Source organism: Trachypithecus francoisi, unplaced genomic scaffold (genome assembly GCF_009764315.1).
Source record: "Trachypithecus francoisi isolate TF-2019V2 unplaced genomic scaffold, Tfra_2.0 Lachesis_group2, whole genome shotgun sequence".
NCBI lineage: Eukaryota > Metazoa > Chordata > Mammalia > Primates > Cercopithecidae > Trachypithecus > Trachypithecus francoisi.
The window spans coordinates 119,909,098-119,968,035 of record NW_022681465.1 but is presented as its reverse complement, the minus strand read 5'-3'; the positions used below and the strand labels follow the sequence as shown (position 1 = coordinate 119,968,035).

Here is a 58,938-nt window from a genome sequence, read left to right as displayed (position 1 = left end):
AAGAGTTGGTAGAACCTGGAAGGGCAGAAAAGGTGTGGTCCAGCCACTTAGGCTCTGGTTCTGAACTCAGGCCTGGGGGCCTAATAAGGGTGCCTTTTATTTTTCTGTAAACCTCTACCTCCAGGTACAAATGACTAATCAAAAGTGTAACCATAGGCTAGGCACAGTAGCTCACACCTGTAATCCCAGTGCCTTGGGAGGTCAAGGGGGGCAGATCACCTGAGATCAGGAGTTCAAGACCACCCTGGCCAACATGGTGAAAACCCGTCTCTACCAAAAATACAAAAAGTTAGCCGGGCGTGGCCGCAGGCGACTATAATCCCACCTGCTTGGGAGGCTGAGGTAGAACTGCTTGAACCTGGGAGGTGGAGGCTGCAGTGAGCCGAGATCACGCCATTGCACTCCAGCCTGGGCAACAAGAGCAAAACTCTGTCTCAAACAAAACAAAACACAAAAAACCCAAAGTGTAATCCTACATAGAAAAAAAAAATCACTTGGCTCTTCCTCTGGGTCCTATCTTTTTTTTTTTGAGACGGAGTCTTGCTCTGTCACCAAGGCTGGAGTGCAGTGGCCGGATCTCAGCTCACTGCAACCTTCGCCTCCCGCCAGGTTCAAGCAATTCTCCTGCCTCAGCCTCCCGAGTGGCTGGGACTACAGGTGTCCGCCACCATGCCCGGCTACTTTTTTTTTTTTTTTTTTTTGAGACGGAGTCTCGCTCTATCGCCCAGGCTGGAGTGCAGTGGCCGGATCTCAGCTCACTGCAAGCTCCGCCTCCCGGGTTTACGCCATTCTCCTGCCTCAGCCTCCCGAGTAGCTGGGACTACAGGCGCCCGCCACCTCGCCCGGCTAGTTTTTTGTATTTTTTTAGTAGATACCGTGTTAGCCAGAATGATCTCGATCTCCTGACCTCGTGATCCACCTGCCTCAGCCTCCCAAAGTGCTGGGATTACAGGTGTGAGTCACCGCGCCCAGCCCCTCTCTGGGTCCTATCTTAAAAGTACTGTCAACGCACCCTGGGGATTTGGTCATTTGGAAAATACTCTTGATGTATTATTATAATTCACAAATCATCTTCCCCGCCAAAATCTCATTTGGTAACAACCTCATATAGTAGAAAAGGCATGCATTATCCCTGTTTTACAGATGAAAACACTGAGAGTCAGAAATTAAATGATCTGCCCCGTTACATAGCTAGCAAGTGATGGAGTAAGATGGCAAACCTAGGACTTCTGCTAATCTAGTGATTGTCCCAGGAGACCACACCGCGTTCGCCTGGAAGGGCTCTGGAGCACAGGAACATTTTCGGTATCCTCTGAAAGGGCTAAATGGAGGTCCTTCCAGTCTGGGCCCTGACAAACACTGGATGGAGTAAGGGAACGGTTAGGAAAATATGATTCACCAACATCCATCTCAGATGCCTGATCATGTTGTAAGAAAATAGTTCCATTATTAAGGGTGAGGTGAGGAGAGAACATATGTCTGGGTTTATGTATTAATGGCATTGAATCTTCTCAATTTAATAAATGAGATAACTAGGGCTCAAGGGTAAAGTGACTTCCTGGGCAAAGGAGACTTACTGAATTTCCCCTCACAAAACCTGAGGTAATTTCGTCATTCCCTCATTTCAACAATAGTATGATGGCAGGGTGCAGTGGCTCACTCCTATAATCCCAGCACTTTGGGAGGCCAAGGTAAGTGTATAACCTGAGGTCAGGAGTTCGACACCAGCCTGGCCAACACAGTAAAACGCCATCTCCACTAAAAATACATAAAATCAGCCAGGCGTGGTGGCGGGTGCCTGTAGTCCCAGCGACTCGGGAGGCTGAGGCAGGAGAACAGCGTGAACCCGGGAAACAGAGATTCCAGTGAGCCGAGATTACGCCACTGCATTCCAGCCTGGGCGAGAGAGCGAGACTCCATCTCAAAAAAAAAAAAAAAAAGACAAATGGGGCTTCTGAAAAAAAATGGACCGCTACCAACTGACAGAACGAACAAGGCAGAACTCCTAACCCTGAATCAGTCAGGGTCATGGCTTCTGCCTTCAACTGTGCCATGTAATTAAAAACGTGCCAAACTGTGATAAGCAATGTGGAGAACCCCCCAAAGCTACCCTCCATCACTGCCGGAAGGCGCCCCACAGCTAAGATCTGCTGTGCCGAACCTAGGCAGGCTCCCTGTCAGCAGATGCATAAACTCAACTCAAGATAGAGAAAAGCCACACTCAAGGGAAGTGCTGCCACATGAAGGCACCATGAGGCTCAACTTGGAAAACATTGTTTCAAAAACCTTGCAATCTGCTGGAAAGCAGTGTAGGGTGGGAGTGGGGAAGGTTTCAGACTGACCCCCAGTGATGATGGGCTGCAGGGCTTGACTTGTAGAATCTGGAAACACAGCTGCATTGGAGTCACACTTCCTCACACCGTCAGAGCTCAAAGACTGTGGCATCCTTTTATGTAGCCGCAGTAACCACCAGCATTGCTTTCTTAGATGACAAATACTGACTAAGGGTCATGTAAGTTGTTCTGGTGAGAGACAGCTTGGTAATCTGTAATGGCAAATTCTTCCCTCCCACCCCGAGACCCAGAGTTGGCTCCTGGCCAAGGCAACTCTGAGGGAGGCAGGGTAGCCTGTGAAAAGTGCTCTAGTATGAAAATTAGAAAACATGGATCCTGGCTGGGCGCGGTGGCTCACACCTGTAATCCCAGCACTTTGGGGGCTGAGGTGAATAGATCACAAGGTCAGGAGTTCAAGACCAGCCTGGCCAACATGGTGAAACCCCGTCTCTACTAAAAATACAGAAAGTAGCCGGGGGTGGTGGCACATGCCTGTAATCCCAGCTACTTGGGAGGCTGAGGCAGGAGAATTGCTTGAACCCGGGAGGCAGAGGTTGCAGGGAGCTGAGATCGCACCACTGCACTCCAGCCTGGGCGACAGAGCGAGACTCTGTCTCAAGAAAAAAAAGAAAGAAAGAAAACATGGATCCTACTCCCCTGTCTGCCTCTGACCAACTGCATTAAGCTGGGCGAGAAATTCTCCCTGTCTGGGCTCAGCTTCCTGATCTATAAAATGATGGAGTTAGCCTGTATCACCATGGCCCCTTCAACTCTAAATCATCAATGTTTTAAATTAGCTAATGTGGCCCTCCTGCTGGAAGTGTAAAGTATGGAGTTGCCTAACAGACTGCACAAAAGTAAAGAATGAAAAGAAATGAGAGCAGGAGAGTCACTTCAACTTGAAACTCACTTTGGTCATAAGAATAGCAAAGTAATGAGTTCAGACAGTTTGGGAGGAATAGAAGAGTACAAACTGCAAAACAGGAAATCCATTCTTGGCTGGCTATCAAAAAGCCATGAGCTGGTAAAAATTTAGGTTCATTTTAATTTTTAATTTCTTGAAAGTCATAAAGCCCTCAAATTAGTATATCGAGATGCCTGCTACTGAAACACAAAATTATTGTCTCCTGTCCCTGGCTTTTTAATCACTCTTGACTTCTTTAGTCCTGTGTCTGACGCTGTGATGGTTCCATTTCAGGAGCATTTGCTGCCTTGTTCTGTGGCTGGCAGATATCCTTGGCCTGCTCATCATGCTACCATCTTTAAGGACAATGCTCCAACACAGCCTTATATTACAGTTCTGTGTATACTAACCTTATCTCTCCAAATAGCTTCTGAACTTGCAGGGACTCCAATTTACACATCTTTGATCCCTCCAGTGCCTTGGCTGCAGCAGGCACTCAAATGGTTACTGAATGATTAAGAAAAGCACTTACCAGTCTTTTCAGGCATCTCAAGCTACATGGAAGGGTTTATATACCCAACCTAAGTTTAGACTACAAAATCATTTTTTTAAAAGGCATCATGTAGCAATAGAAAAGCTTATAAAAGTGAATTTTACAAACACTGAACCCAGATTTCCATAGAAAGGAGAAAAATATTTATTCCAAAAGATGGCAGAAATAAGAAATTCATCCTGAAAGTATGTTTGGTGTGATTCTGTTGAGATGGCTCTTCCCTCTGAACGTGCTCTCCTACTGACCACCCCACTGGAGTCTTGTTTGTCTTGCAGCAGTTTCTCAACACTTCACTGATTCCCAGGTGAGAAGGCAGAAGCCATCTTCAAATCCACAGATTCCAAGGAGAGAGTAATGTATCTCTCAGAAGAACAGCATCTTCTATCTTAGAAGAGTACATAATCGTCTTGTGGAGTCGGCACAGTTCAGGTTACGTAGGCACGTAATTCACCAAAGTATAAAAAAGGCGAAGGAAAACACGCTGCATTGTAGAATAAGGCATTCAAATGTGCTGTTAACGTTTAAGGCAGCTGATGGCCAAAACAGGCAAGTCAAGAAAGGTAGCAGGTTTGGAGGTGATTTTGCATCTAGAAGGCATTCTCTTCTTGCGACCTGCAAAACGAAACCATTCTGGTAACTAGTCCTCATACATTCCTCAGGAAGGCAAAAAGTTAACATCAAGAAAGTTAACCAGGCCAATACTTTAAAATGCATAGATGTTCAACAAAATATGAAACACAGGATAATCAACTTGGTGCACGTTTGGCCAGGTTTTGCAGGGCTGTGGCAAAAGGTCCAGTAACCAAGGACACTGCTGAAATGAGGAGCACAAGTAACACTCTATGTTACAGAACGCAGGAAGAATGAAGCTGACTGAGACTGATGGTGCTGGAATCTAATGATTTCACTGCAGTTTCAAGAGTCTGTAGTTTTCCCTTCCCTCTTACAGCATGGAGGGGAGGTTCCCACAGGCACGGCGAACTCTGCTCTGGGGCCAGGCTCCTGGGGAGCGGGCTCCTTGCATTGGTCTCGTACTGGAGGCTGCCCGCTAGCTTGCTCCCCGTTCTGGCTATCTCAAGTGTAGGTGACAAATGACACTTTTCTTTTTCTAGCAGTTTAAATTCAACACCATATATATGTATTTTTTTGACACAGGGTCTTGCTCTGCCATCCAGGCTGGAGTGCAGTGGCGGGATCTTGGCTCACTGCAGCCTCAATCTCCTGAGCCCAAATGATCCTCCTATCTCAGCCTCCCAAGTAGCTGGAACTACAGGTGCACACGAACACACTCAGCTAATTTTTATATTTTTTTTTTTGTAGAGACAGGGTTTAATCATGTTGCCCAGGTTGGGCTCCAACTCCTGGGCTCAAGCATTCTGCCCACCCCAGCCTCCCAAAGTGCTGGGATTACAGGCATGAGCCATCATGCCCAGCTGATTTTTAAATTTTTCATAGAAATGGAGTCTTGCGGCCGGGCGCGGTGGCTCAAGCCTGTAATCCCAGCACTTTGGGAGGCCGAGACGGGCGGATCACAAGGTCAGGAGATCGAGACCATCCTGGCTAACACGGTGAAACCCCGTCTCTACTAAAAAATACAAAAAACTAGCCGGGCGACGTGGCGGGCGCCTGTAGTCCCAGCTACTCGGGAGGCTGAGGCAGGAGAATGGCGTAAACCCGGGAGGCGGAGCTTGCAGTGGGCTGAGATCACACCACTGCACTTCAGCCTGGGTGTCAGAGCAAGACTCTGTCTCAAAATAAATAAATAAATAAACAAACAAATAAACAAATAAATAAAATGTAAGTGTGCATTATGTTAAACGGCAAAGTCATGCAGTTTGATTTTGGAATAAATTTTTATTTTTATTTATTTATTCTTGAGACAGGGTCTTCCTCTGTCACCCAGGCTGGAGTAAATGCAGTGGCACCATCATGGCTCACTGCAACTGCCACCTCCCAGGCTCAAGTTCCTCCCATCTCAGCCTCCCAAGTAGCTGGGACTACAGGCGTGTGCCACCACATCTGGCTAATTTTTGTATTTTTTTGTTGTTGTTGAGATGGGGTTTCGCCATGTTACCCAGGCTGGTCTCAAAATTCTGGGCTCGAGCAATCTGCCTATCTCAGCCTCCCAAAGCACTGGGATTACAAGTGGGAGCCACTGCGCCCAGCTGATTTTGGAGTACATTAAGGAAGCATGTGGTTTTTTTTTTTTGGAGATGGAGTCTTGCTCTGTTGTCCAGCCTGGAGCGCAGTCACGTGATCTCAACTCACTGCAAGCTCTGCCTCCCGGGTTCACGCCATTCTCCTGCCTCAGACTCCTGAGTAGCTGGGACTACAGGTGCCCGCCACCACACCCGGCTAATTTTTTGTATTTTTTAGTAGACACCGAGTTTCATTGTGTTAGCCAGGATGGTCTCGATCTCCTGACCTCATGATTCGCCCACCTTGGCCTCCCAAAGTGCTGGGATTACAGGTGTGAGCCACTGTGCCCAGCAAGGAAGCATGTATTCTTATCATCTTTGTTACAAAATAGCTGACTGGGGGTGGGGCTGGAGAACTTAATCAAAGGGTCCATATTCTCATTTTGCAAAATAAAGGAGTCATAAGGTTATTATCAGATAAAACTGACAAAAGGACGGATGCGGTGGCTCATGCCTGTAATCCCAGCACTTTGGGCGGCCATGGTGGGTGGACCACTTGAGGTCAGGAGTTTGAGAACAGCCTGGCCAACATGATGTACCCCATCTCTACTAAAAAAAACAAAAAAAACAAAAAAATAAGGCCGGGCACTGTGGCTCACGCCTGGAACCGCAGCACTTTGGGAAGCCGAGGCGGGCAGATCATGAGGTCAGGACATCAAGACCATCCTGGCTAACACAGTGAAACCCCGTGTCTACTAAAAATACAAAAAATTAGCCAGGTGTGGTGGTGGGCACCTATAGTCCCAGCTACTCGGAGGCTGAGGCAGGAGAATGGCGTAAACCCGGGAGGCGGAGCTTGCAGTGGGCTGAGATCACACCACTGCACTTCAGCCTGGGTGTCAGAGCAAGACTCTGTCTCAAATAATAAATAAATAAACAAACAAATAAACAAATAAATAAAATGTAAGTGTGCATTATGTTAAACGGCAAAGTCATGCAGTTTGATTTTGGAATAAATTTTTATTTTTATTTATTTATTCTTGAGACAGGGTCTTCCTCTGTCACCCAGGCTGGAGTAAATGCAGTGGCACCATCATGGCTCACTGCAACTGCCACCTCCCAGGCTCAAGTTCCTCCCATCTCAGCCTCCCAAGTAGCTGGGACTACAGGCGTGTGCCACCACATCTGGCTAATTTTTGTATTTTTTTGTTGTTGTTGAGATGGGGTTTCGCCATGTTACCCAGGCTGGTCTCAAAATTCTGGGCTCGAGCAATCTGCCTATCTCAGCCTCCCAAAGCACTGGGATTACAAGTGGGAGCCACTGCGCCCAGCTGATTTTGGAGTACATTAAGGAAGCATGTGGTTTTTTTTTTTTGGAGATGGAGTCTTGCTCTGTTGTCCAGCTGGAGCGCAGTCACGTGATCTCAACTCACTGCAAGCTCTGCCTCCCGGGTTCACGCCATTCTCCTGCCTCAGACTCCTGAGTAGCTGGGACTACAGGTGCCCGCCACCACACCCGGCTAATTTTTTGTATTTTTTAGTAGACACCGAGTTTCATTGTGTTAGCCAGGATGGTCTCGATCTCCTGACCTCATGATTCGCCCACCTTGGCCTCCCAAAGTGCTGGGATTACAGGTGTGAGCCACTGTGCCCAGCAAGGAAGCATGTATTCTTATCATCTTTGTTACAAAATAGCTGACTGGGGGTGGGGCTGGAGAACTTAATCAAAGGGTCCATATTCTCATTTTGCAAAATAAAGGAGTCATAAGGTTATTATCAGATAAAACTGACAAAAGGACAGATGCGGTGGCTCATGCCTGTAATCCCAGCACTTTGGGAGGCCATGGTGGGTGGACCACTTGAGGTCAGGAGTTTGAGAACAGCCTGGCCAACATGATGTACCCCATCTCTACTAAAAAAAACAAAAAAAACAAAAAAATAAGGCCGGGCACTGTGGCTCACGCCTGGAACCGCAGCACTTTGGGAAGCCGAGGCGGGCGGATCATGAGGTCAGGACATCAAGACCATCCTGGCTAACACAGTGAAACCCCGTGTCTACTAAAAATACAAAAAATTAGCCAGGTGTGGTGGTGGGCACCTATAGTCCCAGCTACTCGGGAGGCTGAGGCAGGAGAATGGTGTGAACCCGGGAGGCAGATTTCAGTGAGCCGAGATCACACCACTGCACTCCAGCCTGGGCGACAGACAGATCAAGACTCTGTCTCAAATAAATAAATAAATAAATAAACACAAAAATTAGCCAGGTGTGGTGGTGCGTGCCTGTAGTCCCAGCTATACAGGAGGCTGAGGCAGGAGAATTGCTTGAACCTGGGAGGTCAATGCTGCAGTGAGCCGAGATTGTGCCATTGCACTCCAGCCTGGGCAACGGAGCGAGATTCCATCTCAAATAAACAAACAAAAACCTGCCAATGTGCCAGGTGCGGTGGCTCACATCTGCAATTCCAGCACTCTGGGAGGCGGGGCGGATCACCTGAGATCAGGAGTTCAAGACCAGCCTGTACAACATGGTGAAACCCCATCTCTACTAAAAATACAAAAATTAGCCGGGTATGGTGGCACATTCCTATAATCCCAGCTACTCGGGAGGCTGAGGCACAAGAATCGCTTGAATCCGGGAGGTGGAGTTTGCAGTGAGCCAAGACTGTGCCACTATACTCCAGCCTGGGCAACAGAGTGAGACTCTGTCTCAAAAAAAAGAGACAAAACTGGCAATGAAGATAACATAAAAATATTAAGTCTAGAACCAAGAAATAAATCTGTTTGGGGAAGAGTAAGTGAACATATTTATTAAACGATATATTAGGCTTAAATTTTATCTTTTTAAAAATTTTAGATAAATTTGCAAAATAATTCCTTCTTTACCATGATATGTAAGGTTATATATTGTAGGAGATTAAATACAAGGAGTTAAGCATGTATTTAACAATTCAAGGCAATGTACCAAACGAATGGCAAAAACTGGAGAGCTAAATATGTTTAGAAAGAAAAGAAATCACTTTGAAACAAAGTAGCCAAGGAAGGATGTGCTAGGATTTGCCAGCTGGGCACTGAAAGAGAAAGCATCAGAAAGAATTAAGAGAGAATGGGTGAACTGAGGCAAGAAAGCAGAAGGAATTTTGACAGGAGAGTATATTTATTAAGTTGTTTTCTAAGTTAATGAATGTGGTAGGGTAGTGAGAGTCAGGAAAAACCAAGTAAAGCTAATGAGGTCAAGAACATGAAAACAGTAGGGCCCACACCACTAGGGCCTGGAGGGGAAAGTAGTGAGAAGGAAGGCAGACTGGGGTGGGAAGGCCTTGACAGTCAAGTCAGAGAGCTGGACATGGCCTGCAGGTTAGCTGTTCTTATCTGTTGTGGCTCGTGGGACTGCTGGTGACCCTGGCAAAAGTTGTGTGCTTACAACATTTTCTATCGCATTTCAAGGGGCATGTACTGTCTACAGTCAGAGACCTTAGGTTAAACAAAACAAAAAAACAAAACAAAACAAAACAAAACACCCTGCTGCAGGCCATAGAGAGCTACTGACAGTTTCTGAGGCAAGCTGATCTATTTCAGGAAGTTCCTCCACCAGGAAGATAAACAGGGTGGTGTTCTGTAGATAGATGAGGGTAGAACCAGGGAGACCAGATGAGCCCCTGCCATAATTCAGCACTGTAGTAAGTGGGGGCAGAAATGAGGGTACCTGAAGGAGGAATGGAAGGGAAGGGCAGACACAAGAGATATAATGAGAGCAGATGGATTTGAGGAAGAGGAGAAAAAAATGACGCCACAGGTTCTGACCCTGACAAGGCAAACTATGATATCGGGAACTGAAATGGAGACATGGCTGAGTTTGAAATGGCAGCAGAATACCCAGCCAGAGTACTCAGAGTAAAAGATAAACTATTTAACCACACAACACCTTGCACTGTTGAACTTCTCCCAAGTATGGCTTACTTCAACATCCCAACAGATCACAAATCCCTTTGCAGCCCCGTCTTCTTTGAAATCCCTACTTCAGTACTAGACACCTCACAAGCACTCAAGTATTTTTGGAATGCGTAGAAAAACAGCTCCCACAGGGCAGAGGCCTAATTATCAATATCCTCTATTTCTTTCCTGGCCCGGACTTTATAATAAAATAGATAGCATTTCTATGCCTTCAGACTGTGGTCAACCATCTCAGATCATGTATCAGGTAACAATGCTGTGCTAAACCAAGTAACTTCCAGGACACTGGGTCTGAAGCCGAAGCCACTCCTCCAAGGAAATTCCATAGTAGCAGCACACCCCACAAGGCTGTAGGAAAGTGAACATCAACAAAAACAGCAAACTTGACGTTAGAGTCCCACATACATCTTATGAAGTCACACTCAGGAATCTAAGGGAAGTAGACAAGGCTGGCAAAGCCAGGGATGGAGTGAGCACTGCTCTTAGGAGTACTGGATGCGTTTATTTCCAGCCAATAAACATAACGTGCTGTAACTCAGTCTCTCATCAGGCTGTGGTTCGGTTCTTCAATTCGGGAAAGAAAATCATGACAATTACATCGATCAAAGCAGCAAAAGATCAGCTATGTATTTAACAGTGTGTTCTTTGGATTGATTCCATTCCATCAATATAAAATTATTCTAAAGCTTTCATAACTGGTCCTCATTTTTCTCTGTTGAATACCATGTCTGGCTTACACCTACTTTCCAAATCTGGCCTCTTAAAAGAGATCATGTACAAAATCAAACATTTTTCCTTATCAGGTGAGGTCAGACCTAAATCTACTTTCTAAACTCCTTTATCATCTCACCATTAGGTAAAAGTTCAAAATTCAAAAGGTTAAACAGAGCTCAATCCTTTGACTTTACCATCCAAAAAGTGAAGTCAGCCTGTCTTTTGTTTGTTTTTTTTTTTTTTTTTTTTTTTTTTTTGAGACGGAGTCTTGCTCTGTCACCCAGGCTGGAGTGCAGTGGCCGGATCTCAGCTCACTGCAAGCTCTGTCTCCCGGGTTTACGCCATTCTCCTGCCTCAGCCTCCCGAGTAGCTGGGACTACAGGCGCCCGCCACGTCGCCCGGCTAGTTTTTTTTTTTTTGTATTTTTTAGTAGAGACGGGGTTTCACCGTGTTAGCCAGGATGGTCTCGATCTCCTGACCTTGTGATCCGCCCGTCTCGGCCTCCCAAAGTGCTGGGATTACAGGCTTGAGCCACCGCGCCGGCCTGTCTTAAGAGTCTGTCTGTTCTAATGCTAGGCAGAGATTAGATCTTTTGATGTGTTACCTCCAAAGTCTTAGGTTACGATACCATTGTAATTCTGTTAAACGAAGAATAGGCATGACATGATGTTCATAATTAGGGATCGCCTGGCTTGCCCTCCTACTTCCTGGCATATTGCTTTTAAAGGAACCATGTTTAGTATAAGGGTTTCAAGCAGTCCAAGTATGTACTGTGGACCAGAGTGAAAACATGAGTAATCTGTCAATTAATCAGGTTGACAGAGATATGACAGTGAAAAGAATAAGCAGATAAAATGTCTTCAGATCCACCCACTCAGTGTTATTTAGTGTCAAAGGGCCCAATTCTCTCATTATCATGGAAGGAAATGAAACTCAGAGAAGTGAAAAGCAATGCTGGAACTAGATCCAACTGAGGCCTGAAGTTCTCAGCTTTAAACCCTAATCAACAGCCTTACCTAACACTCACTACAGTTGAAATAAAGAGTAGAAAACACAACTTGATGAAAAAGGCAGGTTAAAAAAAATTGGTATTGGCCGGACGCGGTGGCTCAAGCCTGTAATCCCAGCACTTTGGGAGGCCGAGACGGGCGGATCACGAGGTCAGGAGATCGAGACCATCCTGGCTAACACGGTGAAACCCCATCTCTACTAAAAAAAAAAACTACAAAAAACTAGCTGGGCGAGGTGGCGGCGCCTGTAGTCCCAGCTACCCGGGAGGCTGGGGCAGGAGAATGGCGTGAACCCGGGAGGCGGAGCTTGCAGTGAGCTGAGATCCGGCCACAGCACTCCAGCCTGGGTGACAGAGCGAGACTCCGTCTCAAAAAAAAAAAAAAAAAAAAAAAAAAATTGGTATTATTGCCAGGCACACTGGTTCATGCCGATAATCCCAGCACTTTGGGAAGCCAAGGTGGGAGGATCGCTTGAGGCCAGGAGTTCGAGACCAGCCTGGGTAACACAGTGAGACCCCGTCTCTTAAATTAAAACACACACACACAGACACGTATGTATAAACATATAAATAAAATATATATATTGAAGGGGAAATTAAATTGGCAAAATTCAGGTTGTGGAGAAACAGAAACTCATATACTGTTTGTTTGTTTGAGATGGAGTCTCGCTGTGTTGCCCAGGCTGGAGCACATGGCGCAATCTCAGCTCACTGCAAGATCCACCTCCCGGGTTCACACCATTCTCCTGCCTCAGCCTCCCAAGTAGCAGGGACTACAGGCATCTGCCACCATGCCCGGCTAATTTTTTTTGTATTTTTTTTAGAGATGGGGTTTCACCGTGTTAGCCAGGATGGTCTTGATCTCCTGACTTCATGATCCTCCTGCCTTGGCCTCCCAAAGTGCTGGGATTACAGGTGTGAGCCACTGCGCCCGGCCACTCATATACTGTTGATGGGAATGCAAAACAGTATAATCTCTATGGAAGACAATGCAGCAGTATCTAGAAAAATTATATATATCTTTAAACCAGAGATTCCATTTTCAAGGAGGCTATGTTAAAGATCAACAGCAAAAACAGAAAATGGCATATGCATAGGATGGCACTGTGGCTTTATCAGTAATAGCAAAAGACTGGAAATAATCCAAAAGGATTATCAATGGTTAAAGAGATGAGAAAGATCTCTATACATCAGTATGCAGCAATCTCTAGTATATATTGTTCAATGAATAAACGAAGGCACAGAATAGTATATGTAGCTGATATCTTTTCTGTAACAGCAGTGTGTATGTGTGTATGTACATATGAATGAATTATGTATTTGCTTAATCTTTGCAAAATACGAAACAGTGAAAGGATAGATTTCTCTGAATATATCTTGTTCATAATTTGACTTTGGAAATGTTTTATATATTCAAAAAACAGCAGCAAATAAGACAGAAAAAAATACAATAATTTGAACACAAACAACTTAGTCTAACTGTATTATCAAACTGGTGACAAAACTGCCAGGGGAAATAATAACAATAATTCCAGGGCGGATGCAGTGGCTCACACCTGTAATCCCAGCACTCTGGGAGGCCGAAGCGGGTGGATCACTTGAGCCCAGGAGTTTGAGACCAGCTTGGGTAACACAGCAAAACACTGTCTCCATACAAAATTTAAAAATCAGCAAGGCATGGTGGCACACACCTATAGTCCTAGCTACTCAGGAGGCTGAGGTGGGAGGACTGCTTGAGCCGGGAGGCAGAGGTTGCAGTGAGCTAAGATCACAACACTGCCCTCCAGCCTGACCAACAGTGAGACCCTGTTTCAAAAAAAAAAAATTATTATTATTATTATTATTATCATTTGAGATGAGGTCTTGCTATATTGCTGAGGCATGTCTCAAACTCCAGAGCTCAAGAGATCCTTCTGCCTCACCCCACCGAGCAGCTGGGATTACAGGCACATACCACTGTACCAGCTGTTATTTTATGTGACCTCAGAAAACAGCACTTGATGAACTCATATCTATTAGTTATACTGGTGTTATCTTGAAAGTATTTTGCCAGGCACAGAGGCTCACACCTGTAATCCCAGCACTTTGGGAGGCCGAGGTAGGTGGATCATGAGGTCAAGAGTTCGAGATCAGCCTGACCAACATGGTGAAACCCTGTCTCTACTAAAAATACAAACACTAGCCAGGCGTGGTGATAAGCACCTGTAACACCAGCTACTCGGGAGGCTGCGGCAGAAGAATTGCTTGAACCTAGGAGGCAGAGGTTGCAGTGGGCCGAGATCACGCCACTGCACTCCAGCCTGGCATCAGAGCGAGACTCTGTCTCTAAAAAAAGAAAAGAAAAAAAATGACCAAAGAAATAAAAACTCTGTAATGTTACATCTGAAAATAAAATACTAATGCAAACTTATGATTATTTTTCTTCTGAAAAATACATACTTCCTGCTTCTTCCCACTGAAAAGGCTTAGAAGCAATTATACCCCAGCAGCAATGAACACACATAGCACTCAGATCGTGATTTTTAAATGCCATTTCCACTGAACAGAACCAGGGTCAAATGGGCCTGAGAACTGACTACTGTATCAGACATCCTTTTAGTGGGGAATTCAGAAAGCAATTCAAGGAACAGCTAAATCTAAGTCTGGGATGGAAAATACACAAGAGCTGCCTGGATACGGCCAGAAAGTAAGGAAACTACCGAAAACTAACATCAAAAGTACATAGAAGCCATCCTAAACAGGCTCTCACAGACAAAAAACAAAACAAAACAAAAATAAACCAACAAAAAACAAAACAAAAAAACACAACCATATAAAGGGTAAAAAATATAAAAAAAGTAATGATTTAAAATTTTTAAAAAAAATCTCATTGAATACCCTAGAACTTGGCCACCAACATCTTATTATGAAAATTAAAAGAATTAAACCTATATTCTGCTTTTCCTGTATTTTTTTATGATCCGTATTTCTTTCTTTTTTTTTTTTTTGAGACGGAGTCTTGCTCTGTCGCCCAGGCTGGAGTGCAGTGGCGCAATCTCGGCTCACTGCCGGCTCCACCTCCTGGGTTCATGCCATTCTCCTACCTCAGTCTCCTGAGTAGCTGGGACTACAGGCGCTTGCCACCACGGCTGGCTAATTTTTTTTGTATTGTTAGTAGAGACGGGTTTCACCGTGTTAGCCAGGATGGCCTTGATCTCCTGACCTCGTGATCCGCCTGCCTTGGCCTCCCAAAGTGCTGGGATTAGAGGCGTGAGCCACCATGCCCGGTCCCATGACCTGTATTTCAAGTCTACTAAATCATCCTGTTGATGAGGAAAAGGTTTTTTTTGTTTGTTTTTGAGACAGAGTCTTGATCTGTCATCCAGGCTGGAGTGCAGTGGTGTGATCTTGGCTGGCTACAACCTCCACCTCCCAGGCTCAAGTGTTCCTCCTACCTCAACCTCCCGAATAGCTTGAACTACAGGTGTGCACCACCTTGCCTGGCTAATTTTTGTATTTTTTGTAGAGACAAGGTTCACAGTATTGCCCAGGCTGGTCTTGAACTCCTGGGCTCAAGTGATCTGCCTGCCTTAGCATCCCAAAGTACTGGGATTACAGGCTTGAGCCACTGTGCCCGGCAGGAAAGTTATTTTTATTGAAGCATTTCAGCTCATCAAATGCGGAGGTAATAAGACAACTGAAAAACTGGACGAGCATGGTGGCTCACACCTGTAATCCCAGCATTTTGGGAAGCCTAGGCAGGTGGATCACCCTGAAGTCAGGAGTTTGAGACCAGCCTGGCCAACATGGTGAAAACCCATCTCTACTAAAAGTAACCAAAAATTGGCCAGGTGTGGTAGCATACACCTGTAGTCCCAGCTACTTGGGAGGCTGAGGCGGGAGAATCACTTGAATTCAGGAGGCAGGGGGTGCAGTGAGTTGAGATCGTGCCACTGCACTCTAGACTGGGTGACAGAGCGAGACTCTGTCTCAAAATAAATAAATAAAAAAAAATAGAACTGGAAAAATCATCATTTGTGGCCGGGCATGGTGGCTGATGGCCATAAACCCAACACTCTGGAAGGCCAAAGTGGGAGGATCACTTGAGCCTAGGAGTTTGAGGCCAACTTAGGCAAGATGGTGAGACCTCGTTTCTACAAAAATTAAAAGTCACATGTGGTGCTGCGTGCCTGCAGCTGTTAGCGAGGCTGAGGCAGGTCGATCTCTGGAATCCAGGAATTCAAGGCAGCAGTGAACTATGATCACACCACTACTCTCCAGCCTGGGCCACAGAAAGAGACCCTCTCTATAAAAAATAAATAACATTTTAAAAATCAGCCAAAACATGGACCACACAGTGAGACCTTGTCTCTCTTAAAAATTAAAAAATTAGCCAGGCATGGCGGTGTGTGTCTGTAGTCCAGCTACTCAGGAGGTTGAGGCAGGAGGATCACTTGAGCCAGGAGTGCGAGGCTGCAGTAAGCCATAATGGTGCCACTGCACTCCAGCTGGGTGACAAAGACTCTGTTTCAAAAACAAAAATGTTAGGGTATGGTGGCTCAAGACTGTAATTCCAGTTACTCGGGAGGCTGAGGCAGGAGGATCGCTTAATCCTGGGAAGTCAATGCTGCAGTTAGCTGTGATTGTGCAACTGTACTCCAGCCTAGGTGACAAGAGTGAGATTCTGTCTCAATGAAAAAAAAAAAAAAAAAAAAAACCCAGCAGCAGCAGCAAATCACCATTTGCCATTTCAACTAAAATGATTAATTCAGGCTATGATCATCAATGGATACAATCACTTGATAAGAAGAACTTTACAAATGAAGGAACCAGGCTGTCATTACCTGAACTCAGCGATCACATCAGCATTACTAAAAATAGGAGAGCCAGACATCCTGTTTCTCCAGATGGGAGGCAATACACAGTTTACAGTAACACCTAAAGAGCCAAAAGTGTTGAATCTAAATCTAGTCAAGGCATTTAAAGCTAACTTCCATTTAACAAAATAATAAAAACAAAGAACAGATTAAATAAGAGGTTTCCCGACTCTCAGCCAGTGAATAAATCTTTCCACTATACTACTAATAACCTCTCTGATCCTCAGGACGAATAGAAGCTGCAACCTTAAGACCGATTTTCAGAAGGTACTGATATGGTTTGGATTGCTTGTCCCCTCCAAATCTTATGTTGAAATGTGATCCCCAATGATGGAGGTGGGGCCTGGTGGGAGGTGTTTGGGTCATGGGAGTGGATTCCTCATGGATGGCTTGGTACCCTCCTGATACGGTTTGGCTGTGTCCTCACCCAAATTTCATCTTGAATTGTAGCTCCCATAATTCCCATGTATTGTGGGAGGGGGCCGGTGGGAGACAACTGAATCATGGGGGCGGTTCTCCCATACTGTTCTCATGGTAGTGAATAAGTTTCAAGAGATCTGATGGTTTTATAAGGGGAGACCCCTTTTGCTTGGTTCTGAGTCTCTCTTGCTGCCACCATGTAAGAACTGCCTTTCGTCCTCCGCCATTATGGTGAGGCCTCCCCAGCCACGAGGAACTGTGAGTCCATTAAACCTCTCTCTCTTTATAAATTACCCAGTCTCAGGTATGTCTTTATCAGCAGCGTGGAAATGGACTAATACATCTCCCCACAGTAATGAGTGAAGTAGTTGTTAGTGCACACAAGAGCTGCTTGTTTAAAAGGAGCCTGGCACCTCCTTCTCTCTCTCTTGCTCCCTCTCTCGCCATATGACACGCCTGCTCCCCTTTTGCTTTCTGCCATGAGTAAAAACCTCCTGAGGCCTCACCAGAAGCCAAACAGATGCGGGTGTCATGTTTATACGGCCTGCAGAAATGTGAGCCAAATATAAATTACCCAGTCTCATGTATTCCTTTATAGCAACACACAAAAAAAGAACGCAGGTACCTTTCTCCATCCAAAGCATTCAAAAACCTTCTTAATTTTGTTTTCTCTGTCTGCTCCCAGACTAGAACTAAGCAGCCAAAGTGAATGCTTAGCACACTCTCGGGGAAGCACAGTCTGTCTTGTACCAGTGCCAGACGCCACCAGAACGGTGGCGCAGGCAACCGGATGAAGACAAGACATTCCTCTCCCAGCAGTGTAACACCATCACAGGAACGGTTCTGTCCGGACGGCTGACTACTGCTGGAAAGAAACCTGCTCAATTTTAAATCTGCCAGCCACTTTTTAAAGTTGCTGGATCTCACAATGCCAAGTATAAACAGTTACTTTTTTGATCTGTGTCTGAAAGAGTGCATGCAAGCTTAATTTTGTAAATCAAACTGCATTTACTTAAAAAGGCAGGGTAATAGCAGAATCTAAAAAGAATCTTATTGAAACTTAGGTAAGGAAGGCTTAAGTTCCAAGTTTATTTCTGCTCTTCAGATCGTGTTTGCATTTAGCAGCTTGCCCTTGCCATGTGTTAAAATGGCCATAAAATGCTGAGAAAAAGTCAAGGCAAACTCTGACTGCCTGAACATACTGATAAGAAAGGTCACGAGCATAGTCACCTCAAAGACTGAGCACTGTAGAGTATGTCTTCTTCCTCAAGGCCAATGATACTTCAGATACCAGATGGTTTCATTTTTCAATTGTGGTCCAAAGAGAGGGTTGAGTTGGGCCAGAATTGCAATCAGCCAACTAAAAGAAGGATGGGAGAGAAACAACAACAAAGTGGTGAAATCATGTTGGAACATGACCAGTTTCAATTAGCATGAAAAAAGTACACTAGCAAAACTTAAATCTACTGCATTCACACCAAACCTTCTATATACACTGTGCTAACTAACAGCAGCTTGTCTGATAACAAAACGTTTCCCAGGACGTAGCCTGCCTTCATCTTGAGACATATCACAAAGCAGTGAGGCTTCATCACAGTAAGTCTCTGACTTTTCTCTTATTACTCAATTACCTTTCTAAGTATCCAAGATTTCCTGAATTCATGATATCTTCGCTTCAAAGTGTTTTCACCTAATCTCAATTTATCATCATCACAACTTCCAACCTCAGGGAAAATATGTCTTATTTTATCTATTCTCCAAATGTTAAGACCCATAACCTATATGACACACCCATTTTTACTGGTACAGGCAAGGTTTGACTGCAGCTTATCATCTTCCAATTAGACTATAACACGTAAGGTCCCTTTCTCTAATCCCCACCACCACGAAAATATGTAACACATCCTACTGTGAAACTTAACAGAATAGGCATTTACCTTCTCCCCAGTTTACTTCAGAATCTAAATAACGAGGCATTCCTCTGTATTACAGACTAACTATAAAGGAAGTACAATGGTGCCACATCTTATTTCAGGGTGAAAAGTGAAAAACAGGTTGGGTGCGGTGGCTCATGCCTATAATCCCCGCACTTTGGGAGGATAAGGATCACTCGAAGCCAGGAGTTGATGACCAGTCTGGGCAACACAGTGAGAACCCATCTCTACAAAAAAATTTTTAAAATTCACCAGGTTTGCTGACTCGCACCTGTAGTCACAACTACCTGGGAGGCTAAGGTGAGAGGATCCCTTGAGTCTGGGAGTTCAAGGCTACAGTGCTATAGTTACATCACTGCACTCCAGCCTGGGCAACAGAGCGAGACCCTGTCTCTAAAAAAAGAAAAGAAAAATAGCACAGATTTATCTGTAAAATGTTCTTATATTGCTCACAAAGTTCTGTATAAAGGGTCTTATATATGATATGGTAATTCATACGCCAAATAAAGTTTAAGAATCACTTAGCGGCTGGGCGCGGTGGCTCAAGCCTGTAATCCCAGCACTTTGGGAGGCCGAGACGGGTGGATCATGAGGTCAGAAGATCGAGACCATCCTGGTAACACAGTGAAACCCCGTCTCTACTAAAAAATGCAAAAAAACTAGCTGGGCGAGGTGGCGGGCGCCTGTAGTCCCAGCTACTCGGGAGGCTGAGGCAGGAGAATGGCGTAAACCCAGGAGGTGGAGCTCGCAGTGAGCCGAGATCCGGCCACTGCACTCCAGCCTGGGCGACACAGAGAGACTCCGTCTCAAAAAAGAAAAAAAAAAAAGAGAATCACTTAGCTCAGACAAAAGCAAAGAACAAAAAAAAAATATGCAAATGTCTGGGTATTCAAACCATTCTTCACTTACTAAAGAAATATTTAATGAGCACCTACTAGGTTCTAGGCCTCAGAAATACAATGGAGAAAAATGAAATACACTGTCCTCATAGAGCTTACATAATAGAATGTCAGGTGATAACTGTTATGAAGGAACTCAAGCAGGGAGAAGGAATAGAGAATGGCTTCTGGGGGCATTACTTCGACAAGGTGGTCAGGGAAGGAGTAAGACAGGCAGGGGAATGAAGCAGAATAAACACTGCCTTTAGTTCTTACTCAAAATCCAATTGACCACTGAACAACATGGGTTTGAACCATGCAGGTCAACTTGGATGCCTGGGTCTGCTCATATGCCTGCCTCTCCTGCCTCCACCTCCCTTTCCACGTCTTTCACCTCTTCTTCTGCCTCTACCACACCTGAGACAGCAGGACCAACCCCTCTTCTTCCTCCTCCTCAGCCTACTCAGTATGAAGACAACAAGGATGAAGACCTTTATGCCGATCCGCTTGCACTTAATAAATAGTAAACATATTTTCTCTTCCTTATGCTTTTCTCAACATTTTCTTTTCTCTACCTTCCTTTATTATAGGAACACAGGATATAAAACATATACAAACTATGTGTTAATTGACTGTTTATGTTATTGGTAAAGCTTCTGATCAACAGTAGGCTATTAGTAGTGAAATTTGGGGGGACTCAAAAGTTATAAATGGATTTTCAACTGTGCAGGGGCTGGAACCTCTAACTTCCACATTACTCAAAGGTCAACTGTGCGTGAATTTGAACTTCTTTTGTTGGTGGACAATGGTGTGGGGAGGAGGGCAGGGTTAAGGTAAACAAGCCCAACCAACCTCCAGCTACCGATCTGGGAGAGTGAAATTTGGTAACATACTGCTATCCTGTCTGCATGGTGCACTGGGATCGACGGAATCACTTTTTCTTTTTTGTTTTGTTTTGTTTTTTTGAGATGGAGTCTCGCTGTTGTCCCGGCTGCAGTGCAGTGGCACGATCTCAGCTCACCACAACCTCCGCTTCCTGGGTTCAAGCAATTCTCCGGCTTCAGCCTCCCGAGTAGCTGGGATTACAGGCGTGTGCCACCATGCCCTGCTAATTTTTGTATTTTTAGTAGAGACGAGGTTTCACTATGTTGGCCAGGCTGGTCTCAAACTCCTGACCTCGTGATCCGCCCGCCTCAGCCTCCCAAAGTGCTGGGATTACAGGCGTGAGCCACCACGCCCGGCCGGGAATCGCTTTCTAAGGATAAGTAGATATATCACTACAGCAGTCTCCTTTTACACTTTCAGGACTTTCAATTTCCCTATAAGTGGGGAACTAGCCAAGCCCCAACTAGGCCATTATCTGGGTGGATCTCTTTTCTTCCATTTACTGTCATTTTTAGAGCTTTTTTAGAGCTGATTCTGATCACCAATGGAGAGACTGCTGGAGAATTAGCCAGCACCACATCAGAAGCTTGTGCCCACAGAAACAAAAGGTGATTTTGTGACAGGAAACATGACACCTGAGGAAACCAGGCCAAAACAGATAGTTCAAGCTGACTCATTTAATAAACAAAAAGTTCATTCAGATGATATTTTCTGATCCATCCTTAGAACAAGGGTATTAAACACAAACACAATACTAAGACTTGTAGTTGAGGTTCAACATCCATCTGACATTATAAAAAAAGGAGGAGAACAGCACAGGCAGACACACTGAAGAGCTCTGTGACTGCAGTCAACGCTAATGGTGCAGAGCTAAGAGTCATGGAAAATTCCAAACTAACCAAGGACTTCCCCAATCCCGGCAGGCAATACCAGCTGCCTGAAAAAAAAACACTTTCATAAGAGACTGAGACAACTGGCCAATGCCTAGAAATACTAAATAAAAAATCCAATAGAATTTAAACTAGCCCCATCTCCTTTTGTAACCAAGAATATATAGCACAGAATGAAAACACCACTTCCTAGCACTTTGTAGGATGTTGTAGCGGAGTGGTTCTCTTCCCCAGCTGCAAATTATAATCACTCAGGGAAGTTTAAAATATACTGATGCTATTTCTGAGAGTGGAAAAAACATTGACTCCTTTTCCTCTGCTTTCACACCGCAATAATCAACATAGAAGACTTCTATAGCCAAACGTGTGGGGACTTCTCTCCACCAACAAGCACACAATCAATTCTGCAGCAGACACCAGCTGGGTGTCCTCCAATTCAATCCTGACACTATCTGCCTGGAGGTAGCATCAGATCTCACAGGGTGAGGGCTTGGTTCCACAAGACTGCCCCTCACTTCTGATTCCAATCGCAAGTCTACCTGTGCTTCTGACCAACTGGCTATAAATCGGGGAGGCCCCAACCCTTCTTAGGTTCAATTAATCTGCTAGAGCAGCTCATGGAGCTCAGGGAAACACGTTTTTCTGGTTTACTATAAAAGATATTACAATGTGGGCACGGAGGCTCACACCTGTAATCTCAACACTTTGAGAGGCCAAGGCAGGTGGATCACTTGAGCCCAGGAGTTCGAGACCAGCCTGGCCAAGATGGTGAAACCCGTCTCTACTAAAAATACGAAAGTCAGCTGGGCATGGTGGCACACACCTGTAGTAGTCCCAGCTACTTGGGAGGGTGAGGCAGGAGAATCACTTGAACCTGGGAGGTAGAGGCTGCAGTGGAGATCGCACCACTGCACTTTAGCCTGGGTGACAGAGTGAGACTGTCTCAAACAAACAAACAAAAGATATTACACAAGATACAGACAAAGCGATGTAGAGGGTGAGCTATGGAAAGGGGCACAAAGTTCCCACGCTCTTCCTGAGAACACCACCCTCCAGGAATAGCTTCCAGATTTTCCAAACCTCTCAGAACCCAATCCTTTTGGATTTTTATGGAAGCTTCATCGCGTAGGCATGATTGATTACATCACTGGCCATTGGTGATCAATTTAAGATTCAGCCCCTCCCCCATCCCCTGAGGTTTGGCTGTGGGGCTGGAAGTCCCAACCCTCTAATCCTTCCTTGGTTGTCTGGTAATTAGATCCCATCCTGGAGCTACCAAGGTTGTCAATCATCAGTCAACTCATTAGCATACAAAGAAACAAGTCACTTTGGAGATGCTAAGGATTTTAGGAGTTATATACCAGGAAATGGAGACAAAGACTAAATTTATATTTCACAATATCACAACTTCACATATAACCTTTCATTTCATTCTTGTACTAGGAAACAGGCAGAAAGTCTAAGTGATTGGCTTATGGTCACAATGCTAATTAGGTAGTAGTAGATCCTAGACCAGGAATCAAATCAGATTAATGTTTCCACTTCAAAAAGTGACATTCTGGAATACGTTAACTGAGAACATTTCAGAAGGCATTAATGTAGCTAAATCTAAATAGAGAATTCAGAAAATGAGAATCCATCCACTGAGCACTGATTAAGTGCAACACAAGCCTTCGGTACCTTTGCTAAAGAATATCCAGAAGCAAGAATGAAGACCACTTTCTTGGTCAGGTCAGTATTTAGAAACTTTTTCTTCTCATTTACCATTTCTCTGTGTTGGTATCATTTCAAGTCCTCTCTTCCAGTTGGTATGAAATATACAAAGTACTGTTGCTGCGTATAGTCACCCTATTTTGCAATCAAACACAGAAGGAACTTATTTCCTCTGTTTAGTGTTTGTACCCATTGTACTAATCTTTATCCCTACAACTTTCCTTCCTTCCCAGTCTCTCATATCTATCATTCTATTCTCCATGTCTATGACATCAAATTTTTTAGCTCCCACATATAAGTGAGAACATGCGATATTTGTCTTTCCACACTTGGCTTATTTCTTTTTTTTTTTCTTTTTGAGACGGAGTCTCGCTCTGTCGCCCAGGCTGGAGTGCAGTGGCCGGATCTCAGCTCACTGCAAGCTCCGCCTCCGGGGTTTATGCCATTCTCCTGCCTCAGCCTCCCAAGTAGCTGGGACTACAAGCGCCCGCCACCTCGCCCGGCTAGTTTTTTGTATTTTTTAGTAGAGACGGGGTTTCACCGTGTTAGCCAGGATGGAGCTTATTTCACTTAAGATAATGGCCTCTAGTTCCTCCCATGATCTTGCAAATGACATGATTTCATTCTTTTTTATGGTCGAATACTATTCCATAGTGTACATATAACACATTTTCTGCATCCATTCATGTGTTGATGGACACTTAGGTTGATTCTCTATCTTTGCTACTGTGAATGGCACTATGATCAACATGCGAGTGCAGGTATACCTTTGATATACTGATTTCTCTACCCCAGTAGCAGGAATGCTGGATCATATAGTAGTTCTATTTTTAGTTGTTTGAAAAATCTCCATACCGTTTTCTATATTGGCTGCACTAATTTACATTCCCACCAACAGTGTATAAAAGTTCCCTTTTCTCTGCATCCTTGCTAGCATCTGTTATTTTTTGGCTTTTTTTTTTTTTTTTTTAAAGATGGAGTCTCCTTTTATGGCCCAGGCTGGAGTGCAGTGGCATGATCTTGGCTCACTGCAACCTCCACCTCCTGGGTTCAAGTGATTCTCCTGCCTCAGCCTCAGGAGTAGCTGGGATTACAGGCGCCCACCACCACACCACACCCAGGTAATTTTTAAATTTTTAGTAGAGATGGGGTTTCACCATGTTGACCATGGTTTGGCCAGGCTGGTCTCAAACTCCTAATCTCAGATGATCCGCCTGCCCAGGCTTCCCAAAGTGCTGGGAATATAGGCATGAGCCACCATGCATGGCCATATTTTGGCTTTTTAGTAATAGCCATTCTAACTGGAGTGAGATATCTCAATGTGGTTTTGATTTGCATTTCCCTGGTGATTAGTAACATTGAGCACTGCTGGCCATTTGTAAAGTCTTCTTTTGAGAGAAATATCTAGTCATGTCCATTTCTCAATGGGATTATTTGTTTTTTTACTGTTAAGTTGTTTGTGGTCCTTATATATTCTGGATCTTAGTCTCCTGTCAGATGAGTAGTTTGCAAATATTTTCTCCCATTCAGTAAGTTGTCTCTTTATTCTATTGATTGTTTCTTTTGCTGTGCAGAGCTTTTTAGTTTAATATAGTCCCATTTACCTATTTTAGTTTTTGTTGCCTCTGCCTTTTTTTTTGGACAAGTGTCTTGCTCTGTTGCCCAGGCTGGACTGGAGTGGCACAATCACAGCTCATTGCAGCCTCGATCTCCCAGGCTCCTAGGCTTAAGGGATCCTCATACTTCAGCCTCCTGAGTAGCTTGGACCACAGGCACGTGCCACCATCCTTGGCTAATTTTTAAAATTTTTTGTAGAGACAGGGTCTCATTATGCTGCCTAAGCTGGTCTCGAATTCCTGGGCTCAACTGATCGTCCCACCTCAACCTCCCAAAGTGCTGGGATTACAGGTGTGAGCCACTGCACCCAGCCTGTTGCCTGTGCTTCTGAGGTCTTAGTCATAAAACTTTTGCCTAGACCAATGCTCTAAAGAGTTGTTCCTATGTTTGCTTCTAGTTGTTTCATAATTTCAGGTCTTATGTTTAAATCTTTTCTTTTGTTTTTTTTTTTGAGATGGAGTTTCACACTCTTGTTACCCAGGCTTGAGTGGAATGGCGCATGATCTCAGCTCACTGCAACCTTCATCTCCCAGGTTCAAGTGATTCTTCTGCCTTAGCCTCCCGAGTAGCTGGGATTAGAGGCATGTGCCACCACGCCCAGCTAATTTTTTGTATTTTCAGTAGAGACGGGGTTTCTCCATATTGGTCAGACTGGTCTCAAACTCCCGACCTCAGGTGATCTGCCAGCCTCGGCCTCCCAAAGCGCTGGGATTAAAGGTGTGAACCACCATGCCTGGTCTTATTTAAATCTTTAATCCATCCTGAGTTGACTTTTGTATATGGTGACAGGAAAGGTCCAATTTCACTCTTCTGTATATGGTTATCAAAGTACACACACATACACATATGCATGTGCACACACACACACACACACACACATCTCACTTAAGGCTGAGGCAGGAGAATCACTTGAACCTAGGAGGCAGAGATTGCAGTAAACCAAGATCATGCCACTGCACTCCAGCCTGGCTGACAGAGCAAGATTCGGGAAAAAAAAAAAAAAAATTACCTGGGAAACAGTCTAGTCCGGTTCATTTGAAATTTCAGAGAGGAATTTACCCCCCTAACCCGCTGAACTTTGTGCCTGCCCCTTTGACTACCTCCTGACTTAAAATTTCCCTTTAAAGCTGATAAACATGCAGAGAACTGGAAGGGAAAAAAAATCCACTCTGAACTGATGGAAGTGGGTGGAGGAAGAGATCATATTCCAATGAATCTATTACTTCATGTGTACAAGAAAAGGAACTAAATGTACCTTTCATGTTTGCCCAAACTGTACTGCATGTCTTCATAACCTGAGGGCCAGCCTAATAACCAATTTGAGATTATTCAAACAATTGAGGCAGCTAGGGTGCAACAATGTCTTCAGAGAACTGCAGAGCTGGAATGGATCTGAGATCAAGTCTAAGTTCTGCATTTTAAACATGAGGAAATGAAGTCCTAGTGAGCTTACTAACACCCCATAGCAAATTAGTGAAGGGGGAAGCTGGAAGCTGGAAGGGGGGAATCCAGGACTCCTGAGTCTCATTATACCAGGCTGTTTCTATAGGCTATTAAGGGTGAAACAGGCCAGGTGTGCTGGCTCATGTCTGTAATTCCAACACTTTCGGAGGCTGAGGCAGGTGGATTGCTTGAACCTATGAGTTCAAGACCAGCCTGACCAACATGGTGAGACCCCCGTCTCTACAAAAAAAAATTTTTTTTCCCAATTAACCAGGCTTGATGGCACATGCCTATAGTCCCAGCTACGCAGGAAGCTGAGGTGGGAGAATCACCTGAGCCCTGGAGGTCAAGGCTGCAGTGAGCTATGATCATGCCACTGCACTCTAGCCTGGGCAACAGAGCAAGACCCTGTCTTAAAAAAAAAAAAGATAAATCAGGCAGCCTAGGGATTCTTTCATTTATTCCACAATCATTTAGCAGTGCCATGTTCCATGTCAGCCTCTGAGGATGCAAAAAGGAGCTGGCTGAGGGGCCAACCCAAAGGGACTCACGAGCTGTGAGAAATAAACCAAGGAGAGTAGTAGAGTATGTTTTCATAGAGATATGCATGGATGCCTTCATATTATAAACCCTCTCTGGCTATTTCTTAGGAGCTCTGCTCTTGGTTACTGGAACTCTCCCAGCATAAACCATGCCCTCGCCACTACACTCAGCTCTCTCAAGCCCTGCTTTGTTCTTCTGTTCCACATTCAGATATAAGAACAGGGAACAAAGGCACGGGTTACTTCCCGGTGACACACAGATTGAGCAGTCTCAGCTTCCCTGCTGGAATGGGGAAGCCTGGCCAGGACCTCTCTTCTGATCCACTGTCCCTCCAGCCAGGGCCATGACAGCAGTGACCTCTGTCGGTGAGCTCCTTAAGAGACAGCAGAAATGCAAGAAAGTGATTTGCCCTAGCACCACTAAAACGACCTCTCATCCCAACTGAATGATACAAATACTTTCCAGAGGAGCAACATTATTAGATGCTCCTAGAAAACATGGGATTCAGTATTAGACAGAGTCGGACTTTAATTCTAGCAACACTAAATATTGGTGAACTGAATCCAGGCAAATGTCCTTACAACCCCAAGCCCAGTGTCTCCTGTTGTAAAATGGTGATAATAATCCTTGCCTCAAGGTATTATGATTTAAAGAGATAATATAAGTAAAGTGCCCTATGCAGTGGCTGACAAATAGATGTTCAATAAACACTGGTTATTCCTTCTCTTTCTCTATAAGACAGCTAAAAATGTATTCAAGCTACAGAATGAACTACAACCTATTTACTTCACAAAGGAGTTTCTCTTGTAGCACCGAGTCATTCTCATCTCCACCTCCTCTCCCGCGACCACCCACTCTGTGGCAGACAGATTTCAGTTCTCCTGAGGTTCCCACCCCTCAGTATACACCCTGTATAAAACTCAGAGAATCTGACAGGACAATCACTCCATGGTTAGATTGTATTATCTGATACAACTGGCTTTCACAAAGCAGCTATCCAGGCTGGGCGCAGTGGCTCACGCCTGTAATCCCAGCACTTTGGGAGGGCAAGGTAGGTGGATCACCAGGTCAGGAGTTTGAGACCAGCCTGACAAACATGGTGAAATTCCGTCTCTACTAAAAATACAAAAATTAGCGAGGCGTGGTGGCACGTGCCTGTAATCCCAGCTACTCAGGAGGCTGACGCCTGTAATCCCAGCTACTCAAGAGGCTGAGGCAGGAGAATTGCTTGAACCCGGGAAGCAGAGGTTGCAGGGAACCCAGGAGGCGGAGGTTGCAGGGAATCCAGGAGGCGGAGGTTGCAGGGAACCCGGGAGGCGGAGGTTGCAGGAGCCCAGTTGCGCACTGCACTCCACCCTGGGCGACAAAGCAAGACTCTTGTCTCAAAATAAAAAAATTTTTTTTAAATTAAAAAAAAAAAAAAAGAAAAGGAAAGTGGCTATCCTGAGTGAATGTGACCTATTCAGATGAATTTTTGTTTTTTTCTTTGAGATGAGAATCTTTTTATGTTGCCCAGGGTAGTCTTGAACTCCTGGCCTTTAGCAATCCTCCCATCTCAGTCTTCTGAGTAGCTGAGATTGCAGGCATGAGGTGCCACCACTGGACATGGCTTCAGACAAGTTCCTTTTTTTTTTTTCTTTAATTTGTATTTTTTGAGACAGGATCGCTCTGTTGCCCAGGCTGGAGTGCAGTGGTGCGATCCTGGCTCACCATAACCTCCGCTTTTCTGGTTCAAGTGATTCTCATGCCTCGGCCTCCCCAGTAGCTGGGATTACAGGTGCATGCCACCATGCCTGGCTGATTTTTCTATTTTTATTAGAGATGGGGTTTCACCACGTTGCCCAGGCTGGCCTCGAACTCCTGGCCTCAAGTGATCTGCCTGCCTTGGCCTCCCAAAGTGCTAGGATTACAGGCATGAGCCACCCATCCAGCCCTCAGTTGAGTTCTTTTTTCTTTAGACGGAGTCTTGCTCTGTTGCCCAGGCTAGAGTGCAGTGGCGCCATCTCTGCTCACTGCAAGCTCCGCCTCCCGGGTTCACACCATTCTCCTGCCTCAGCCTCCTGAGTACCTGGGACTACAGGGCCTGGGACCACCGTGCCCGGCCCACGCCTGTAATCCCAACACCTTGGGAGGCTGAGGCAGGCAGATCATTAGGTCAAGAGATCAAGACCATGCTGGCAAACATGGTGAAACCCTGTCTCTACTAAAACAACAAAAATTAGCTGGACATGGTGGTGCACGCCTGTAGTCCCAGTTACTCGAGAGGCTGAGGCAGGAGACTGGCTTGAACCCGGGAGGCGGAGCGTTGCAGTGAGCTGGGATTGCGTCACTGCACTCCAGCTTGGCGACCTCTGGACTCTATCTCAAAAAAAAAAGAGAAGGAACATGACCGTCCCTGACAAAGACATTTGGAGTGTGTGTTTCAGTCACGAATTTATTGCCTCTCAGCTCTGAACATTAGGCAAATGAAGTGCAATTCAATGTGTGCTCTGTGATAAACAAGTGAATTACTTTATTTCTCCTGTAAAGTGAGCACGCTGTTAAGCTTTCTCAGTAGAGGAAGCTGGAGGGACATTTCAGGCGTAGCCTGGAGGTTGTGGAGTGGGTGTGAGAACATTTGGTGAAGCCTCCTAAGGCTTGAGGCCAGAACATGGTACCTCTTTGATCTTGTAGCCTTGGCCTGGCAATAACTTCACAACCTTCTCCACATGTTAAGCAAAGCCCCTGCACGGCATACATGCCTTGAAGGCCTCTTGCTCATACAGGGACAGGGACTTCCACTACATCCATGCCCACGATGACCTCTCCCCCTGCCTGTACTCTAGAAGAGGCCAACTGCTTGCCCAGAAACTCCAGGCAAACCCTGGTCTGGCCAAACCAGCAAACTCCTTTGCTCTCTGGTGGGTTCAACCATACTTTCTCTAGTGAGGTCTGAATCCCTTCCAAGTCTGTTCTTTGGGTACTCTCCCTCAGTCCTAGGGAACCAAATATAGTTTCTTTGTATCTGTTAGTAACTCTTTTGCCATAATTAATAATAATTCTGAAATCTCTCTCAACCTATTTTGGTTTGTGCAGCTACCTAATCCACAAAAGAAAAAAAATAATTCTTTATATTACTCGTCCCCTGCTTAACCGACTATGTGGTTTCTATCTCCTTATTAGACTCCAGACTGCTATAGGATGAGATGATTTGACACAAAGGAGATTCTCTTTTCCTGGCTGTGAAAATGGAGGGGCCATATGGCCAGGAATGAAGGTGGCCTCTAGGAGCTGAGAGAGGTCCCAACTAACAGCCAGCAAGGAAACCTGGATCTTGGTTCTATAAGCACATAGAACTGAATTCTGACAGCCATAAGAGCTTGGAAGAGAAGACCAAGCTTCAGATTAAAAGTTATAAACATGACCAGCTGCGGTGGTTCACGCCTGTAATCCCAGCACTTTGGGAGGCCGAGATAGTCAGAATGCTTGAGCTCAGGAGTTCAAGACCAGCCTGGGCAACATGGCGAGACCCTCATCTCCATAAAAATAAAAAAAGTCACAAATGTGTTTTCCATTAACCTAATGCCAGCCTATGGCTATTTCACTACCAAAGGAATATACCCTATTTTTGCCAATTCTAAACTTGAAATATCTTTCCTTTTTTCTCTCCATACTTCTTTTCTTTTTTTTTTTTTTTTTTTTGAGACGGAGTCTCGCTCTGTCGCCCGGGCTAGAGTGCAGTGGCGCGATCTCGGCTCACTGCAAGCTCCGCCTCCCGGGTTCCCGCCATTCTCCTGCCTCAGCCTCCCCAGTAGCTGGGACTACAGGAGCCCGCCACCTCGCCCGGCTAGTTTTTTGTATTTTTTAGTAGAGACGGGGTTTCACCGTTAGCCAGGATGGTCTCGATCTCCTGATCTCGTGATCCACCCGTCTCGGCCTCCCAAAGTGCTGGGATTACAGGCTTGAGCCACTGCGCCCGGCCTCTCCCCATACTTATTATCTATACCAGACCTTCCAGCTCAAAGTCTAAAAATTCCTCTTATCTGCCAAATTATAAAGGCAAACATTATAAAGTCAGACTAAGAAAAATAAACTTTTCCATATAGCAAGTAATATGCTGGGCCAGGTGCCTAGATTTCCCTTCCCTTCCCCTACAAACATCTCAAACGTATTCATAAGAAATTCAAGCAATTCTCAGGCCCAAAAAACCCCCAAAACCCAACTGAAGGCAAGTACTCAGAGAGGAAGGTGACTACAGGTTGCTTTCTACACCTTGAGTTTATGTAACAAACAAGATGGACTTGAGCTTTCGTTTACAGATCTCACAGGGCACAGGAAACAGCAGACAAGGCCCAGGGGCCATCCAGAGAAGAGTGTTTTGTTTTGTTTTTGAGACTGAGTTTCGCTCTGTTGCCCAGGATGGCGTGCAGTGGCATGATCTCGGCTCACTGCAAACTCCACCTACCAGTTTCACGCCATTCTCCTGCTTCAGCATCCCGAGTAGCTGGGACTACAGGCGCCCACCACCACACCCGGCTAATTTTGTTTTTGTGTTTTTAGTAGAGACAGGGTTTCACCTGTTAGCCAGGATGGTCTCTATCTCCTGACCTCGTGATCCGCCCGCCCCGGCCTTCCAAAGTGCTGGGATTACAGGTGTGAGCTATCGCGCCCGGCCCAGAGTAGAGTTTACTAAAATCTTCACCCCCTCCAACAACTAGGATCCTAAAGGGTTATATCTTGAATTAAGGATAAATCAATCAGAACTCAAGAGGAAAGAAAGGGAGAAACAAGAAAATCCACAATCATAGCTGGTAATTTTTAGTATCCCTCTTTTCATAATTAAAAGTAGTAGACAGAAAAAAAAAAAAGGACATAGAAAATTTGAACCACCTTGACCTGATACAGAATACTACAACCAACAACTTCAGAATATAGATTCTTTTCAACTGCACACAAATGGTTGTCAAGATAGTCCATATGCATAAAATAAGTCCCAATCTCAAAAGACTGAAATCTTAGAAAGTATGTCTTCTGACCACATGGCATTAAATGAGAAATCAATTAACAATAAGAAGACATCTAGAACAGCACCAGATATTTAGAAATTAAACACCACAATTCTGAATAACCAATTAGTCTAAGAAATTACAAGAGAAATTAGAAAATATTTCAAACGGAGTAAAATGAAAATATACCTTATCAAAATTTGTGGGATATCGCTGAGCAATGCTTAGAGGGAATTTTACTGTATTAAATGTTTACGCTAGAAAAGACAAAATTAATCCAAAGAAGGAAGGAAATAATAACGTGCAGATGTCAACAAAATAGGACAAAAAAAAAGGAAAGTAACCAAGATAAAATTTTGATTATTTGAAAAGATTAATAAAATTGATAAATTACTAACTACTTCGTTAAAAGAGCATCAAAAATTACATTAAAATGGCCGGGTGCGGTGGCTCACGCCTGTAATCCCAGCACTTTGGGAGGCCGAGGCGGGTGGATCACGAGGTCAGGAGATCAAGACCATCCTGGCTAACACGGTAAAACCCCGTCTCTACTAAAAACACAAAAAATTAGCCGGGCGTGGTGGCGGGCATCTGTAGTCCCAGCTACTCCGGATGCTGAGGCAGGAGAATCGAGAGAACCCGGGAGGCGGAGCTTGCAGTGAGCCGAGATCCAGCCGCTGCACTCCAGCCTGAGCGACAGAGCGAGACTCCGTTTCAAAAAAAAAAAAATTAGCCGGGCGAGGTGACGGGCGCCTGCAGTCCCAGCTACTGGGGAGGCTGAGGCAGGAGAATGGCATGAACCCGGGAGGTAGAGCTTGCAGTGAGCCGAGATGGCGCCACTGCACTCCATCCTAGGCGACAGACCAAGATTCCGTCTCGAAGAAAAAAAAAAAAATTACATTAAAATATTTGATACATTAAAATAACAAGAGACATACTAGGTACAGTGGCTCACGCCTGTAATGCTAGCACTTTGGGAGGCCAAGGCAGGCAGATCGTTTGAGCCCAGGAGATCGAGATCATCCTGGGCAACATGGCAAAATCCCATCTCTGTTGAAAATGAAAACCCCAAAAACCCAAGAGACATGTGAGATCTCTGCACCAAAAATTACAAAACATTTTTGAGAGAAACAAAAGAAAACCTAAATAAACAGAGAGATCCCATGAGGCTGGACATGGAGATACCAGTGAGATTAGAAAACTCAACATCATTAAGATGTCAGTTCTCTTCAAATTGATATATTCAACACAATCCCAATTAAAATCCCAACAGGTTTTTGTTTGTTTGTTTTTTGGTAGAAACTGACTAGTTGATTTTAAAATATATGTGGCTATTTTAGAATAACCAAAACAATCGTGAAGCACAAAGATGGAGGACTCACACTTTCTAATTTTAACATAAATCTGCAATACTCAAGACAGTATATTATCCTAAGGCCAGACAGAGATCAATGAACAGAAAAGATAATCCAGAGCCAGACTCATGAGATACAGTCACTAATTTTGGATGAAAATGCCAAAGCAATTTCACGGAGAAAGGATTTTCAAAAGCTGGTGCAGCAACAACTGGATGTCTATATTGGGGGAAAAAAAGCAAAACAAAACAGATAAATAAAAACAAGGCATGACCTGTACCATTTTAGTGCCTACAGCCTTCAGAAGCTCATGCCTAACTGCCAAAATCCTCTCCCCTGCCAAGCTATTGTGGAAAGCCTTCAGGTCCCAGTTCTCGCCTAATAATGGAATATACAAACTAAGTTCAATAGGTCTCATATCTTTCCTTACCTCAATTTTTACCAGCATTTGAAACCTCCTGACCATCTATTATGATCCCATCCCCAGACTGCTCTGTGCTCATCTCACCATTTGATGCAACAACGGTGCATCCCTTCCTTTTGTTCCAAATCTTCCCCTTTCTTCCAAATCCTTCCACTGTGTTCTTTGTAAATCTTGCTCAATGATCTGCTACTTATGTATCTCCTTCTCTTCCAGCACTTTCCCTCTAGCTCAACTGAAACTCAGCTTCCCATCCCTTCTCACCAGGCTCTCTCAAGCAGAGAAGGCTGCTTATTTTTACACACCAGCTATCTCAGGCTTTGGTGACTGGGGTTAGTAACATCTTTTGCTCCCCTTGTGCTGCCTCCTAACAATTTTCACCCATCCTTGTGAAAAGCTGACTCTAAAGAAGTGCAACCGCACATCCTTAGGCAAATGAAGTGCAAGCTTGCTGATTACCACCCTGATCCCTTCATGCTTTCCCAGTCACCACCCTTATTCACCAAAGGAGGCTCAAGGTTGCCCTTTTCTGACTCTTCCTCATCTACACAACATCAAAATGTTGGCATTCCCCAGGTTTGGTCAGATCTTTTCTTTACTTTTCTCTTCCACCCCTTCCCTTAGGTCTGGGTTTCTCAACCTCAGCACTATTGAAATTTTGGGCTGCACAATTCTTCACTGGGGGAAAGTGAGGCTGTCCTGTGCAGTACAGGATGTTCAGCAGCATCCCTGGCTTCTATCCCTGGATGCCAACAGCAACCCCAGCAAAGAACCACTGCCTTAGGTAATTCTATGTGTTCTCATGGCCTCAAATATCTCTGCTTATAAGTTCCTGTTTGACAACTTTTGGGCATCTTACAGCCATCTCAGTCCAAATTAGCATGTACCAGTTGAATCTCTCTTCAAATTCATCCTGTCCCAAGTCAGGATCATCTTAGTAAATGGCCCAACCTAGAACTGGGAGCCATCTCTGATTCTTCCTACATCTAACCCATCAGTATGACCAATAAATTTTACCCCCCAAATTTGCTCTCAAATCTGTGTGTCCCCCCTCACCTCAGACCAAACCACGGTGATCTCTCACTGGCATGCATGCAGTCACTTCCTGACAGGTGTTCCTGCTTCCATTCTCCCCGCCAAACAGTCTGTTCTCCACAGAGCAGCCAGAGTGATCATCCCATTCAAATCACTCCTCCATTAAAAATCTTAAAACATCTCCTATTCACTTAACATGAAACCTAAACTCCTTATTTAGCATCAGCAGGCACTGGATCTGGGCACTAGATGTGTAGCAATGAATTAACGACTCAGACAACCTCCCTGTCCTCTTTAATGAAGAGAGGCAGACAGTAAAAAAAAATCAAGAGCCAGAGAGGCCCAATCACTCCCCTCATAACCACTTAATTCACTTCCCAAACAGTTTTCCCCACCCACTTGTTCCCACAAATACCTATTCAGTTATGACCTTGGAAGATTCCCCCTCACTCATCCTTCGGCCCCCTACTGCTGTCAATCACACAAGGACCTGCACAGCCCATAAAATCCCACGTGGCCTGGGTCTTACATAAACTCTGAACCACTCCCCACCTCACTATTAAGCCCAACACTACCCTGCCAGAACATTCCAAGCTGCTTTAAAAAAAAAAGAAAAAAGGGACAGGGCCTTGCTGTGCTGCCCAGGCTGGTCTCAAACTCCTGAGCCCAAGCGATCCTTCTGCTTTAGCCTCCCAAGTAGCTGGGACTACAGGTGTGATACCCCTGTCCCCGGCTATCCCAAGCTCTTTACCCCTCAGTGCCTTTGCATTTGCAGAAAGCCCTGCCTCCAATTCCCCTATGGTTGATTCCTCCTCAGACACAGGGTTTCACCATGTTGCCCAGGCTGGTCTCATACTCCTGGCCTCAAAAAATTCTCCTGCCTCAGCCTTCCAAAGTGCTGAGGTTACAGGCTTGAGCCACCAGACTTGGCTTCTGTTTTGGATATAGTCTAGCTAATTAGTGAACAAGAAGTTACAGAAACAGAATATCATAAATGATGGCCAATAATACGAAAAAAAAAAAATCAGACATTATGTACCCCTCTTGGAAGTACTCAATACCACTTATGAAGGAGACTGGTCAAAAAACTGAAGCTAAATCTGATTAGCCTTTAGCTATGGCTACCAATTCACAGAAAATACAGAAGCATGTGTTACCACGACAAGGCAATTAACAAAGACCAGACTGCAACATTAAAGGGCAAACAACCCAGTTTTTCTATTAAAATTTCCAAGAAAAAAGAGAAAGCTATGGAGAAGAAGCCTATAAAGAGATATTTGAGAGACATCCACCAATCGCTATGTGTGGTCTTTATGTGGACCTTGATTCCAGCAAGCTGTAAAATAATGAGACAATTACAGAAATTTAAATATGATAGGATATTTGATGATATGAAGAAATTAAGTTTTTTGTGCATAATGGTATTGTGGTTGTACTTTTAACATTTAGAGACACATATTGAAATGTTTACAGATGAACTGATATGTCTGCGATTTGTTTCAGAATAATCTGGGGCGGAGAGGAAAAGTGTGGGGATAAAACAAGATTGGCCATGAGCTGATCATTTCTGAAGGTGGGTGGTAAGCAAATGAAGGTTCATTATCCTAATCTTTCCACTTTTGTAGAGAGAAAATGGTATGTTTAAAAAGCTCAACACCTTTGGGAGGCCGAGGCAGGTGGATCACCTGAGGTCAGGAGTTTGAGACTAGTCTGACCAACATGGAGAAACCTTGTCTCTAGTAAAAACACAAAATAAGCCAGGTGTGGTGGCACATGCCTGTAATCCCAGTTACTCGGGAGGCTGAGGCAAGAGAATCGCTTGAAACCGGGAGGCGGAGGTTGCAGTGAGCCGAAATCGAGCCATTGCACTCCAGCCTGGGCAACAAGAGTGAAACTCCATCTCAAAAAAAAAAAAAAAAAGCTCAAAACCAGAAAGTTTAAAAAGGAAATAGATGTTAAAGTAAATAGCAGCCCTGAAACCGATCAGCCAAAGTGCTGTGATTACAGGCGTGAGCCACCACATGTGGCTACTTGGTTGGAAACCAAAGCGGTGCACCCAGGCCCCTGAGGGGTGCTTATATCCTGTGCTCAAACTAGCTCTAGAACCAGGACCCAGAAAGGCCAGTGAGGGAGGTGAGGCTCAGCTCTGGATTTGCAAATTCCTAGACATGTGAGGTGGAGGTTCTGTGGGCTATGCAGGTCCCTGTGTGATGGACAGCAACAGGGGGCTAATGAATGGGTAAGGGGGAATCTTCTGAGGTCATAACTGAGTAAGTATTTGTGGAAATGAGTGGATGGGGGAACCTGTTTGGGAAGTGAATGAAGGACAATGAGGGGAGTAATTGGGCCTCTTTGGCTCTTGATTTGTTTTATCTGCTTCTCCTCATTAAAGAGGACAGGGAGGTTGTCTGCTTTGTTTATTCACTGCTACACTGCGCCACCACACCCACCTAATTTTGTATTTTTAGTAGTGTCCAGATCCAGTGTCTACTAATGCTAAATAAATATGTTGACTGCATGAATTCTAATAAGGCTAAGTAAAATATTCACTATACCAGCCCTGTAAGCAAACTGTGCTTACAAATAACACAGTCCTTTGAATTAAAATAACTTATTTTAAAAATCACTGTTTGGCTGGGGTTGGTGGCTCACGCCTGTAATCCCAGCACTTTGGGAGGCCAAGGTGGGTGGATCACTTGAGGTCAGGCGTTTGAGACCAGCCTGGCCAATATGGTGAAACCCCGTCTTTACTAACAATATGAAAAACAGCCAGGCATGGTGGCGCACACCTGTAGTCCCACCTACTCAAGAGGCTGAAGTAGGAGAATCACTTGAACCTGGGACGTGGAGGTTGTAGTGAGCTGAGATCTCGCCACTGCACTCCAGCCTGGTCGACAGAGTGAGACTCTGTCTCAAAAAAAAAAAAAAAAATTCACTGATAATATTACTTTAATTTTTGTTGTGCTTTACTGTAAGTTTTCACACACAGCATCTTACTTAAAACTCACAAAACCACCCTACAACATAATTGTGCCAAGTATCCTTTTGCCTAAAAGAACCTAGGTCTCCTGATTCTTAGTATTTATTTTCCTGTATCATGATGCCAGTAAGATTTACAGTTAGTCAAGTGCTAAGACATAGCATGTTTTCCAAGAAACAACTGTGTCTTCGCAATACAACATTACATTTCTAATTTCATGTGAGCTTGGTGACTCTGAGAAAACAACACAATTCAACATTAAAAATTAACCTAAGACCAGAAATATAGTATAGTAACTTAACAAGATTGTATGTTTAAGAGACAAAAGTGATCTTGTGCCTTAAAGAGGGTACCAGATATAACATTCAGATTTTCCTCTGCTGAACTATTAACAGAAACTGGGTTCTACCGGCAGAGAACCTAATTTATACAGAGCTCAAACAAGTTGAACCTCACGGAATCAAACTTTAAACTAGAACAAACTGGAAACAGAAAAAACTGGAACAGAAGGCAATTTAAAAGTCTATGAATGCATTTCAAAACATGACTTTGTTTAGGAAAGCCGAAGTCTCTTTGGGTGTGCCTTACTTGAAAAGGGGCATTTTCAAGAAAATGTACCAGTGCCAAACAGTGAAGTTTCCTTTGAATTTCAATTTTGTTTTTTAATAGAATCTCACTCCTTTGTGGAATAAGGTATGTAAAATATTTGGGGTTTGAATTCTGTCCACATTTTTCACTCAGATATCATGCTAAAAAGGATATTTAGATTTCAAAGAAACAAAACAAAAATGATTTTATAAAGTCAATGCTATCCAGCTGATTTCCCAATAAAATGGCCTCCAGAAGCATTTACTGTTGGAACACTGTGTACGACCTTTATTAATACCCCACTAACAGTGCTGATCCACTGTCAGTAGAGGAGTCACCAGAACTTGGGAACAAAGGAAAAAATGGACTAATGTCTACACAGCAAGAGGCAAGGGCTCAAATCCAATTATTCATTTTATACTTCAAAGTGGAAATATGACTGGGCGTGGTGGCTCACGCCTGTAATCCTAGCACTTTGGAAGGCTGAGGTGAGAGGACTGCTTGAGCTCTGGAGTTCAAGACTAGCCTGGGCAATACAGCAGGACCTCGTCTCTACTAAAAATTTAAAAAAGTAGCCAGGTGTGGTATTGTGTGCCTGTAGTCCCAGCTACTCAGGAGGCTGAGGCAGGAAGATTGCTTCAGTCCAGGAGTTTGAGGCTGCAGTGAACTATGGTAGTGCCACTGCACTCCAGCCTGGGTAACAGAGCAAGACGTTGTGTCCAGAAAAAAAAAAAAAAAAAAAAAGTGGAAATACAAGACATGAGACTGACTGGAAAGGGTTTTCTTTTGTTTTAAAGAGAATATCACGAAAATTAACCATATTTCAAAGACCATGGAGAACCAGGAAGTCACAAAATATTTTGGTCCTTTTTTGGTTTAAATCTCAAGTCATTCTGGCTGGACGTGGTGGCTCACGCCTGTAATCCCAGCACTTTGGGAGGCCGAGGCAGGTGGATCGCGAGGTCAGGAGATCGAGACCATCCTGGCTAACATGGTGAAACCCCATCTCTACTGAAAAATACAAAAAATGAGCCGGGAGTGGTGGCAGGTACCACCTACTCGGGAGGCCGAGGCAGGAGAATGACATGAACCCAGGAGGCAGAGCTTGCAGTGAGCTGAGATCACGCCACTGCACTCCAGCCTGGGCAACAGAGCGAGACTGTGTCTCAAAAAAATCTCAAGTCATTCCTCTGTGCAATCATTCTCCCCACTACCCCTCTCTTTTTTTTCTCCCTAGATGGAGACTTGTTGCCCAGGCTGGAGTGCAGTGGCACAATCTCGGCTCACTGCAACCTCTGCCTCCCAGGTTCAAGTGATACTCCTGCCTTGGCCTCCTTAGTAGCTGGGATTACAGATGCCCACGACCACACGGGGCTAATGTTGTACTTTTAGTAGAGATGGGGTTTCACCATAGTGGCCAGGAGTCTCGAACTCCTGACCTCATGATCTGCCCGCCTCGGCCTCCCAAAAGGCTGGGATTACAGGCGTGAGCCATCACGCCCGGTCCCCATTTTCCTTTTGATAAGGTACCACCACTGACCTTACTGCTCACATCGCAGAGATCTTCAAAGCAATGAAAACAAAGGCCTTTTCAATGACAGACCAATCCTTGACACCTACATTGATATGGAGCTCCCTTATTCTGAATTCCATAGGTGATTCAGTAGGATAGGCTGATGGTCAATCACCGTACTAAAATAAGTTCTTGATGATACATTTATTTGCCCTCATTTATTCTTTTTTTTTTTGAGACGGAGTCTCACTCTGTCACCCAGGCTGGAGTGTAAGGCGTGATCTCGGTTCACTGCAAGCTCCGCCTCCCACCATTCTCCTCCTGCCTCGGCCTCCCCAAGTAGCTGGGACTACAGGCGCCCGCTACCACGCCCGGCTAATGTTTGTATTTTTAGTAAAGATGGGGTTTCACCATGTTAGCCAGGATGGTCTCGATCTTCAGACCTCGTGATCCACCCACCTCGGCCTCCCAAAGTGCTGGGATTACAGGCGTGAGCCACCATCTCATTCTTGTCCCCCAGGCTGGAGTGCAATGGTGTGATCTTAGCTCACTGCAACCTCCACCTCCCGGGTTCAAGCGATTCTCCTGCCTCAGCCTTCCGAGTAGCTGGGATGATAGACGCCTGCCACCACGCCTGGCTGATTTTTTCTATTTTCAGTAGAGATGGGGTTTCACCAGGTTGGCCAGGCTGGTCTCAAACTTCTGATCTCAGGTGATCTGCCCACCTCAACCTCCCAAAGTGCTGGGATTACAAACGTGAGCCACTGCACCTGGTCCCTGACCTTTAGTTTTTCACTTCCAATTTTGTGGAATTACATTTTAGGAGTAACAGATTTTTAAAGAAGAAGAAGAAAAAGAAAGACCGAATTTCCTTGCTTACTTTGCGTATACAGACTGAATTTTTTTTTTAAATAGCCATTTCCCCAAAGGAATGTGTCTTGCATATTACTGACATTTGGTATATTTCATTCATTGGAACATTTCTTATTTTCTATGTGTCTCAAGAGTCTATGAGAAATACAGGATTTGATAACATTTTGAAGGCAGGAAAAACCCAAATTGTTTCTTCTTTGAGAGTCATGACTACCTTCTGGTGTGGAGAATTTGTCATTGGAAAAGGTGACAATTTTGATTCTCACTGGTATGTTTAAAAACTGAATTAAAAGAATAGAATTTTTCTTTTGATAGAGGATCACAAAACAATTCTAAAACCTACTGTTTTTACCATTGAAATTTAAATTGTGATATAGGTTTTAAATGTCTAGAATGCAACTGATAGGCTTTTCTTGAACTGTTAGTTTATTTGAAATAGATTTTTTTCATGTTTAATATGTATTTGTAAAAAAATGGAAAACAAAAAAATTCCCCAAACCCAGATAACAACCAGAGCAAAACTGTTGTACCTTCTATTTACCTTTGATTTCAGTCTTGGCAATTGTTTAAAGAAAAATAATTTTTTAAGAATCTACATTTGTTTTATTAGGTTCAGCGTATGTGGGGAATTGTAGAATCCCTCTTTCATCACCTTGTATGTCTTCTGTTTGCCTTATTCTAAAATTGAGTCACAAATTGGAATGCCTTTGAAGACACATGCTTCGATAGAGGTTCTTTGATCTAAATAGTTCAGCATTTGTATTTTTACTCTGATATCTAATCAGATTCCTAATCATAGCCCATAAGAAGGAATGTGACTTTATGTACATATGTATGGTTTTTTTGTTTTTTTTTTTTTTGAGACGGAGTCTGTCGCCCAAGGCTGGAGTGCAGTGGTACGATCTTGGCTCACTGCAACCTCTGCCTCCAGGGTTCAAGCGACTCTCCTGCCTCAGCCCCCCAAGCAGCTGGGACTACAGGCGTGCGCCGCCACGCCCAGGTAATTTTTTTTTTTGTATTTTCAGTAGAGAAGGGGTTTCACCATGTTGGCCAGGCTGGTCTCGATATCCTGACCTGGTGATCCATCCGCCTCGGCCTCCCAAAGTGCTAGGATTACAGGCGTGAGCCACCGCGCCTGGCAGGAATGTGACTTTAATACTGGACTTTGCTGATGTGCTCGTGTCCGCATTTTCTCTTTAAATCACAGCTATGTGGTAACTTTTCTATTTTGTTATGGTTCTCTTTTATTAATGGGCATGCAGTGGGTGTTTCTTGGAAATGGCCAATTTTTATTAAAATATTTCTGGGAAAAAAAAGGGTCATGGTCTTTCATCTATAGGATGGGTCAGAACTGTTGCTTCCTACCTCACATGGGCACTAAACAACGCTTCGGGGAACACCAACACTTTCCATGCCACTGAAGTCTCAGGAAGCCAGAAAGCTCTCTTCAAAAAAAGAGAACCACTGGTTCTAAACTCTAGAAAGAAATCCTGGCTGGGTGTAGTGACTCATGCCTATAGTCCTAGCACTTTGGGAGGCTAAGATGGAAGGATTGCTGAGGCCAGGAGTTCAAGACCAGCCTGGGTAACACAATATGACCCCATCTCTACAAAAATAAAAAAGTTAGCTGAGCATGGTGGCGCATGACTATAGTCCCAACTACTTGGGAGGCAGAGGCAGGAGGATCGCTTGAGCCTCACAGTTTGAGGCTGCAGTGAGCTATGATCGTTGTTCTGTGTTGTGCTCAGTAAACAGAACATACAATCGGGTTTTACACAGAGATGTTCCATTGCCCAGGGACGGGCAGGAGACAGATGCTTTTCTCTATCTCAACCGCCAACAACTGCCAAGAGGCCTTCTTTCCTCTTGTACTGGTCCTCCTCAGCACAGACCCTTCACAGGTGTCAGGCTGGGGGACGATCAGGTCTTTCCCATACCACGAGGCCATATTTCAGACTATCACATGGGGAGAAACCTTGGACAATACCTAGCTTTCCTAGGCAGAGGTCCCTGCGACCTTTGGCAGTGTACGTATCCCTAGGTACTTGAGATTAAAAGAATGGTGATGACTTTTAACCAGCAAGCTGCCTTCAGGCACTTGTTTAACAAAGCACACCCCGCACGGCCCAAAATCCTTTAAACCTTGAGTCACCACAGCACATGTCTCTTGCAAGGACAAGGTCGGGGGTAGGGTCACAGATTAACAGCATCTCAAATACAGAACAAAATGGAGTCTCTTATGTCTACTTCTTTCTATATAGACACAGTAACAGTCTGATCTTTCTTTCTTTTCCCCACACAACTTACAACGAATTGTTAAAAAATTATCCTTAGTCTACTTGGTTAAAATTCTAGCTCAAGTTCTGTCCATCAGATAAACAAAAGTCACAGTAAAGAATGGCTTTATTAGCTCCATTAGTGAGATATTTCAGTGAAATAAGTAGATCTAAATACTTCACAATAGTACACCGGGCACGGTGGCTCACGCCTGTAATCCCAGCACTTTGGGAGGCTAAGGCGGGCAGATCACTTGAGGTCAGGAGTTTGAAACCAGCTGGCCAACATGGCAAAACCCTGTCTCCACTAAAAATACAAAAATTAGCCAGGCATGGTGGCGCGTGCCTGTAACCCCAGCCATTTAGGTAGCTGAGGCATGAGACTTGCTTGAACCCAGGAGGCCGAGGTTGCAGTGAACTGAGATCACGCCACTGCACTCCAGTCTGGGTGACAGAGCGGGACCTTGTCTCAAAAGATAAATAAATAAATAAATACTTCACCATAGTAAAATATAAAGTAGTATAATCATAATTTCCAGCTATTTATAAGCTTTAAATTTGTGCCAATTAAACTGCACTTGTATTCCCAGAAGGATAGAGTTATTTGTACAACTCTACATAAATATACTGAGCATATGAAAAGTGTGATATTTTCAATTTTAGGACATTATTTCTAGATATCACATGAGGGATGAGCTCCAATAAAACAAATGTGTAAATCGCACACATTACAAATACCAAGAATAATTACTTATTATTTTAAGAAAAAATTACTTACAAGAGATAGCAGCAAACCGAACAGGTCACCAACATAGTAATGATAACTCTAGGGGAAAAAAGAAAAGCAAATGTCATTAAATAACTAGCAAACTATGCAAACATCACAGAATGGTTTAAGTCCCCTTTCCAGATTATCAAACTGGCATGGATTGCACACCAAGAAAATGGATCTGTATCTGCTCAAATATCCAGCAAACTGCAGTGTGCCCAGGGTGCACCTGGGAAAAGTTTATGTAATTAAACATTTGTATTTAAAGAGAGATGTATTGATGCCATCATGTAGATGTCCAATCAAAATTTATCTGAAACTGAACAGGAAAGGCCGCAGTGACAATTAGTTTTGACACCTAAGTAATTACCCTATTTGGTAGTATTCTCTGTAATGAAATTAACACTATATTTCTAAACATATGACTATCTAGCAATGAGCTCTCCCCATCTCCATTCATGTCTGAAAAAGTTACACTTTCATCTCTCATCAGCAGAATTTCAACATTTCTAAACCTCAGTTCATGCTCTTCTCTTCCCATCTCTTTCTAAAAGTTCCCCTTCTAAATCTCCTACTCCTCAGAAGAAGCTCTGCCATGTTCACCCATCCGACCCATCCTCAAATCCATCATCTTTTGCTCATGCCTCCTCCGCACCTCCACAGTCACCAAGTACTGTGGATTTATACTTCAAGGAATCTCTCCCCATGTGTATTTCTTCCTTCCTATTCCCACTGTCAGCAACAAAATTCAGCTGGTTCTCCTGGCTTAATTGCTGGCAGATTCAAACTTTCCTCCTTCTCCTTCATGCTATGAACAATCACCAGGATTTTCCACTTAAGACCTTTTGATGTCCCCTCTCCATCATCCATCATTTGGTTCCAAGAGGCATGTCCACACCCTAAGTAGAGCAAGACCATTTCCTAGAACTTAGGAACCAAATATTATAACTCCTGTTTTTTTAGAGACAGGGTCTCTGTCGCCCAGGCTAGAGTGCCGTGTTCATGATCATAGCTCCCTCTAACCTCCAACTCCTGGGCTCAACTGATCCTCCCACCTCAGCTTCCCAAGTAGCTAGGACTACTGGTGTGCACAACCAGGCCTCACTAATATTTTTAATTTTTTTGTAGAGATCAGGGGGTTCTCAATATGTTGACCAGGTTGTACTTGAACTCCTGGCCTCAAGTGATCCTCCTGCCTCAGCCTCCCAAAATGTTGGGATTACTGGTGTGAGACACCACACCCGGCCCAGAACTCTTATTTTTATTTATTTTTAAGTTATCCTTTAGAAGTTCTGTGTGTCTTTTTTTTGAGACAGAGTCTCACTCTGTCATCCAGGCTGGAGTGCAGTGGCACAATCTTAGCTCACTGCAAACTCCACCTCCCAGATTCAAGCGATTCTCCTGCCTCAGCCCAAGTAGCTGAGATTATGGGCATGCACCACCACACCCAGCTAATTTTTGTATTTTTAGTAGCGGGGTTTTGCCATGTTGTCCAGGCTAGTCTCAAACTCCTGGCCTCAAGTAATCCACCCACCTATGCTTCCCAAAGTGCCGGGATTACAGGCATGAGCCACTGTGTGTGTATTTTCTTTGGTTAACATATTGGCACATTCATTTACTCGTTCGACAGATTTTCACTCACTGAGTGTCCAGTATATGTATTAGGCTCTGGGGAGAGAAAAATAAACAGAACAGATAAAAACCACTGCCTCATGGCTGGGCATGGAGTTCATGAGAGGGTACCTGGAGTTCAAAGAAGAAGGGGGTCTGTGTGGCTGAAGGAGAGCAAGGAGCCTGGGGAAAGGTGAGGTCAAAGAGGTGCCATGTGGCCTCTGAAAGGACTTTCACTCTTAAAAGGCTTTGACTCGGAGTGAAAAGCAAAGTTATGGCAGGGTGCAGTGGCTCACGCCTGTAATCGGAGCACTTTGGGAGGCCGAGGTGGGCGGATCACGAGGTCTGGAAATCAAGACCATCCTGGTTAACACGGTGAAACCCCATCTCTACTAAAAATACAAAAAAATTAGCCGGGCGTGATGGCGGACGCCTGCAGTCCCAGCTACTCAGGAGGCTGGAGCAGGAGAATGGCGTGAACCCGGGAGGCAGAGCTTGCAGTAAGCCGAGATGGCGCCACTGCACTCCAGCCTGGGCGACTGATGAAACTCCGTCTCAAAAATAAATACATAAGGCCGGGCGCGGTGGCTCAAGCCTGTAATCCCAGCACTTTGGGAGGCCGAGACGGGCGGATCACGAGGTCAAGAGATCGAGACCAGCCTGGCTAACACGGTGAAACCCCGTCTCTACTAAAAAATACAAAAAACTAGCCGGGCGAGGTGGCGGGCGCCTGTAGTCCCAGCTACTCTGGAGACTGAGGCAGGAGAATGGCGTGAACCCGGGAGGCGGAGCTTGCAGTGAGCTGAGATCCGGCCACTGCACTCCAGCCTGGGCGACAGAGCGAGGCTCCGTCTCCAAAAAAAATTTAAAAAAATAAAAATAAAAATAAATAAATAATAAAGAAAGAAAAGGGAAGTTATTTGGAGGGATTTGAGGAGAGGACTGACTAAATTTGATTCCAATTCTAATGGGATCTCTCTGCTGGGATGAAAGAGACTGGAGGAAGCGGGCAAAAAGAAAGCAGAGAAACCAGTTGAGAGGAATTATAATCATCCAAGTGGATCAGGCTGGCAGCAGTGCAGGTCCTAAGAGTTGGTCAGACTCCTTGAAATACATAATTTACATATCACACTTATAAAATAGAAATAAATATGTATGGGGGACTGTGCTAAAGAGATTTTGACAGTTGCACAATAAAAATGTTTAAAGACCTACACAATCAAGTCCCCCGCTTCATTTGTAACTGACTCCCTCCACCCACCCCTCTCACCTCCCCCTACGTTCAAGCATCAGTCCTTCATTCCTGAAGGCAGGCGTCTTCACTGTCCCCCAAGACACATTATATCTAGGATTCTCAATTCCAAGTCTTTACTCATCTTCCCCCAGTCCGTGCTCCACTGTGAGATCTCTTACCTGTCTTCTCTCTTCTCCAAAAGCCCATATCATAGAACTGAAAGAGCTGAGGCTCCTTTGTATTACCTGCTTAATATTAATAGTTTCATATAAAAGCTCCCTCATTGCCGGGCGCGGTGGCTCAAGCCTGTAATCCCAGCACTTTGGGAGGCCGAGACGGGCGGATCACGAGGTCAGGAGATCGAGACCATCCTGGCTAACACGGTGAAACCCCGTCTCTACTAAAAATACAAAAACTAGCCGGGGGAGGTGGCAGGCGCCTGTAGTCCCAGCTACTAGGGAGGCTGAGGCAGGAGAATGGCGTAAACCCAGGAGGCGGAGCTTGCAGTGAGCTGAGATCCGGCCACTGCACTCCAGTCCGGCGACAGAGCGAGACTCCTCCTCAAAAAAAAAAAAAAAAAAAAAAAAAAAAAAAAAAAAGCTCCCTCATTAACGTATCAGCTCCTAATGTGCTTGGTCTTAGGAGCTGCATGCTGAGTGTGAAATGCCACGATAACTGCAATTTACTTTCAAATGGTTCAGCAAATTATATATCCACACACTCATAGATAAAGCAAATCTGAATACGTCAAACAATGACTGAGTCTAGGAGGTAATATATGGCACTTACTGTACTATTCATCCTACGTTTCTACATGTTTTAAAGCATTCATGAAAAAAAGGGGAATTAGCTGGACACAGTGGCATGCCTGTAGTCCCAACTACTCAGGAGGCTGAGGCCGGAGGATCACTAGAGCCCAGGATATCAAGGCTGCAGTGAGATATGATCACACTACTGCACTTGAGGCCTGGGCAACACAGGGAGACCCTTTAAAACAAAAGCAAAAGGCCGGGCGCGGTGGCTCAAGCCTGTAATCCCAGCACTTTGGGAGGCCGAGACGGGCGGATCACGAGGTCAGGAGTTCGAGACCATCCTGGCTAACATGGTGAAACCCCGTCTCTACTAAAAAATACAAAAAAAGCTAGTCGGGCGAGGTGGCGGGCGCCTGTAGTCCCAGCTACTTGGGAGGCTGAGGCAGGAGAATGGCGTAAACCCGGGAGGCGGAGCTTGCAGTGAGCTGAGATCCGGCCACTGCACTCCAGCCCGGGCGACAGAGCGAGACTCCGTCTCAAAAAAAAAAAAAAAACAAAAGCAAAAACAAAAAACAAAAAAACAGGCATGGTGGCTCAAGCCATTACCTTAACACTTTGGGAGGCTGAGGCCAGGTGTTTAAGACCAACATGGCCAACAGAGTGAGATTCCATCTCCATTTTTTTAAACTTTTTTTTTTAATTTTTGAGACGGAGTCTCACTCTGTCGCCCCAGGCTGGAGTGCAGTGACGCAATCTCAACCCCTGCCTCCCAGGCTCAAGCAATTCTCCTGCCTCAGCCTCTGGAGTAGCTGGGACTACAGGCGTGAACCACCACACCCAGCTAATTTTTGTATTTTTAGTAGAGACGAGAGTTCACCATGTTGGCCAGGCTGGTCTTGAATTCCTGACCAAGTGATCCACCTGCCTCAGCCTTCCAAAGTGCTGGGATTACAGGCATGAGCCACTACGCCTGGCCAGCCCATCTCTATTATTTTTAAATAAAATAATCAAAAAATAAAAATAAAATAAAAATAATTAAAACAAACAACAAAAACAGAAAAGTGGAGTTGAGTGAACTGGCAAACTCATCTCTGCGCTCTTTCCTTTTCTCCTCCCCTACATCTACTGGTTAGGAAGCCATTGTGAGAAAACAGAAGCTTTAGAGAATCTATGGATTCCTTTAGAGAAAAGACGGAAATCATGAAAAACTACAATGGGCAGGAAAGCTGATTCCAGGCACAGACCTGATTTTAGCTGGCCCTTTCAGTTGCAAAAATAAAGAGCAAGGGGCTTTATTTAGGTCATCCATAAATTCTGAAGAGTTTTTTCCAAGTGATCGTAGGCTATTTTTTTTTCTTTTACTAAAAGAAAAGATTCGTAAGTTTTTCCTGGCTGAGCACAGTGCTCACATCTGTAGTCCTAGCACTTTGGTTGGCTAAGGTGGGAGGATTGCTTGAAGTCAAGAGTTCAAGACCAGCCTAGGCAATAAAATGAGACCCAGTATCTACCACGTTTTTTTTAATTGGTTGGGCATGGTGGTGCATGCCTGTTGTCCCAGCTATGCTGGAGGCTGACGCAGAAGGATTGTGTGAGCCCAGGTTGAGGCTGCAGTGGGCTATGATTGACTGTGCCACTGCACTCCAGCCTGGGCAACAGAGTAAGACCCTGTTTTAAAAAACAAATTTAAGAAAATCTTCGGCCGGGCATGATGGCCAACTCCTGTCATCCTCGAATTTTGGGAGGCCAAGGTGGGTGGATCGCCTGAGGTCAGAAGTTCGAGACCAGCCTGGCCAACATGGCAAAACTCCATCTCTACTAAAAAATATAAAAATGAGCTGGGCATGGTGGCGCATGCCTGTAATCCCAGCTACTCGAGAGGCTGAGGCAGGAGAATCGCTTGAACCTGGGAGGCAGAGGTTGGAGTCAGCCAAGATCGTGCCATTGCACTCCAGCCTGGGCGACAGAGCAAGACATAGTCTCAAAAAAAAAAAAAAAAAAAAACACTTCAGTAAGGAGATAAATGAAGGAATCCTGTGAGGAGGAACGAAGGGAGAAAAACAGGCGTATTTGACGTTAAATTATCTTCCCCAAGAGATCCCTGCACACCAGAATGCTGAAAGCTGGGTAATTAGGAGGTTATAGGACCTGATGAGGCAGGTAAAAGAAAGGGCAGAAGGGAATTTTTTTTTAAGGGATGGTGTCTCACTCTGTTGCCTAGGCTAGAATGCACTGGCATGATCATAGCTCACAGCAGCCTCAACCTCCTAGGCTCAAATAATCCATCCACCCAGCCTCCTGAGTAGCTGGGACCACAGGTTTACACCACCATGCCTAGATAATTTTTTTAAAAATTTGTTTTTGTAGAGACCAAGTCTCGCTTTATTACCCAGGCTTGGTCTCTATTTCCTGGCTTCAAGTGATCATCCCACCTTGGCCTCCCAAAGTGCCGGTGTGAGCCACCATGTCAGGCCCATTTTTATTTGTTTGAAGATATTTTTGATCACTTAAATCAGAAATGGTCCCCTGTATTAAAAATTCACCACAAGCTAGGTGCAGTGGCTTGAGCCTATTATCCCAGCACATTGGGAGGCCGAGGCAAGTGGATTACTTGAGGCCAAAAGTCCGGGAACAGCCTGGCCAGCATGGCAAAACCCTGTCTCTACTAAAAATACAAAAATTAGTCAAGCATGGTAACATGCGCCTTTAGTCCCAGCTACTCAGGAGGTTGAGGCACGAGAAGCACTTGAAACTGGGAGGCGGAGGTTTCAGTGAGCCGAGATCGCACCACCGCACTCCAGACTGGGCAACAGAGCAAGACTCTGTCTCAAAAAAAAAAAAACCCCAAAAACAACTCACCATAGTGTGAAGCACTTCAGCTCCTTTATGTATCCTGAAAAATTTGATTTGCAGTATTTTCAAGAGGTAAAGGGGAACTAGTACTAATTCAGCATTAATATTTCCTTTCTTAAAAATTACCCACAGAAAAGCATATTTCCATTTTAAAATGAGGAAATGGGAACATGGAAAAGTTAACTAAATTGTGCACTAATATTTCCTTTTTAAAAAAATCCCTACAGAAAAGCATATTTCCATTTTAAAATGAGGAAATGGGAACATGGAAAAGTTAACTAAATTGTTCAAGGTCACAGGGATCATCTGCCTAGGTACAGTGTTTCTCAAAATGTATTACAGCAACTCTTCCTGGGGGGGGGAGGGGACACTGTTTCAAGACCTGCTCAATCCAGCCAAGAGCAGGAAAAGCAAGGACTGCAGCAGAGGCTGTGAACTGGACCCAGATAATACAGGCACTTGGCAACTGACCTTTCAATCAATGAATGCATAAAGACAGGTGGTCCCATAAGATGACAATGGAGCTGAAACATTCTTATCACCTAGTGACATCTTGATGATCCTGAGCCTGTGTAGGCCTAGAATAATGTGTTTGTGTTTTCGTTTTTAACAAAAAAGTTTAAAAAGTTAAAAAAATTTTAAATGAAAAAAACTTGTAAGATAGGATATAAAGAAAGAAAATAGATCAGGTGAGGTGGCTTATGCCTGTAACCCTAGCACTTTGGGAAGCCAAGGTGGGAGGACTGCTTGAGGCCAAGAGTTGGAGACCAGCCTGGGCAACAAAGAGAGACCCTGTCTCAAAACAACAACAACAAATTAGCTGGGTGTAGTGGTGCATGCCTGTACTAGCAGCTAGTGGGGAGGCTGAGGTGGACGGATCCCTTGAGCCTTGGAGTTCAAGGCTGCAGTGAGCTATGATGGAGCCTCTGCACTCCAGCCTGGGTGACAAAGTGAGACTCTGGGTCTCTTAAAAAAAAAAATTATACAGCTGTACAATGTGTCTGTGTGTTTTGTTTTCAAAAGTTTACTCTTACATGTACAATGTACAACAGGCTCCAAGACAACACTTCATTCTAAGTATAGGTGGCAAAGATGTTATGGCAGGGGGCCGGGTGTGGCAGCTCATACCTGTAGTCCCAGCACTTTGGGAGGCTGAGGTGGGTGGATCACCTGAGGTCAGGAGTTTGAGACCAGCCTGGCCAACATGGTGAAACCCCTTCTCTACCAAAAATACAAAAATTAGCCAGGCATGGTGATGGGCACCTGTAATCCCAGCTACTCAGGAGGCTGAGGCAGGAGAATTGCTTGAATCCGGCAGGCGGAGGTTGCAGTGAGCCAAGATCGTGCCACTGCACTCCAGCCTGGACAACAGAGTGAGTGTCTGCCTCAAAAAAAAAAAAAAAAAAAAAAAAGTTATAGCTGGGAATCCAGATGTTTAAATACAAATGGAATCAAGGGTCACCATCGATCGCCTCAGGCACATGGAACAGCTTATTTGTTGCCAGATTTCTTAATTCCACCTATGACCGGGGCCCCTTCCCCATGGCCTTCACTTTCGGCTCCTCCAGTTTCTTCTGCTCCTCTTTTTGTTTAAAAAACATATCTTCCAGCCGGGCATGGTGGCTCACGCCTGTAATCCCAGCATTTTGGGAGGTTGAGATGGGTGGATCACGAGGTCAAGAGATCCAGACCATCCTGGCCAACAATGTATCCCTTTTGTTAAGTGACACATGTCTACATATCACTAGCTGGTCAAATACCTGAATCATGACACTCACTAGGGCTAGAAACTGAGTGGAAATAGGATGGGTTTCATTACCCTGGATAATGGCAATGACATCCAAAGGAAGGGGAGAGAGTGGTCTTTAAGAAAGGAATTGTCACTGCCATCAAAGCAGCACTTTGTTGTTCTCTAACTCCAGTAGGAAAAACAAGTCTAATTAAATTAGGTTAATACAATTGCTTTAATAATGCCAGAATTCTGACTCTGTTCATCAACCTCTATGGGTAGGGGAGATGACCCCATATAGCTGGTGTTACCAGGGAGGAGGAACTTGGTACTTAAAAACGATAAAAATTCACCTACCATGTTTCTTTTTTTAAAAAATATATAATTTTAAACTAATAAAGCAAATGCATTCCAGGGAGCAAAAGGGGTTCAGGTCACAAAATATTAGGGAAGTAATAAAAATCTTTTTCTTTTTTTTGAGACGGAGTCTTGTTCTGTCACCCAGGCTGGAGTGCAGTGCAGCGATCTCGGCTCACCGCAAGCTCCGCCTCCCGGGTTCATGCCATTCTCTTTCCTCAGCCTCCCAAGTAGCTGGGACTACAGGCGCCCGCCACCACGCCCGGCTGATTTTTTGTACTTTTAGTAGAGACGGGGTTTCACCATCTTAGCCAGACTGGTCGCGATCTCCTGACCTGGTGATCCGCACGCCTCGGTCTCCCAAAGTGCTGGGACTACAGGCATGAGCCACCGCGCCCGGCCAAAAATCTTTTTCTTTTAATAAAGACAATAGAACCATCCACTCAACAGGTATTTACTGGGTGCCTCCTGTGCATACAAGATACTGTGAAAACCAGGCACTATGAAGCCACCAATTAAGTTGAAGGAATAAAGCAAGAGATGGTGTTTCTGACAAACTGACTTCAGTCGAAGTTTCACCTCTCATCATCTTGAACTGAGAGAAAAATGACTAAAAAGCAAAAGAGGAACCAGAAAGAGGGCGTTCCAAGGTTCCTTTGAAGATTAAGGCTCATTTTATACCACAGTTAAAAAGTCTAATTCCAAAATAGACAAAGCTCTCTCCAACAAAGAAGTCTGAAAAAAAAAATGTTTTTTCCTAGCCAATCATTCTAAGGATTTCTTACACTCACACACAAGAGCCGGAGCGCCCTCCAAAAGGTATGACGCAGAGCTTTCTCAACAATACCTCCTGCTCTTTGGTAATCAATCTCGCTTTAGATCAGGCCCCAACCGCCTCCTGGAGCCCACTAGATGCAAGGCCTGGCTCAATGTCGTCCAACGAGCTTGTTCTGTACGTAACCGTGACAGGATGGGAGGCAGAGAGGGCAATTTCTGTTTTATTTATTTGATCCTTAAGTTCAGGCAAACGAGGCCTCATGTGGGTGGAAGGCAGGGCTAAAGGAGGAGAGTAGACTAGGGACAAACCCCAGTGTCTCCCAGATTCGGCCTGCTCATTTCCGACTGCACCTCCCCACACAGGACTATGATGAGAAAAAAATTCCCCTGAAACTCGTTTCCAAGGAGGGTCCACCAAAGGTCACCCTCCACTCGCTCACGCCGGAGGACACTGAAGCTGCTGCGAAAAGGAACACAAGGAGTTCCGCCGGGGCGAGGGCCTGACTCTGCAGCGCGGGGGGCGCCCATGCAACATTCTGTGACCCGTGTGGGGGTCGTGCCTGTCCCCGCCCCGGCCTGCTCGCTCCTCACCGCGCGTTCCTCCCAAGGCGGGCCTCGCGCACTTACCCCCGGTTAGGACCCTTAGGGATGAACCAAGGCACCAAGAAGCCGACGAAGCCCCAGAACACGCTCATCACAATGAGAGGCACCGTGAGGCCTTGATACGCCATGGTCACCGCCTGAGCGACAGCCCCTACCCGCCGCCTCACTCGGATCCCACCAGGAAGTGTCAATAGCTGACCACGTGACCAGCGTGTGCAAGCCCCGCCTCCCGCGCCCCCACGTGACCCGCGCGCCGGCCTCCGCCCCTCGGGGAGCCCAGAGGCAGAGCCCCGCCTTCGCCTGGCTGTCTCCTGGCTGCAGGTCCTTAGAGGCATGTCGCTCACCCCAGAGCCAGGGGTTCGGTCACCACGGGCTCAGCAAAGTGTTCTGATGAGAACTTGGCCCTTTTAGACAAAGAGTGCAGTTATTTACAGCCTCGTCTACTTATGCAACAGACATAGAGAACTTAACAATAGTTCTCTATTACTATTCTGAATTCCCGTGTGCCTGGCACTGGATCATGATCTTTAAGTTCATGAACCTAAGGCCGGGGGCGGGGGCTCACGCCTGTAATCCCAGCACTTTGGGAGGCTGAGGCAGGTGGATCACTTGAGGTCAGGAGTTCGAGACCAGCCTGGCCAACATGGTGTAACCCTGTCTACTAAAATACAAAAATTAGCCCGGTGTGGTGGTGCACGCCTGTGGTCCCAGCTACTCAGGAGGCTGAGGCAGGAGAATCGCTTGAACCCTTGGGAGGTGGAGGTTGCAGTGAGCCGAGATCCTGCCACTGCACTCCAGCCTGGGTGACAGAACAAGACTCCGTCTCAAAAGAAAAAAAAAGTGCATGAGCCCGTGTTGAACTCCTTACTTCAGCCTATGAGGTAATTGTAATTATTATCCCCACTTTGCAGTTGAAGAAACTGAGGCCCAGGGAGGAGACTAAGGATCTTGCCCAAAGTCACATAGTAAGTGGCAAGGCCAGGATTCAACCCCTGATGATCTGATTTTCAAGGCCAGAGCTCTTAACTAGTGACCACTGTTTATCTTGTGCACTGTGCCAGGTTCTGGAGTTACAGAAGTCAATCAGGCACCCCTGAGGGAGTTCACATTCTGGGGAGCAGATGGCCTTGCAAACAGGCCACTCAATGCAGTGTGAAAGTAAGTGGACGACCCTGCAAGGCTTTCCACCCAACTAGTCCTCGCTGAGCCTTGAAAGACAAGTAGAAATCAGCCAGAATAGTAAGAAGAAAAACAGGTCAGGCGTGGTGGCTCACATCTGTAATGCCAGCACTTTAGGAGGATGAGGCGGGCAGATCACCTGAGGTCAGTAGTTCGAGACCAGCCCGGGCAACATGGTGAGATCCCATCTCTACTAAAAATACAAAAATTGGCCAGGTATGCACCTGTAGTCCCAGCCACTCAGGAGGCTGAGGAACGAGAATCGCTTAAACCCCTGGGAGGCAGAGGTTATAGTGAGCTGAGATTGCACCACTGCACTCCAGCCTGGGCAACAGAGCGTGACTCTGCCTCAAAAAAACAAAACAAAAAAGTAAAAACAGTTTTGTTTGCTTTTGTTTTTTTTGAGACAGGGCCCTGCTCTGTCACCCAGGCTGAAGTGCAGTGGTGCTCCATAGCTCACTGCAGCCTGGAACTCCTGGGCTCAAGCCATCCTTCTGTCTCAGCCTCCTGAGGAGCTGGGACTACAGGTGTACACCACCACACCTGGCTAATTTAAAAAATTTTTTGTAGCGAGAGAGCCTCGCTATGTTGCCCCGGCAAGTCTTAAACTCCTGGCCTGAAGGGATCCTCCACCTCAGCCTCCCAAAGTGCTGGAATTACTGGCATAAGCCACCGTGCTGAGCTGATACACAGGGCTTATAACGCTCGCTGAGAATTTTCACATATGTTAGTTATAGTATGCACCAAGCTTGGAATAGACAAGGAAGCCAGTTCTCAGAGAGGTTGAGGAGCTTGATGATAAAGCTTACAGGTGAAAGCAAGATAGAAAGCAGGTCTATAAATGCAATGTACTTTACCGGGGACCATGGTTTCCTTGCAGTAGCCATATCGCATTACCTCCTGATTTCTTTCATCAAGTAGAATGGATTCCTGTTATTAAATGGGAAACTGGACCAATAATCTTCAACATTTGCACCAACTTTTCGGACATGATTCTAAGCCTCTAACCTGATCAGCAATGTAGGAAACTAGTTTGTCTCCTTTGTGCTCATAATGCTTCCCCAAAACTTAGCCCCAGCAGAAATCCTATGGTCCTTAAGTTCCAGTCCAAGCACCACCTTCTCCAACACCTATTTCATCCTGCTAGCGCATCTCTTTGGCCTTGTTGTATATGTATCTTGACCAACGCTCTACTGGAGGGCCAACTCCTTGAGAATAGGCACTGTTTCACTGATCTTTGTTTCTGGGAGGACTTTATACATAGAATGTGCTCAGTAAATAATTGTGCAATTGAATTGAGTAGCTAAGAAGGGTGAGGTCAGTCAGAACAAAACTAGAGAAAGAGGTTCATTTCTACTTTCTACTTGAACTTTAACTTGAACTTCAGCTCATTTCTCCCTCCCTCCCTCCCTTCCTCTCTCTCTCTCTTTTTTTTTTTTTTGATGGAATCTCGCTATGTTGCCCAGGCTGGAGTGCAGTAGCACAACGTTGGCTCACTGCAACCTCCACCTCCCAGGTTCAAGCGATTCTACTGCCTCAGCCTCCTGAGTAGCTGGGATTACCGGCACCCTCCACCACACCCAGCTGTTTTTTTTTGTTTTGTTTTTTGTTTTTGTATTTTTAGTAGAGATGGGGTTTCACCATGTTGGCCAGGCTGGTCTCAAAGTCCTGACCTCAAGTGATCCGCTCGCCTCGGCCTCGCAAAATGCTGGGATAATAGGAGTGAGCCACCACGCACAGCCCGTTTCTTTCTTTTTTTTGAGACACTTGTGCTCTGTCACCCAGGCTGGAGTGTAGTGTTACAATCATAGCTTACTATAGCCTTGAACTCCCGGGCTCAAGGGATCTTCCCACCTCAGCCTCCAGAGTAGCTAGGACTACAGGTGCATGCCACTATGCCCGCCTAATTGTGTGTGTGTGTGTGTGTGTGTGTGTGTGTGTGTGTGTGTGTATAGAGATGAGGTTTCACAATGTTGCCCAGGCTGGTCTCAAACTCCTGCCTCAAGGGACCCTCCTGCCTTGGCCTCCCAAAGTGCTAGGATTACAGGTATGAGCTGCCGCATTCAGGCCCTTTCCTTTTAATAATGGAAAATATGGGTAACATGAAAGTTACTATCTTAACCTTTTTATTTTATTTTATTTATTTAGAGATAGAGTCTCGCTGTCATCCAGGTTGCAGTGCAGTGGTGTGGTCTTGGCTCACTGCAACCTCCACTTTCCGGGTTCAAATGATTCTCCTGCCTCAGCCTTCCAAGTAGCTGGGACTACAGGCGTGCGCCACCACACCCAACTAAGTTTTGTTTTTTTAGTGGAGATGGGGTGTGAGCCACCACACCCAGCCCTTAACCTTTTTAAAGTGTACATTAAGTATATTCACATTGTTATGTAACCAATCTCCAGAACATTTTTCTTTTCTTTCTTTCTTCCTTTTTCATTTTTTTTTTGAGACAGGCTCTCACCCCATTACCCAGGCTGGAGTGCAGTGGCATGATCACGGCTCGCTGCCTTGACTTTCTGGGCTCAGGTGATCCTCCCACTTCAGCCTCCCAGTAGTTGGGACTATAGGTATGCACCACCATGCCCTGCTAATTTTTTGTATTTTTTGTAGAGATGGGGTTTAGCCATGTTGCCTCAGATGGTCTCAATCTCTTCAGCTCAAGTCCTCTGCCCACCTAGGCCTTCCAAAGTGCTGAGATTACAGGCGTGAGCCACTGTGCCCAGCCCAGAACTTTTTCATATCCCTTAAACAACCACCTCTGGCCAGGTGCAGTGGTGAGATCCCTATCTCTACAAAAAATTTAAACCAAAAACTAGCTGGGCATGATGGTGCATGCCTGTAGTCCCAGCTACTGTGGAGGCTGAGGTGGGAGGATTGCTGGAGCCCAGGAGGTAAAGGCTGCAGTGAGCTGTGATCACGCCACTGCACTCCAGCCTGGTGACAAAGCAAGACTCTGTCTCAAAAAACAAACAAACAAAACAACCACCTCCCATATTCCCTCTCCTAGCCCATGGCAAACACCATTCTATTTTCTGTCTCTATGAGTTTGACTACTCTAGGTTCCTTCAAGAGGAATTATATAGCATTTGTCCTTTTGTGGCTGACTTATTCACTTAACATAATATCCTTAAGACTCATCCATGTTGTGCAAGTATCAGAATTTTTTTTTTTTTTTTTTTTTTCTTGAGACACAGTCTCGCTCTGTTGCCCAGGCTGGAGTGCAGTGGCGTGTGCCCAGGCTGGAATGCAGTGGCAGGATCTTGGCTCACTTCAAGCTCTGCCTCCCAGGTTCACCCCATTCTCCCGCCTCAGCCTCCCGAGTAGCTGGGACTACAGGCATCCGCCACCACTCCTGGCTAATTTTCTGTATTTTTTAGTAGAGATGGGCTTTCACTGTGTTAGCCAGGATGGTCTCAATCTCCTGACCTCGTGATCCGTCCGTCTCAGCCTCCCAGAGTGCAGGGATTACAGGCGTGAGCCACCGCGCCCGGCCTGTCTCCTTCCTTTTTAAGGCTGAATAACATTCAATGTGTGTATATAGCACATTTTGTTTATCCATTCATCCATCGATGGACATTGGGGTTGCTTGCACTTTTTGGTTATTGTGAATTCTTTCCCATTTCTTAAACAAATGCAAACTTTTGTCTTAAATTGATCCATTTTTGTGTCTAACCTTTGCTTTATCTTCTAGGCAGCCTCTCTGAGAAGCAATGTCTGGAAGTGCAAGGATGTAACTCTTTTTTTTTTTTTTTTTTTTTTGAGATGGAGTTTTGCTCTTGTTGCCCAGGCTGGAGTGCTGTGGCGCAATCTCGGCTCACTGCAACCTCCGCCTCCTGAGTTCAAGTGATTCTTCTGCCTCAGCCTTCTGAGTAACTGGGATTACAGGCACGTGCCACATGCCCAGCTAATTTTTTTTTTTTTTTGTATTTTTGGTAGAGATGGGGTTTTGCCATGTTGGCCAGGATGGTCTCGAACTCCTGACTTCAGGTGATCCACCTGTCTTGGCCTCCCAAAGTGCTGGGATTACAGGTGTGAGCCACTGCACCTGACTAGGGACGTAACTCTTTAGACACCAATTCTGTCTAAATCTGTTGGTTTCATCTGTGAAATGAGAAAAGTTAGTATCTCAGTTTAATATATTTGGGCTAGTATTGGCCTATAGCTCCCTCTATCAGTCAATCTGTCAAAAGCATTTTATCACACATTGAATGAAAACTGTCCCCATTCGTGACCCACCAAAGGAAGAAATAGTCTCTGCCCTCAAGGTGCTAA

General features: G+C 45.0%; 1 protein-coding gene and 1 non-coding gene across 2 annotated transcripts; both read right to left on the bottom strand.

Annotated features, from left to right (window-relative positions):
• Window positions 1–3,910: 3,910 nt before the first annotated feature.
• On the bottom strand, window positions 3,911–53,715 carry ATP6V0E1 (ATPase H+ transporting V0 subunit e1). Its single transcript, XM_033180312.1, has 4 exons — window positions 53,514–53,715; window positions 43,586–43,633; window positions 18,109–18,238; window positions 3,911–4,402 (listed from the first exon to the last, which is right to left on the bottom strand). The coding sequence occupies exons 1-3, from the start codon at window positions 53,615–53,617 to the stop codon at window positions 18,145–18,147; spliced, it is 246 nt and encodes an 81-aa protein (XP_033036203.1). The 5' UTR covers window positions 53,618–53,715; the 3' UTR covers window positions 3,911–4,402; window positions 18,109–18,144.
• Window positions 17,549–17,748, bottom strand: LOC117066239. Its single transcript, XR_004430220.1, has one exon. It is a non-coding gene; the product is annotated as a small nucleolar RNA SNORA74 (small nucleolar RNA).
• Window positions 53,716–58,938: the final 5,223 nt, after the last annotated feature.

Coding starts and splice junctions, on each gene's coding strand:
- ATP6V0E1 (XM_033180312.1), bottom strand. CDS start 53,617: ATGGCGTATCAAGGCCTCACGGTGCCTCTCATTGTGATGAGCGTGTTC. Junction 43,634..53,513: donor CCTAAGGGTCCTAACCGGGG/GTAAGTGCGCGA, acceptor TTTTTCCCCTAG/AGTTATCATTACTATGTTGG. Junction 18,239..43,585: donor TCGGTTTGCTGCTATCTCTT/GTAAGTAATTTT, acceptor TCCTTCTTTTAG/TTGGCTGATTGCAATTCTGG.